We start from the raw sequence: 72,089 nt of genomic DNA on the forward strand, positions 1-72,089 counted from the left end.
TGCTGCCCCAAGAAAGAAGAATTGCATGATGAGTCTGCTCGGAAACCCCACATGAGGATCCACCTGCAGGGCCCTCGATGACACCCTAATATCTTAGGCCACCATGGGAACTAAGCCTCTCTCTGACACAGCCTGAGCCACGACCTCCAGTCAGCCACCCAGACAGTGGGCCCCATTTCCTAGAGGTGGAACTTGTTGTGGCCCAAAGCAGTCATTTCTATTCAACCTGGATATTCAAGCCTCTGTGCCCAGTCCGTAGCTCAAATCCCTGCCTATGGGGTACCTGATATGGGGTACCTCCTCCTTCCTGATGGCAGGAAATCTGGCTGTTGGGATGGATGACTAACCCTCAGAATGGGATCCAGCTGCATGGACATGAGACCACAGCCACACATGGGAGCCACCCCGGACACAAAGAGGTATTGGGACTCTCAGCGTGAACCTGCTCCCAAACGAACCCCCACGGTAGCTGGACCAGGAGGCCGCAGAGTGGGACATCCTGGCCCGTAGGGGCAAATCCTCACCCTCGTTGGTGTTTTTCAATCACCTAGACGCAGAAACTGTCCCTGGAATCCCTCTTGTGGGGGTCCATTGAGATGGAAAACAGCAGTCTTCTCTTCCCCCAGAGATAGCAAATTCTTGGGAGATGGGCAGAATCCCCAGAGATGAACAATGTTCCATGGCCCCATGAAGCCACCCCTACATTTTGTGATCGTTCTGGACACACAATCCAGACAGAAAAGTCTGCCCAACTGCCTCGATGACACCTTAATTTCACTACACAATGAGCTGCCCTCAGAGCCTGAAGATCAGGGCTGTGATCACCTGGGCCTCACCCTATGCTAGTTTGCATTTGCAGATTTCTGTCTACAAAATCCTGTTCCACATGACCTCTAGGAAGGGGCCTCTGGAGCCACACTGGACGACTGTGCTTACCCTCCTGAAGGAAACTGCCCTTCAGTGTTGCCCAAACCCTGAAGCTTAGGAGCAAAGTACAAAGCCCCTGAGCCCACCTTAACTTCCAAGAACGGTCTGTACCCAAGTGTACATTGTGACACACAGTGAGCACCTGCCTCCAGGTAAACATCCAAGTCAAAGGCCCTGAGAAAGAAGATTGAACCTGACATGCTCCTAGGACTTCATTGATGCTGTAGCTCAGGTTTTCAGGTGCCTGTCCTGAGAGGACTGTTCCCCCATACAGTCTTATATTTCAACATGTTGTCCCTAAGCCACACAACAGAACCCTCCTATCCCAGAAGGATACACTGCTCTTGGTTGCTGTGTCCAAGACTAAGTGTATTAGAATCCTGCATTGCCCTTGACCATCCCAACATTTCAGTGTCTCCCTGGATACAAACCAGCATTGTGATCGAACTGCGTCAAACTCCGTGTCAACTCAGCCCCCTTGGAACTTTGCCCCACAGCCACCAGATATAAACTTCCATGTTCCTGAGCTGCAATAGTCAATGGAGTATTGCTTTCCAGGCATCCATGAGGGAGAGCTCTGCTACCAACCTTTCCATATGAGGGACCCTGGAACAAACAAACCAGACTCCCCCTGTCCAGTAGAAGGAAAACTTACTGTTTGGAGTATCTCACAAGCAGCAGAGTGGGAAATACTCCATGGCCTCTTGACACAAACCCACCATTTGTCCGCCATTCCAGACACAAACACTAGTGTGAGCAAATATCTGACATCTGCCCTTACTCAGGTGCTGGATGTCTCAAATAAGCCACTGCATGATGGACGTGCCTTCCATTTGTCACTGATTTGAACTGTAGCTTGTGTTTTTAATTCCATCCTCACCCTCCTTGTAACCAAGCCCTCCTGATAGGGAATTCTAGAGCCACAATGCAGCATTCTGCCTTCCCCATAGAAATAAGAAGTGCCTGGTGAGACTGCAAAGAAACCCCACATGAGGATCTATCTGCATGGCCCTCGATGGCACCCCAATATCTTAGGCCTCCATGGGTTCTCAGGCTCTGTCTGAGAGAGAGAGAGCCATGACCTCCAGGCAGCCATGCAGACAGTGGGCCCCATATCCTGCAGATGAAACGTGCCATGGCCAGAAGCCATCATCTCTATTCCACCTGGGTATTCAGGCATCTTTCCCAAACCGTAGCTCCAATCCATGCCTATGGGGGAACGTGAAGCACAAGAGTACACCTCATTCCCGATGGCAGAACACCTGACTGTTGAGATTGGTGTTTAACCCTCAGAGTGGGAACCAGCTGCACGGCCCATGAGACCATGGCCACTCATGGGAGCCACTCTGGGAACAAACTTGCATTTTTACCCTCAGCATGAGGCTGCTTTCAAACAAAACCCTTCGGTAGCTGGACCAGGAGCCCGCAGAGCACGCCTACCACCTTAGGGCCAAACACTCACCCTCATAGGTGTTTTCCAGGCGCCCACACCCAGAGCCTGTCTCTGGAGTCCCTCTTTTGAGAGATCCCTGAGACAGAAAACAGCAGTGTTCCCTTCTCCCAGAGACAACAAACTGTTGGGAGCTGAGCAGAATCCCCAGAGCCGATGTATCTCCCATGGCCCCATGAAGCCAACCCTACATTTTGCGAAAGTCTGGGACAAACAATGCAGACAGAAAAGCCTGCACAACCACCTCCATGATACCTTAACTTCAGTACACTATGATCTTCCAACAGGGCCTGCACATCGGGCCGGTGATCACCTCAGCCCTCAACCTAACCCTAGTTCGCATTTGCAGATTTCTGTCCGAAAGCCCTGGCCTACATGCCTATCAGGATGGGGCCTCTGGAGGCACACCAGACAACTGTGCCTACACACCCGAAGGAAACTCTGCCCTTCATGGTTGCCCAAATCCTGAAGATTAGGAGCAAAGTACAAAGCCCGTGAGCCCATCACAACTTTGATGAAAACTCTGGACCCAAGGGCACATTCTGACACACAATGAGCCCCTGCCTCCAGGCAGACATCCAAGTCAAAGGCCCTGAGCCAGAAGATTGAACCTGATATGCCTCTAGGACTTTATCAATATCCTAGCTTAGATTTTCAGGTGCCTGTCCCCAGAGGCCTGTTCTTCAATACCAACTTATATTCCAAAATGTGGTCCCTGAGCCACACAACAGAACCACTCCCTGTCCCGTAAGGATATCTTGCTCTTGGAAGTTGTGTCCAAGACACAGTGTAAGAGAATCCTGCATGGCTCCTCACTGCCTCAACATTCTGATGTCTCCCTGGATACAAAGCAGCATTGTGATCCAACAGCATGAAACTCCATGTCAACACTGGCAACTTTGAACTTCGCCCCAGCGTCACCAGTACGAAACTGCCATTTCCTCATCTGCAATGGACACTGGAGGTGGGTTTCCCAGGAATCCATGCAGAAGTGCTCTGCTCCCCAAACTTTCCACATGGGGGACCCTGGATCATACAAACGAGGCTCCACCAATCCATTAGAAGGAAACTTTGTGGTTTGGAGCATCTCACAAGCCCCAGGGTAGTAAAACCTCCATGGTTTCATGACACCTCCCCTCCATTTGTCGTCATCATAGACACAAACTCCAGTGTGTGCAAACATCTGACATCTGCCTTTACTCAGGTGTGGGATAACTTGAATCAGCCGCTATACACTGTAAGTGCCTTCTGCTTGTCACTGAATTTAACCATAGCTTGTGTTAACAATTCTATCCTCACCCTCCTGGTCCCCAAGCCCTCTTGATAGGGAATTCTGGAGCCACAATGCTACATTCTGCCTTCCCACAGAAAGAAGAAGTGCCTGGTAAGTCTGCCCAAAAACCCCACATGAGGAACCACCTGCATGGCCCTTGACAGCACTATAATATCATAGGCCGCCATGTGCACTAAGACTCTGTCTCACACAGCCGGAGCCACGACCTCCAGGCAGCCACACCGAGAGTGGGCCCCATATCCTGCAGGTGAACCTGCCATGGCCCGAAGCCATCATCTCTACACAACCTGGATATTCAGGCATCTGGCCGCAGACCGTAACTCAAATCCCTGTCTATGGGGGAACCTGAAACACAGGATTATTCCTCCTTTCTGATGGCAGGTAACCTGGCTGTTGAGATGGGTGTCTTACCCTCAGAGTGGGAACAAACTGCATGGCCCATGAGACCAGGGCCACTCATGGGAGACGCCCTGGGCACAAACAGGCATTGTGACCCTCAGCGTGAGCCTCCTTTCAAACAAACACCCTTGGTAGCTAGACCAGGAGTCCACAGAGTGGGCCTGCCAACTCCCTAGGACCAAATTCTCACCCTTATTTGTGCTTCCCAGGCAACACAGCCCCAGAGCATGTCTCTTGAATCCCTCTTTTGGGGGTACCTTGAGATGGAAAACAGCAGTCTTCCCTTCTCTGAGAGACACCAAACACTGGGAGATGGGCTGAATCCCCAGAGACAAAGAATATCCCATGGCCTCATGAAGCCACCCCTACCTTTTGTGACCATCCTGGACACACACCCGACAGAACAGCCTGTGCTACTGCCTCCATGACACCTTAATTTCAGTACGATATGAGCTTCCCTCAGGACCTGCACATCGGGCCTGTGATCACCTCGGCCCTCACTCTAACCCTAGTTTGCTTTTGCAGATTTCTCTCCCCATAGCGCTGGCCCACATGCCCTCCTGGATGGGGCCTCTGGTGCCACACCAGACTACTATTCCTACACTCCCAAAGGAAACTCTTCCCTTCACAGTTGCCCAAACCCTGAATATTAGGAGAAAAGTAAAAATCCCCTGAGCCCACCTCAATTTCAAAGAAGGCTCTGGACCCAAATGCGCATTCTGACACACAAGGAGCCCCTGCCTCCAGGCAGACATCCACGTCAAAGGCCCTGAATCAGAAGTTTGAACCTGCCATGACTTTAGGACTTCATTGATACCCTAGTTTAGATGTTAAGGCGCCTGTCTGCAGACGCATGTTCTCGAATACCAACTTACATTCCAACATGTGGTCCTTGAGCCACACACAGAACCCCAGATGACCCCAGAAGGATACCTTGCTCTTGGTAGCTGTGTCCATGACTCAGTGTAGGAGAAACCTGCATAGCCCCTGACCTCCCCAACATTCTAACAATCCCTGGATTCAAATCAGAATTGTGATCAAAAAGCATGAAACTTGTCAACTCAGGTCGCTTGGAACTTCGCCCCAGAGCCACCAGATTGAACCTGCCATGTTCCTCGCATTCAGTGGTCAATGGAGTTGTGCTTTTCAGTCATCCATGCAGGAGAGCTCTGCACCCAAACTTTCCATATGGGGGACACTGGAGCAAACAAACCGGACTTCCCCTGTCCAGTAGAAGGAAACCTTGCTATTCGGAGCATCTCATAAGTCCCAGGGTGGGAAATCCTCCGTGGCCTTGTGACGCCACCCCTCCATTTGGCGGTCATTGTAGACACAAGCTCCAGTGTGAGCAAGCTTCTGACATCCTCCCTTACTCAGGTCCTGGATACCTTGCATCAGCCGCTGCACACTGGAACTGCCTTCTGCTTAGCACTGAATTGAACTGTAGCTTGTGTTTACAATTCCATCTTCACCCTCCTCATCACCAAACCTTCTTAATAGGGAACTTTGGAGCCACAACGCAGTATTCTGCCTACCACAAAGAAAGAAGATGTGCCTGTTGAGTCTTCCTGAAACCCTACATGAGGATCCACCTGCCTGTCCCTCGACAGCACCTTAATATCATAGGCCGCTATGGATATTCAGGCTCTGTCTGATATAGCCTGAGCCATGACCTCCAGAAAGCCACACAGACAGTGGGCCCCACATCCTGCAGGTGGGACCTGCCATAGCCCAAAACCATCATCGCTACCCAACATGGGTATTCAGGCATCTTTCCCAGACCGTAGCTCAAATACCTGCCTATGGGGGAACCTGAAGCACAAGAGTACTCCTCATTCCCAATGGCATGAAAACTGGCTGTTGAGATGGGTGTCCAACCCTCAGAGTGGGAACCAACTGCATGGCCCATGAGAACACGGTCACTCATGGGAGCCAACCTGGGCACAAACAGGCATTGTGATTCTCAGCGTGAGCCTGCTTTCAAACAAACCCCCTCAGTAGCTGGAACAGGAGCCTGCAGAGCGTGCCTGCCATTTTCCTAGGGCCAAATGTTCATCATCGTGTGTGTTTTCCTGGCGCCCATACCAAGAAACTATCTCAGGAATCTCTCTTTTGGGGGTCCCATGAGACTTAAAACTGCAGTCTTCCCTTCTCCGAGAGACACCAAACACTTGGGAGCTGGGCAGAATCCCCAGAGATGAAGAAACTCTCATGGCCTCATGAAGACACCCCTACCTTTTGAGACTGTCCTGGACACACAATCAAGACAGAAAAGCCTGCCCTTACCGCCTGCATGGCACCTTAATTTTAGTACTCTATGAGCTGCCCTCAGGGCCTGCACATCAGGCCTCTAATCACCACAGCCCTCACCCTAACCATAGTTTGCATTTGCAGATTTCTGTCCCGAAAGCACTGGCCCACATGCCCTCCAGGATGGGGCCTCTGGTGCCACATCAGACGACTGTCCTGTGCACCCAAAGGAAACTCTGCCCTTCACGGTTGTCCAAACCCTGAAGATTAGGAGCAAAATATAAATCCCCAGAGCCCACCTCAATTTTGAAGAAGGCTCTGGACCCAAATGTGCATTCTGACACACAAGGAGCACCTGCCTCCAGGCAGACATCCAAGTCAAAGGCCCTGAGTCAGAAGTTTGAACCTGCCATGATTATAGGACTTCATCGATACCCTAGTTTAGATTTTTTTTAAAAAAAAATATTTATTTGACAGACAGAGATCACAAATAGGTAGAGAGGCAGGCAGAGAGATAGAGGAAGAGAAGCAGGCTTCCAGCTGAGCAGAGAGTCCGATGCGGCGCTGGATCTCAGGATCCTGTGATCGTGACCTGAGCCAAAGGCAGATGCTTTAACCCACTGAGCCACCCAGGCTCCCCCCCCTAGTTTAGATTTTTAGGCTTCTGTCCCCAGAGGCCTGTTCTCCAATACCAACTTATATTCCAACATGTGGTCCTTGAGCCACACAACAGAACCCCTGCTGTCCCCAGAAGGATACCTCGCTCTTGGTAGCTGTTTCCATGTCTCAGTGTAGGAGAATCCTGCAAGGCCCCTTTGCCAACAGCACATTCTAAGATCTCCCTGGTAAGAATCCAGCTTTGTGACCCATGTGCAAGACATTCCATGTCAACTCATGGCCTTGGTGCTTGGCCCCAGAGTCACCAGAATGAACCTGCCATGTTCCTCAGCTACAATGGCCAATGGAGTTGTGCTTTCCATGCATCCATGTCGAAGAGCTCTTCTACCCAAACTTTCCACATGGGGTACAGTGGAGCAAACAAACCAGACTCCACCTGGCCAGTAGGAGGAAACCTTGCTGTTTCGAGCATCTCACAAGCCTCAGCGTGGGAAATCTTCCATGGACTCTTGATGCCACCCCTCCATTTGTTGGTCATCATAGAAACAAACTGTAGTGTGAGCAAACATCTGACATCCGCCCTTACTCAGGTGCCGGATATATCAAAAAAGACGCTTCACATTGGAACAGCATTCCACTTGGCACTGAATTGTAAGTACCTTGTGTTTACAACTCCATCCTCACTATACTGCTCTTCAAGGCCTCTTGATATTGAATTCTGGAGCCACAATGCGGCATTCTCCCTCCCCCATAGAAAGAAGAAGTGCCCAGTTAGTCCGTCCAGAATCCCCACATGAGAATTAATCTGCTCGGCCCTGGAGGGAACCCGGATTTACAGACGGCCCTAGCCACTAGTGTAGTGTTAGAGCGTGAGCCCCGACCTAGTGTCAGTCACCAAGAGAGTGGGCCCCATATCTAGCATGTGGGACTGGCCATGGCCCAAGTCTGTCATCTCTATCCATACTTGCTATTCTGACAACTTTCCCAGACTTTGCTGAAATCCTTCCAATGGGGGAACCTGAAGCACTATAGAGTACTACTCCTTCCCCATGGAAGGAAACCTGGCTGTTGGGATGGGTGTCCAGCCCTGAAAGTGGGAGCAAGGTACATGGCCAATGTGACCACGCCAACTCCTGAGGGCTGCCTGGGGCACAAACAGGCATTGTGACCCTCATCTGAGTATGCTTTCAAACAAACCCTCTCAGTTCCAACAAAAGGTTCCCACCTGGTACGTCCCTAGGCCCAAATTCTAACCCTTGGTGGGATTTTCCAGGCGCCCAGACCCAGAATCTGTCACTGGAATCCCTGTTTTGGGGCACTAAGAATGAAAACAGCACTCTTATCTTCCCCTAAAAAGCCACCAAACTAAGGGGAGCTGCCAGGATCCTTAGAGAGGAAAAGTCTCCCATGGACCCATGAGACATTACCTACATTCCGAGGTCATTCTGGAAACACAATCCCTATAGGAAAGTCTGTGCTACCATCTTCCAGTCACCCTAATTACAGTTCCTGACGAGCTGACCACCAGGTCTATGCATTTGTCCTGTGATCGCCTCGCGACTTACCCAAAACTGAATTTGTGTTTGCAGCCTTCTCTCCCAAAACCATGGCTCACATGCCCTCCAGGATGGGGTCACTCGAGATGCACCACAGGACTGTGGCTGCATTACCCAAGGAAACTGTGCCTATCACAGTTGCCCAAACCTTACAGATTAAGAGAACCCTACAAGCCCCCTGAGCTCACCCCAATTTTGGCGGCCGCTCTGGATGCAAATGTGCAGTCTTAAACACCCTGTTCAGCTACATTCAGCTAGAGATCCACGTTAATAGTCCTGACTCAGAAGATTGAACCTGACATGCCCTTGGACCTCATTAGAACCCTTGATTAGGTTTTCAGGCATCTGTCCTCAGGGTTCTGTTCTGGAATACCATCTTATGATACAACATGTGGTCCCTGAGCTACACAACAGAACATTTCCTGTCCCCTGAAGGAAACCATGCTCTTCGACCTGTGCCAAACCCTCAGAAGAGGAGAATCCTTCACCGCACCTTAAACACCAGCACATTCTAAGATCTCCCTAGTAAAAAACCAGCAGTATGACCCATCTGAAAGAGATTCCATGTTAACTCATCGCCCTTGGCACTTCTCACAAGAGCCACCAGAATGAAACTGCCATGTTCCTCAGCTGCAATGGAGAATGGAGGTGTGCTTTCCAGGCACCTACGTCGGAGAGCTTTGCTACCTAGAATTTATACATGGGGGACCCTGGAGCAAACAAATCAGATTCCACCTGTCTAGTAGAAGGAAACCTTACTGTTTGGAGCATCTCACAAGCCTCAGCGTGGGAAATCCTCCATGGCCTCTTGACGCCACCCCTCCATTTGTTGGTCATCATAGACACGAACTCCAGTGTGAGCAAACATTGGACAACTGCCCTGACTCAGGTGCTGGATCTCTCGAATCAGCTGCTGCACATTGCAAATGCCTTCCGCTTGGCACTGAATTGAACCATAGCTTGTGTTTACAATTCCATCCTCACTCTACTTGTCCCCAAGCCCTCTTAATAAGGAATTCTGGGGGGACAACACAGCATTTTGCCTTCGCCATAGAAAGAAAATGTGCCTGGTGAGTCTACACAGATCCCCCACATGAGGATCCACCTGCATGGCCCTCGACAACACCCTAATATCATAGGCCACCATGGGCACTAAAGCTCTGACTGACATAGCCTGATCCACGACCTCCAGTCAGCCACCTACACTTTGGGCCCCATATACTGCAGGTGGGACCTGCCGTGGCCCGAAACCATCATCTCTGCTTAACCTGGTTATTCAGGCATCTGTCCCCAGAACTTAGCTCGGATCCCTTCCTATGGGGGAACTTGAGGCTCAAATGTTCTCCTCCTTCCTGATGGCAGGAAATCTGGCCTGTGAAATGGGTGTCCAACCCTCAGAGTGGGAACCAGTTGCATGGTCCTTGAGACCACGGTCACTCATGGGAGACACCCTCGGCATAAACAGGCATTGTGACCCTCAGCGTGAATCTGCTTCCAAACAAACACCCTCAGTAGCTGCACCAGCAGTCCGCAGAGCAGGCCTACCAGGTTGCTACAGCCAAATCCTCTCCCTCGTTGGTATTTTCCAGGCACCCAGACCCAGAAACTATCTCCAAAATCTTTCTTTTCCAGTTCCCCTGAGATTGCAAACAGCAGTCTTCCCTTCCCTCAGAGATACCAAACTCATGGGAGCTGGGAGGAATACCCAGAGACAAAGAATCTCCCATGGCCCCATGAAGCCACACCTATATTTTGCGACCGTCCTGGACACAGAATCCAGACAAAATAGCCTTCACTACCGCCTCCATGACACCTTAATTTCAGCACACTCTGAGCTGTCCTCAGGGCCTGCAGATCGGGCCTGTGATCACCTCGGCCCTCACCCTAACCCTAGTTCGCATTTGCAGATCTGTCCCCAAAGCCTTGGCCCACATGCACTACAGAATGGGGACTCTGGAGCAACACCGGATGATTGTTCCAGCCCTCCCAAAGGAGACTCTACACTTCACTGTTGCACAAATCCTGAATATTAAGAGCAAACTAAATGCCCCTGAGCTTATGTCAATTTCAAAGGATGCGCTGGACCAAAATGCGCATTCTGACATACAATGAGCACCTGCCTCCAAGCAGACAGCCAAGTCAAAGGCCCTGATTCAGAATATTTGGCGTGATATGCCCATAGGACTTCATCGATAGCCGAAATTAGATTTTCAGGTGCCAGCCACAGAGGTCTGTTCTCCAATACCAACTTATATACCAACATGTGGTCCCTGAGCTACACTACAGAACCCATCCTGTCCCCTGAAGGATACCTTGCTCTTGGTAGCTTTGTCCAAGAATCATGTAGGAGAATCCTGCATGGCCCCATACCACCCCAGCATTCTAACGATTCCCTGGATACAAACCAGCATTCTGATCCAACAGCATGAAACTCCCTGTCAACTCAGGCCGGAAGGAACTTTTCCCCAGAGCCAACAGATTGAACCTGCCACGTTCCTCATCTGCAGTGGTCAATGGAGGTGTGCTTTCCAGGAATCTGTGCAGGAGAGCTCTGTTATCCAAACTTCCATATGGAGAATGGTGGAGCAAAAAAACCCAGACTCGCCCTTTCTAGTAGAAGGAATGCTTGCTGTTTGGAGCATCTCACGAGCCCCAGGGTGGGAAATCCTCCATGGCCTCGTGACGCCACCCCTCCATATGGTGGTCATCATGAACACATAATCCAGTATGAGCAAACATCTGACATCCGCCCTTACTCAGGTGCAAGATATCTCAAATCAGACACTGCACACTGAAACTGCCTTCTGCTTGGAACTGAATTTAACCATAGTTTGTGTTTACAATTACATCATCACCCTCCTGGCACCCAAGCCCTCTTGATAGGGAATTCTGGAGCCACAACACAGCATTCTTCATGCCCCACAGAAAGAAGTAGTGCCTGGTGAAACTGCCCAGAAACCCCACATGAGGATCCACCTGCCTGGCCCTTGACGGCACCCTAATATCATAGGCCACCAAGAGCACTCGGGCTCTGTCTGACACAGCCTGAGCCACGACCTCTAATCTGGCATGCAGACAGTGGGCCCCGTAAACTGCTAGTGGGACTTGCCTTGGCCCAAAGCCATGACATCTGCTCAACCTGGATATTCAGGCATTTCTCCCCAGACCATAGCTCTAATCCCAGCCTATGGGGGAACCTGAAGCACAGGAGTACTCCTCCTACCTGATGGCAGGAATGAAGGATATTTAGATGGGTGTCCAACCCTCAGCGTGGGAAGCAGCTGCTTGGCCCATGAGACCACGGCCACTCATGGGAGCCGCCCTGGGCACAAACAGGCATTGTGACCCTCAGCGTAAGCCTGCTTTCAAACAAACCACCTTTGTAGCTGGACCAGGAGCATACAGGGCAGACCTGCTATGTCCCCAGGGCCAAATCCTAACCCTCGATGTTTTACAGACCCCCAGTCCCAGAACCTGTCTCTGGAATCCCTCTTTGGGGGTCCCTGAGATGGAAAACAACAATCTTCCCTTCCCCCAGACACACCAAACTCTAGGGAGTTGGGTAGAATCCCCAGAGTTGAAGAATCTCCCATGGCCCCATGAAGAATCCCCTACAATTTGCGACTGTCCTAGACACACAGTCCACACAGAAAAGCAAGTGCTACGGTCTCCATGACACCTTAATTTCAGTACACTATGAGGTGCATTCACGCCCTGCAGATTTGGCCCGTGATCACACCGGCCTTCACCCTAACCGTAGTTTGCATTTGCAGATTTCTGTCCCCAAAGCCCTGGCCCACATGCCCTCCAAGATGGGGCTTCTGGTGCCACACCTGACGAGTGTGCTTACACTCCTGAAGAAAACTCTGCCCTTCACGATTGACAAAACCATGAATCTTAGGAGCAAAGTACAAAGCACCTGAGACCAGCTCTATTTCAAAGAATGCTCTGAACCCAAGTGCATATTCTGATACACAATGAGCACCTGCCTCCAGACAGACTTCCAAGTAAAAGGCCCTGAGTCAGATGATTGAATCTGACATGCCTCTAGGACTTCATCCATACCCTAGTTTAGGTTTTCAGGCTCCTGTACTCAGAGGCCTGTTCTCCAATACCAACTTATATTTCAACATGTGGCCCCTGAGCCAACAGAACCCCTCCTGTCCCCAGAATGATACCTTTCTCTTGGTAGGTGTGCCAAGACTCACTGCAGGAGAATCCTGCATGGCCCCGTGACAACCCCAACATCCTAACATCTCCCTGGGTAACAACCAGCATTGTGACCCAACAGCATATAATTCCATGTCAACTAAGGCCTCTTGGAACTTCACCTCAGAGGCACCAGATCAAACCTGCCATGTTCGTAAGCTGCAATGGTCAATGGAGTTGTGCTTTCAGGCATCCACGAGGGAGAGCTCTGCTACACAAACTTTCCATACTGGGGACCCTGGAGCAAACAAAACTGAATCCACCTGTCCAGTAGAAGTAAACATTGCTGTTTGGAGCATCTCACAAGTCACAGCGTGGGTAATCCTCCATGACCTCGTGACACAACCCTTCCATTTGGCAGTCATCATAGACACAAACTCCAGTGTGAGCAAACATCTGACATCCACCCTTACTCAGGTGCTCGATATCTCGTATAAGCCACTGCACACTGGAACTGCCTTCTGCTTGTCACTACATTTAACCTTAGCTTGTGTTTACAATTCCATCCTCACCCTCCTTTTGCCCACACCCTCTTGATAGGGAATTCTTGAGCCACAATGCAGCATTCTGCTTGCCCACAGAAAGAAGAGGTGCCTGGTGAGTCTTCCCAGAAACTCCCCATAAGGATCCACCAGCATGGCCCTCGATGGGACCCTCATATCTAAGGCTGCCATGGACGCTCAGGCTCTGTCTGACACAGCCTGAGCTATGACCTTCAGTCAGCCATGAAGACAGTGGACCTCATATACTGCAGGTGAGACCTGCCTTGGCCCGAATCCATCACATTTACTCAACTCGGTTATTCAGGCATCTCTCCCAGACTGTAGCTAAAATCACTGCCTATGGAGGAAATTGTAGCACAGGAGTACTTTTCCTTCCCAATGGCAGGAATCCTGGCTGTTGAGATGGGTGTCCAACCCTCAGAGTTGGAACCAGCTGCATGGCCCATGAGACCACGGTCACTCATGGGAGACGCCCTGGGCACAAACAGGCATTGTGACCCTCAGTGTGAGCCTGCTTTTAAACACACCCCCTCCGTAGCTGGACCAGGAACTTTCACAGCAGGCCTGCCAGGTCCCTAGGGCCAAAGCCTCACACTCGTTCATGTTTTCCAGGAGCCCAGACCCAGGAACTGTCTCTGGAATCCCTCTTTTGGCGGTCCCTTGAGACGGAAAACAGCAATATTTCAATCACCCAGAGACACCAAACTCTTGGGAGCTGGGTAGAATCCCCAGAGATGAAGAATCTCCCATGGCCCCATGAAGACTGCATTCCATTTTGCAACAGTCCTGGACAAACTATCCAGAAAGAAAAGCCTGTGCTACCGCCGCCATGACTCCTTAATTTCAGTACACTATGAGCTGCCCTCAGGACCTGCAAATGGGGCCTGTGATCACCTCGGCTCTCACTCTAACCCTAGTGTGTTTGCAGATTTCTGTCCCCAAAGCCCAGGCCCACATGCTCTCCAGGATGGGGTCTCTGGAACCCCGGATAAGTGTGCATATGTTCCCGAAGGACACTCTGCCCTTCACTGTTGCCAATACCCTGAAGATTAGGAGTGAAGTACAAAGCCCCTGAGCCCACCTCAATTCAAAGGAAAACTCTGGACCCAAATGCACATTCTGACACACTATGAGGACCTGCCTCCAGGTAGACATCCAAGTCAAAGGCCCTGAGTCAGAAGATTGAACGTGACATGCCTCTGGGACTTCATCTATAACTGAGCTTAGGTTTTCAGGTGCCTGTTGCCAGAGACCTGTTCTCCAATACCAACTTATATTCAAACATGTGGTCCCTGAGCCACACAACAGAACCTCTCCAACCCCAGAAGGATATGTTGCTTTTGGTAGCTGTGTCCAAGACTCAGTGTAGGAGAATCCTGCATGGCCCCTGACCACCCCAACATTCTAACATTTCCCTGAATGCAAACCAGCACTGTGATCCAACAGCATGAAACTCCATGTCAACTCAGGCTGCTTGGAACTTAGCCCCAAAGCCACTAGAACGAATCTGCCATTTCCTCAGCTGCAATGTACCATGGAGGTGTGCTTTCTAGGCCTTGACGTGGGAGAGTTCTGCTACCCAAACTTTCCATATGGGGATCCCTGGAGCAAACAAACCAAAATCCCTCTGTCCAGTAAAAGGAAACCTTGCTGTACAGAGCATCTCACAAGTCACAGCATGGGAAATCCTCCGTGGCCTCTTGTGCCACCCCTCCATTTGTCGGTCATCATAGACACAAACTACAGTGTGAGCAAACATCTGACATCCGCCCTTACTCAGGTGCTGGATAGCTCGAATCACCCTTCTGATTGGCACTGGATTGAACTGTAGTTTGCGTTTACCATTCCATCCTCACCCTCCTGGTCCCCAAGGCCTCTTGATAGGGAATTCTGTTGCCACGATGCAGCATTCTGCCTGTCCCACAGAAAGAAGTGCCGGTGAGTCTGCCAAGAAATCTCACATGAGGATCCACCTGCATGGCCCTTGATGGAACCCTAATATCATAGGTCGCTGTGGGCACTCAGGCTCTGTCTGACACAGCCTGAACCTTGACCTCCATTGAGCCACGCAGACAACTGGCCCCATATTCTGCAGGTGGGACCTGTTGAGGCCCGAAGCCGTCACATCTACTCATCCTGGATATTCAGGCATCTCTCCCTAGACTATAGCTCAATCCCTGCCTATGGGGAAACAGAAGGCCAAGAGTACTCCTCCTGTACAATGGCAGGAAACCCGGCTGTTAGGATGGGTTTTCAACCCTCAGAGTGGGAACCAGCTGCTTGGTCCATGAAGCCATGGTCACTCATGGGAGCCGCCCCGGGCACAGGAGGCATTGTGACCCTCAGCCTGAGCATGCTTTCAAACAAGCCCTCTCAGTTGCACCACCAGGATGCAGCATTGAAGGCCTTGCATGCCCCTAGTCCCAAATACTAACCCTTGTTGTGGTCCAGGGTCCCAGACCCAGAGCCTGTTTCTGGAATCCCTGGTTTGGGTCACCCCTAAGATGGAAAACAGCACTGTTCACTTCCCCAAAAAAGCCACCAAACTATTGGGAGCTGCTAGGATCCTAAGAGAGGAAAAATCTCCCATGTACCCATGAGACAACAACTGCATTCCAAGGCCATCCGGGACAACTATCCAGATATAAAAGCTTGTGCTACTCTCTCGCTTCACCCTAATTACAGTTCCTGATGAACTGCCCTCCAGGTCTACGCACTGGGCTTATGATCACATCGCCACTAACACTAACCCTAGTTTGTGTTTGCAGACTTCTCTCTCAAACCATGGATCACATTCCCTCAAGAATGGTGTCTCTGGAGCCACACACAGGAATTTGCCTGCCATACTAAAGGAAACTTTGCCCAACACACTTGCCCAAACCCTCCAGACTAGAAAAACCTGCAAGGCCCCTGAGCCCACCCCAATATTGGATGCTGCTCTAGACACAAATGCTCAGTCTGAAACACCCTTAGGCTCTACATATAGGCAGAAAATCAATTCAATGGTCCGGAGTCTGAAGATTGAAACACACATGCCCCTAGGACCTCATTGGAACCCCAATTAGGTTATCATGCATCTGTCCTCAGAGGCCTGTTCTGTAATACCAACTTATGATACAACATGTGGTCCCTAAGCTACACAGCAGAAAAACTACTGTCCCCAGAAGGAAAACGTGCTCTTGTACCTGTGTCAAACCATCAAGTTAGGAGACTCCTGAATGGCATTTGAGCCACCAGCACAGTCTGAGATCTCCCTCGTAACAAACCTGCATTGTAACCCCTGTGCAAGACATTCCATGTCAACTCAAGGCCTTGGTACTTCACCCCAGAGCCACCAGAACAAAACTGCTATGTTCCTCAGCTGCGTGGTCCATTGGGATATGCTTTCCGGGCATCTATGCAGAAGAGCTCTGTTACGCAACATTTCCATATGGGGAACCCTGGAGCTAACACGCCAAACTCCAACTGTCCAGGAGAAAGAATACTTGCTCTTTGGAGCATCTCACAAGACTTAGCGTGGGAAATCCTCCATGGCCTCTAGATGCCAACCCTCCATTTACGGTCATCATAGACACAAACTCCAGTGTGAGCAAACATCTGACATCCACCCTTACTCACATGCTGGATATCTCACATAAGAAGCAGTCCATTGGAACTGCCTTCAGCCTGGCACTGAATTTAATCATAGTTTGTGTTTACAATTCCAACCTCACCCTACTGGTCCCCAAGTCCACTTGATAGGGAATTCCGGAGCCACAACCCAGCATTCTGCCTTCCCCATAAAAAGAAGAAGTGCCTGGGGCGCCTGGATGGCTCAGTGGTTAAGCCGCTGCCTTCGGCTCAGGTCATGATCTCGGGGTCCTGGGATCGAGTCCCACATCAGGCTCCCTGCTGAGCGGAGAGCCTGCTTCCCTCTCTCCCTTTCTCTCTGCCTGCCTTTCCGTCTACTTGTGATCTCTCTCTGTCAAATAAATAAATTAAAAAATCTTAAAAAAAAAAAGAAGAAGTGCCTGATGAGTCTGCCCAGGAACCCCACATGAGGATCAATCTACTCCTGCCTTGAGAGAAACCTGATTTATAGACTGCCCTGGACACTAGTGCTGTGTCTGACAGAGCCTGAGGCCCGACCTCATGTCAGCCTTCCAGAGAGCGGGGCCCTAATCCATCATGTAAGACCGGCCATGGCCCAAGGCCATCATTTCTATTCATCCTTGGTATTCAGGCATTTGTCCCCAGACTGTTGATGGAATCCCTGCCAAAGGGGGAACCTGAAGCACAATGGAGAACTCCTCCTTCTCCATGGCAGGAAACCTGGCTGTTGGGATGGGTGTCCAACCCTCAAAGTGGGAGCCAGCTGCATGGCCAATGAGACCACGCCCACTCCTGAGAGCCGCCCTGGGCACAAACCGGCACTGTGACCCTAAACCTGAGCATGCTTTCAAACAAGCCCTCTCAGTTACACCACCAGGATACTGCATCGCAGACCTGGGGCGCCCCTAGGCCCAAATCCTTAGCCTTGGTTGGATTATACAGACGCCCAGACACAGAGCCCATCTCTGGAATCCCTGCTTTGGGACAACCCTAAGATTGAAATAGGCACTCTTCCTTTCCCCAAAAAAGCCACCAAACTATTGGGAACTTCCAGGATCCTTTGAGAGGAAAAATCTCTCATTGATTCATGAGACAACACCTGCATTCCGAGGCCATTGTGGACACACAATCCAGATATAAAAGCCTGTGCTACCGCCTAAAGTCACCCTAACTACAATTCCTGACAATCTGTGCTCCAGGTCTATGCACTGGGCTTGCGATCACATCACCACTAATGCTAACCCAAGTTTGTGTTGGCAGACTTCTCTCTCAAAACCATGGCTCACGTGCCCTCCAGGATCTGGTCTCTGGAGCTACACCACAGGACTGTGACTCCATCCCCAAGGAAACTTTGGTCGTCACAGTTGTCCAAACATTCCAGATTAGGAGAAACTTGCAAAGCCCCTGAGCCCACCCCAATATTGGAGGCCGCTCTGGACGCAAATGCACAGTGTGAAACACCCTGGTTCCCTACATCCAGACAGACATCCAAGTCAATGGTTCCGAGTCTGAAGATTGAACCTGACACACCCCTAGTACCCCACTGGAACTCCAATGAGGTTTTCAGGCATTTGTCCTAAGAGGCCTGTTCTGGAATAACAACTTATAATACAACATGTAGTCCCTGAGCCACACAACAGAAAAACACCTGTCCCTAGAAGGAAACCGTGCTCTTGGACCTGTGTCAAACCCTCAGGGTAGGAGAATCCTGCATTGCACCTTAGCCACCAACACATTCTAAGATCTCCGTTGTAACAAACCAGCATGGTGACCCCTTTGTTAGAGATTCCATGTCAACTCAAGGCCTTGGTACTTCATCACAAAGCAACCAGAATGAACCTGCCATGTTCCTACCTGCATGGTCCATGGAAATGTGCTTTCCAGGCATCCATGCGGGAGAGCTCTGCTACCCAAACTTTCCACATGGGGGACCCTGGAACAATCAAATCAGACTCCACCTGTCCAGTAGAGTAAAACCTTGCTATTTGGAGCATCCCACAAGCTTCAGTGTGGGAAATCCTCCAGGGCCTCTTTACGCCACCTTCCCATTTGTTGCTCATCATAGAGACAAACTCCAATGTAAGCAAACATGTGACATCTGCCCTTTCTCACGTGCTGGATATCTCGAATAAGACGCTGCACATTAGACCTGTCTTCGGCCTGGCACACAATTTAACCATGTTTACAATTCCATTCTCACCCTAATCTTCACCATGCCCCCTTGATCGGGAATTCTGGAGCCAAAACGCAGCATTCTGCCTTCCCCATAGAAAGAAGAAGTACCTGAGAGACTGCCAGGAAATCCCACATGAGGATCTGTCTGCTAAGCCCTGGAGGGAACCCCGATTTATAGGTTCACTGGCAACTAGTGCTATGTGTGACAGAGCCTGAGCCCCTACCTCATTACAGCTACCCAGAGATTGGGCCCATATCCAGCATGTAAGACGGGCCATGGCCAATATCCGTCCTCTCTACCCATTCATGGTATTCAGGCATCTGTCCCCAGACCTTTGCTGGAATCCCTGCCAACGGGTGAACCTTGAGCACAATAGAGAACTCCTATTTCCCCAAGAAAGGAAACATGGCTTTTGGGAAGGTTTTTCAACCCTCAGTGTAGGAGCCAGCTACATGGCCAATGAGACCATGCCCACTCGTAGAGGCCGCCCTGGGCACAAAAAGGGATGTAGACCCTCAGCCTGAGCATGCTTTCAAGCCAGCCCTCTTAGTTGCACCACCATGATCTAGCTTTGAATGCCTGGTATGCCCCTAGGCCCAAATCCTAACACTTGGTGGGATTTTCCATGCGCCCAACCCATAGTCCGTAATGGAATCCCTGTTTTGGGACACCACTAAGGTGGAAAAGAGCACTCTTCCATTCCCTGAAAAAGCCAACAAAGTATTGGGAACCGCTGGGATCCTTAGAAAGAAAAAATCTCCCATGGATCCATGAGACCACACCTGCATTCCAAGCAAACCTGGACACACAATCCAGATAAAACACCCTGTGCTACCGCCTTCAAGTCACCGTAATTACAGTTCCTGAGGAGCTGCCCTCTAGGTCTATGCATTGGGCATGTGATCACCTCACCAATAACCCTAACCCGAGTTTGTGTTTGCAGACATCTCTCCCAAAACCATGCCTCACATGCCCTCCAGGATTGGGTCTCTGTTATCCACACCACAGAACTCTGCCTGCCATTCCCAAGGAAAATGTGCCTGTCACAGTAGCCCAAACCCTCCAGGTTAGGAGAAACCTGCAAGGCCCCTGAGCCCAGCCCAATACTGGAGGCTCAGGAAGCAAATGCCCAGTCTCAGACACCCTGATCACCTACATCCATACAAACACCCAAGTCAATCATCCTGATTCAGAAGATTGAACCTGACATGCCACTAGGACCTCATTGGAACCCTAGATTAGGTTTTCAGGCCTTTATCCTCAAAGGCCTGTTCCAGAATACCAACGTGATACAACATATGGTCCTTTAGCCACACGACAGAACATCTCCTATACCCATGAGGAAACCGTGCTCTTAGACCTGTGTCAAACCCTCAGGGTTTGAGAAACCTGCACGGCCCCATAGCCACCAGGATATTCTAAGATCTCCCTGGTAACAAAAGAGCATTTTGACCCATCTGCAAGCGATTACCTCTCAACTCAATGCATTGGTATTCACCCTAGAACCATCAGAACGAACATGGCATGTTTCTCACCTACAGTGGTCAATGGAGATGTGCAATCCAGGCATCCATGAGGCAGAGCTCTGTTACACAAACTTTCCACATGGAAGAGAGTGGAGCAAACAAAACAGTCTCCACCTGAACAGTAGAAGGAAAACTTTCTCTTTGGAGCATCTCACAAGCCTCAGCTTGGAAAATCCTCCATGGCCATTTGATGCCACCCCTCCATTTGTTGGTCATCATAGACACAAACTCCAGTGTGAGCAAACATCTGACATCCGCCCTTACTGAGGTGCTCCGAGTGCCACCAGCTGGCTGGCTATGGGACAGGAGGTCTAGGCTCAGTCTGTGTCAGAAAGGGCATTAGTGCCCAGGGCAGCCTGTATAATTGGGGTATAGTAAAGTGGCGTGCTGGTTGATCCTAATTTGGGGTTTCTGGGTAGCCCCAGAGGACAATGTTTTTCTTCGGGAGGGCAGACAGGGTGTTGTATTGTAGTTCTGGAATTGCCAACCAGAAGGCTTCTGGGCCAGGAATGAGAGGACGGAAATCTGAGAACACAAGCTAGGCTTAGGTTTCTGGGTTAGGGCACGGCAGGCACACTCTGAAGAGCAGAATCGAGATCTCGTGCATCTGAAGTCAGGGCAAGGATCAGACATTCGCTCAGGTTGGAGTTTCTATCCCTGATGGACCCTTCATGATGCGGGGGGAGGAATCACGAGGCCATGGAGGTTTTCCTACAATGGGAGTTGTGAGATGCTCCAAACCTCAACGATTCTTCTGCGGGACCATTGAGACCTGTGGGTTGGCTCAGGAATTCCCATACGGAATGATTCTGAGGAGGGTCCTAAGGATGGATGGTGGGGCAGCCCGCCTGTCATTCCAATGGTCTCCTAGCTACAAGAGAGTTTAGATCTCCTGGAACTGGGGGAGCAACCGAGGGTGTGAGTTGAAATGTACTCTCCTGCCGATGGGTCCTAATGTGTGTTTGTGTCCATGGACACCTTGGAATGAGGCGTTGGAACCAAGGCCCTGAAGGGTTCTCCTAACCAGAGGCTTTGACACAGCTCCAATGCACAAGTTTCCCATGTGGAGACGAGGTTTGTTCTGATGGGTGCTTCAGGAAATAGCCATATGCTGGTATTGGAACCCAGGCCTCTGAGGAGAGATGCCTGCAAACCAAAGCAAAGGATCCGATTAGGGCCTAAGGGCCAGTCCATTCCAATTTACCTCTGGGGACATCTGTCTATGGGTCTGAGTGCAGGCAGGTGCTCAGATGGGCTCAGACTGCCCCTGTTTGTCCTGGGCAGTAACCACTACTGGGATGGCGTCGGGAATTTGAAGGTTTGTCCTACTTTTAGGGTTTTGGCCAATGGAATGGGCAGAATTCCCATGGAGAGGGCAGGTACAGGCCTCATGTTTGGCTCCAGGGTCCTGAGCCTGTAGGGTGTGTGGGCCAGGGCTGAGGGGACAGTTGTCTGAGAACACAAACTCGGGTTAGGGTTTGGGTTGTAGGTATGGCAGGCCGAATCTACAAACCGTGAGAACTCTTTAGGATATGAACAAGGGGCGAGAGTGAGGCGCTTGCTCAGGCTTTTGTCTCTGGATTTTGTGTCACCAATGGCTATAGAATGTCCAGGGGACCTCATGGGCAATGGATGAGTCTTCCTCTCTGGGGATTGGACCCGATCCCAAGAGACTGGGGTACTTCTGAGGGATGGGAGGAGTCTGTTTTGTTTTTTTACCTCAGGTGTCCCACCAAAAGAGGGATTGCAGAACAGAGCCGTGGGGAAGGGCGACTGGACAACCAGAAACCTGGTTAAATTTGGGGCCTAGGTCCATTGCGAACCCATTATGAGGTCTAATGGTGCAGCCACTGAGAGGACTTACTGGAGGACAGGTCTCACGCTACGGTCACAATGAGTGTTTATGCCCTCGCAGCACTCAAGCATGGGCGGGGCCTCATGGTGGACGCAGGTTTCTCCTACACTGAACGCTGGACAACATGCCAACCACAGGGATTCTTGCCATAAGGAAGGAGCAATTCTGATTTCTGCAACACCTTCACCCCTTGACAGGTTTTGGAGGTAAGGTCTAAGTTATGAAGCCTGAAAAGCTACTTTGGGAAGAGGTGACAAGCAAAGGCCATGGTGGGTCCGAAGTACCCAGTGTGCGGTCAGCTAGATGGGTGTTGGTAAGGAGGTCTGGGCACAGGCTGTGTCAGACAGTGTATTAGTGCCCAGGTTAGAATATATAATTTTGGTACAGTAGAGTGCCGTGTAGGTCTATCCTCATTAGGGGTGTCTGGAAAGCTCCGCTGGGCAACATTTTTCTTCTGGAGGGCAGGCAGAGTGCTTCATTGTGGGCCTGGAATTGCCAAACTTGAGGGTTTGGGGGCCAGGAGTGTGAGGATGGAAGTCTGAGAACACAAGCTACACTTAGGTTTCAGGGCGAGGGCAAGGCAGGCACACTCTGCAGAGCTGAATTGAGATCTTGTGCATCTGAAGTCAGGGCAAGCATCAGACGTTGGCTCAGTTTGGAGTTCCTGTCCATGATTTCCCCTTCATGAAGGGGGGCGGGCGTCACAAAGCCATCGACATTTTCCCACTGTGGGTGTTGTGAGATACGCCGAAATGCAAGTATTCCTTATGCAGGACATTTGAGACCTGTTGGATGGCTCCAGGATGCCCCATATGGAATGACGCCACAGCAGGGTTCTAAGGATGGATTCTAAGGGTTGAAAGGTGGGCCTGGGCAGTCCGCCTTGCATTCCAGTTGTCTCCTAGCAACAAGACAGGTTCGATCTGCTGGCTCTGGGGGAACAACCAAGGGCGCTGAGTTCGAATGGACTCTCCCACAGATGGGTCTTAATGTGGGTTTGTGTCCATGGAGAATTTGGAATGGAGCGGTGGCACCGGGACCTGAAAGAGTCTCCTAACCGGAGATTTTGAGACAGCTCCAAAGAGCAAGATTCCCATGTGGAGACTAGATTTGTTCTAACTGGTGCCTCAGGAAACCCCCATATGCTGGTATTGGAAACCAGGCTTTTGAGGAGAGATACCTGGAAACCAGAGCAATGGATCCGATTAGGGCCTTGGTGCCTGTCCTGTTCAAACTTATTCTCTGGCGACATCTGCCTATGGTATGACTGGAGGTAGTTACTCAGCTGGTGTCAGACCTCCCCTCTTTGTCCGGGCGGCCTACACTATTGAGATGGCCGCGGGGACAATGGAGGTTTCTCCTAATTTGTATGATTGTGGACAATGGAATGGGTAGAATTCCCGTGGAGTGGGTACGCACAGACCTGATGTGTGGCTCCAGCGACCCCAGCCTGGAGGGGGTGTGGGCCAGGACTGTGGGGACAAATGTCCGGAAACACAAACTCAGCTTAGGATTGGGGACGTAGGTATGGCAGGCCCGATCTACAGACCGTGAGGAGGGTTGGGATATGAAGAAACGGCGAGTGTGAGGCACTTGCTCAGGCTTTTGTCTCTGGATTTAGTGTCAACGATGGCCATGGAATGGTTGGGAGGCCTCACGGGCCATGGACGAGTCTTCCTCTCTGAGGATTTGGCCAGATCCCAGTTGGTTTGGGTCAATCTGAGGGATGGGAGGAGTCCTTTTAGTTTTGTTACCTCAGGTGTCCACCAGAAGAGGGATTCCAGAGCAGAGCCCTGGGGAAGGGCGACTGGCGAAGCAGATATCTGGATAAAAATTGGAACCTAGGGGCATGGCAAGCCCAATATGCCTTCTAATAGTCCAGCCACTGAGAGGCCTTCCTTGAGGACAGAATCATGTTGAGGGTCATTATGTGTGTTTATGCCCTCGTGGTGTGTAAGCATGGGCAGGGACTCATGGTGCACACTGCTTTCTCCTACACTGAAAGTTGGACCACATTGCAACCACATGTATTCTTGCCAAGGGGAAGTAGTAGTTCTGATTTCTACATCTCATTCACCCCTGAGCAGTGACTGGAGATGAGATCTAGGTTCTGAAGCCTGAAAATCGAGGTTGGGAAGAGATGATGACCTAAGGCCATGGTGCGTCCAATGTGCTCAGTGTGCCACCAGCTGGCTGGCGGGGTTCGGGAGTTCTAGGCTCAGTCAGTTTCAGAAAGGGCATTAGTGCCCAGGGCAGCCTCTATAATTGGGGAACAGTCAAGGGGCGTGCTGGTTGATCTTCCTTTGTGCTTTCTGGGTAGCCCCCGAGGTCAATGTTTTTCTTCTGGAGGGCAAGCAGGGTGCTGCATTGTAGTTCTGGAATTGCCAACCAGGAGGGCTTTTGGGCCAGGAGTGTGAGGACGGAAATCTGAGAACACAAGCTAGGCTTAGGTTTCTGGGTTAGGGCACGGCAGGCACACTCTGGAGAGCAGAATCCAGATCTTGTGCATCTGAAGTTAGGGCAAGTATCAGAGAATCGCTCAGGTTGGAGTTTCTGTCCCTGATGGACCCTTCATGATGGCAGGGTGAGGAATCACGAGGCCATCCCGGTTTTCCTACAATGGGAGTTGTGAGATGCTCCAAACCGCAACGATTCTTCTGCGGGACCATTGAGACCTGTGGGTTGGCTCCAGGAATTTCCATGCGGAATGATTCTGAGGAGGGTCCTAAGGATGGATGGTGGGGCAGCCCGCCTGTCATTCCAATGTTCTCCTAGCTACAAGACAGTTTAGATCTCCTGGATCTGGGGGAGCAACCGAGGGTGTGAGTTGAAATGTACTCTCCTGCCGATGGGTCCTAATGTTTGTTTGTGTCCATGGACCCCTTGGAATGAGGCGTTGGAACCGAGGCTTGAAGGGTTCTCCTAACCAGAGGCTTTGACACAGCTCCAATGCACAAGATTCCTATTTAGAGACGTGATTTGTTCTGATGGGTGCCTCAAGAAATAGCCATATGCAGGGGGGACAAGTTAGCGGGGTAGTAGGAAGAGGTGTCTTTTCAGCCGGGACCCCAACGTGAGCTGATTACCTACCAAAGAACTCCGGTCACCCATGAAATAAGCCTGAGATCAGACTGATACACGTCTGGATCTTTACAGGGTGTGAAGACGCCAGTGAGCAGGTAATGCGGAATGGGAAAGGAGGACTGATATCGGAAGATAAACAAAAGGGGGAGGGAGCCACCAGTGGCGACCCGTGGGAAAGTAATACCGCAATACGAGCGAGAGTGCCCTGCGTCTGGGGACCAGCATTAACTTGGAGACTGGTTGAAAGCACTCCAAAAGAGCAAAGGATCGTGGAGGGAAATTGTGGGAATCAGGCGGCTAGAGACAGGGGCTTAAGACCCCGGTCCCAGATGACCTCCCCGGCGCGGAGGCAGAGAGAGTGCGGCGGAGAAACCAGCTTCTGGTCCCTAAGCCGCCAGCGTGCCCCAGAGCGCGTGGGTTCCAGCTCCTGTGAGGCGATTGGAGCTGTGCTGGTCTGCAGAACGCGCGCTAGGCCTACCACAAAGCTTGAGATGCACGCGCACGTCCCGCGAGCTCCCCTGGATTACTGAGGCCCGGCGGGCGCTCCTTGACCCGCGCCATTGTTTCAAAGCCTAAGCCGTGCGCGCGCGCGAAACTCTTCCCCAGACAGAGGCGCGCAAAAGCCCAGCCTGGGGCTTATGGACCAGCGCCCCGTTCTCAGTGCCCCAGACGCGCGCCCGACCCACAGCCGCCTCTGAAAAGAGGTGCGCGCAATCCGGGCACTCCCAGCCCGGACCGGCGGCAAAATCTCAGTGTGCGATCGCTGCTTGGAACCTCTCTGGCGGTCGGGAGCTCCAGACAGCCGCCACTGTCTTGGCTTTGGTGACGAGCAAAAGATCCTGCGCCCCCAGGGTCTGCAACTTAGAACCTGCGCTGCCAGCGGCCAAGAGGGAATTTATTCAGCTTCTGCACCCAGACTGAGGCTTCTCTCTGAGACGGAGATCAAGGTGTGGTTTGATTTCTTCTAATACTACAAAAACCATCAAAGGCGGTCAAGGTGAGAGGGAAAAAAAGTGAACAAGCATAAAAAACCGCCAGAAACAAAAGCCTGAAAAAAACCAGTTTCCTCAGAACCCACCCCCTTGAGGGGGGCAGGGGGACTCAACTCAGGAAACATCATTGACTGAAAACCCACGTGGCAGGCCCCTCCACCAGAAAACAAACCAAGAAAGAAAAAAAAAAAAAGGACTACAAGAGAACCACCACTACTTCATAGGAAAACTTGTATTATACACTCGTTTCCACTATTCTGGTTCATATATATATATATATATATATATATATATATTTACACGTAGGTAATTTTTTAACCTATTTACCATCACAGCGAGCTGTACAGTACATCAAATTCCATAATACCTTTCTAACCTGAACTTTTTGATACATACACCTATGTTTTTCTTTTGCATTTTTATTTTTTGAATTCTTTTTTTTTAAATTTTAGTTTAGCTTAGTGTACTATATTCCTTTTTATTTTTATCCTCTAATATTCATATAGAGTTAAGTTCAAGTAATCCCCTTTCCCCAATCAATACTTCCCCTATAGGTAAACCAATTTTTAATCCCCTTTATCTTAGGAAAGTTGAGTCCTTTAACAAAGATATCAAGATACATCCAGGAAGAATCAAAACAACCTTCCTCGCACACACTGAGAATTTATAAGAACTCTCCCATCTTCTTCCACCAGTGTTGCTGTGTTTTTTGAGTTTGTCCTGATAGCATATAAATTTTACACTTGTGGTTCTTTTTGACGAGGGTCTTTCTTTATTTGCATATATATATATTTTTTTCTTTCTCTTGCCATATAAATGTATCAGTCTTTTTATCTCTTTTTGTTTGTCTACCTCAAAAATCTTACCTTGGGGCCCATCAGGGCTGAACCTTCTCTTTCATCTTCCCTTTCTTCCCTGTCACTCTCTCTCTTTTTTTAATTTTTTTTCTTTTTCTTTTTCTTCTCTTCCTTTTTCTTTTATTTTGTCTCTCGTTTGGGTGGGGAATCCTGATTGCTCAGAAGTGTTCCAGGGTGCACCTTGACTGCACCAGAGTTGATACATCCAGCTACATCTGTTCAGTCTTCTCCCACCAAAATGACTAGGAGGAGAAATGCCCAACAGAAGAAAAATACAGAGGATGGACCTTCTGCAACAGAGCTAATGGCTATCAACATAGACAATATGTCGGAAAGAGAATTCAGACTAACAATTATCCAGGCAATTGCTAGGTTGGAGAAAGCCATGGATGACCAAACAGAATTGATTAGGGCCGAACTGAAAGCGACCAGACAGGATGTTCACAATGTTAGGGCGGAGCTTAAAGCTACCAGGGAGGAGGTCCACAATGCTCTCAATGAGTTCCAATGTAATCTAAACTCTCTCAAAGCTAGGGTAACTGAGACAGAAGATAGAATTAGTGATCTGGAAGACAAACAGATAGAGAGAAAGGATCAGGAGGAAGCCTGGAACAAACAGCTTAGATGCCACGAAAGAAAAATCAGGGAAATAAATGATGCCATGAAGCGTTCCAACGTCAGAATTATTGGAATCCCTGAAGGGGAGGAGAAAGAAAGAAGTCTAGAAGATATCGTGGAACAAGTCCTTCATGAAAATTTTCCGAATCTCGCGAATGAAACCAGCGTTCATGTACTAGAGGCTGAACGGTCTCCACCCAAGATTATACACTCCAAAAAAAACATCACGACAACTGATAGTCAAATTGAGGAATTATAATTGTAGGTATAATCTCTTGAAAGCCGCCAGGGCAAAGAGGCTCCTTACCTACAGAGGGAAGCCCATCAGAATAACGTCAGACCTGTCCACAGAGACCTGGCAAGCCAGAAGAGGCTGCCAAGATATATTCAGGGCACTAAATGAGAAGAACATGCAGCCAAGAATACTTTATCCAGCAAGACTGACATTCAAAATGGATGGAGAGATAAAGAGTTTCCAAGACCGGCAAGGCTTAAAAGACTATGCAACCACCAAGCCGATACTGCAGGAAATATTAAGGGGGGTTCTATAAAAGAGGAAAAAATCCCAAGAATAGCATTGAACAGAAATATAGAGACAGTCTACAGAAAGAAAGACTTCAAAGGTAACTCGATGTCAATAAAAACGTATCTATCAATAATCACTCTCAATGTGAATGGCCTAAATGCACCCATAAAACGGCACAGGGTTGCAGATTGGATAAAACGACAGGACCCATCCATATGCTGTCTACAAGAGACCCATTTTGAACCTAAAGATACACGCAGACTGAAAGTGAAGGGGTGGAGAAGCATCTTTCATGCCAATGGGACTCTAAAGAACGCTGGGGTAGCGATTGTCATATCAGATAAATTAGATTTCAAACTAAAGACTGTAGTCAGAGATACAGAAGGACACTACATAATCCTTAAAGGGACTATCCACCAAGATGATCTAACAATTGTAAATATCTATGCACCCAATATGGGAGCAGCCAATTATTTAAGAAAACTGTTAATCAAGATAAAGAGTCATATTGATATGAAGACACTAATCGTAGGAGATCTTAACACGCCTCTTTCAGAATTAGACAGATCATCGAAGCAGAAAATCAATAAAGAAACAAGAGCATTGAATGACACATTGGACCAGATGGACCTCATAGATATATACAGAACATTCCGCCCTAAAACAATAGAATACTCATTCTTCTCAAGTGCACACGGAACCTTCTCCAGAATAGACCACATACTGGGTCACAAATCAGGACTCAACCGATACCAAAAGACTGAGATAATTCCCTGCATATTCTCAGATCACAATGCTTTGAAACTGGAGCTCAATCACAAGGAAAGGTTCAGAAGGAACTCAGACACCTGGAAGCTAAAGACCACCTTGCTTAAGAATGCTTGCATCAACCAGGAGATCAAAGAAGAACTGAAACAATTCATGGAAACCAATGAGAATGAAGACACTTCGGTCCAAAACCTATGGGATACAGCAAAGGCGGTCCTAAGGGGAAAATATATAGCCATCCAAGCCTCGCTCAAAAAAATTGAAAAACCCAGAACACACCAGCTGTCTCTACACCTTAAAGAACTGGAGGATCAACAACAAATCAAACCAACTGCACACATAAGAAGGGAAATCATCAAGAATGAGCTCAGATCAATGAGGGAGAAACCAGAGATACAGTAGAACGTATCAATGAATCTAGAAGCTGGTTTTTTGAAAGAATCAATAAGATCGATAAGCCACTGGCTACACTAATCCAAAAGAAAAGAGAGAAAGCCCAAATTCATAAAATTATGAATGAAAAGGGAGAGATCACAACTAACACCAAGGAAGTAGAAACAATCATCAGAAGTTATTACGAACAGTTATAGGCCAATAAGCTTAGCAACCTAGATGAAATGGATGCATTCCTGGAAAAATATAAACTACCAACATTGAGCCAGGAAGAAATCGACAACCTGAATAGACTGATATCTAATAACGAGATTGAATCAGTTATCAAAAACCTCCCAAAAAACAAGAGCCCAGGACCTGACAGATTCCCTGGGGAATTCTACCAAACCCTCAAAGAAGAAATAACACCTCTTCTCCTGAAGCTGTTTCAAAAAATTGAAGCAGAAGGAAAACTCCCAGACTCTTTCTATGAAGCCAGCATTACCCTGATCCCCAAACCAGGCAAGGACCCTACCAAAAAGGAGAATTTCAGACCAATATCACTGATGAATATGGATGCTAAGATTCTCAACAAGATCCTAGCCAACAGGATCGAACAGCACATTAAAAAGATTATCCTCCATTATCAGGTAGGATTCATCCCTGGGCTACAAGGATGGTCCAACATTCGCAAATCAATCAATGTGATACAACAAATTAATATGAGAAGAGGGAAGAACCACATGGTCCTCTCAATTGATGCAGAAAAAGCATTTGACTAAATCCAACATCCGTTCCTGATTAAAACGCTTCAAAGTATAGGGATAGAGGGAACATTCCTGAACCTCATCAAATCTATCTATGAAAGACCCACAGCAAATATCTTCCTCAATGGGAAAAAGCTTGCAGCCTTCCCATTGAGATAAGGAACAAGACAAGGATGCCCACTTTCACCACTCTTTTTCAACATAGTATTAGAAGTCCTAGCAACAGCAATCAGACAACAGAGAGAAATAAAAGGTATCCAAATTGGTAATGAAGAAGTCAAACTCTCTTCGCAGATGACATGATTCTTTATATGGAAAACCCAAAAGACTCCACCCCCAAACTACTAGAACTCATACAGCAATTCAGCAACGTGGCAGGATACAAAGTCAATGTGCAGAAATCAGTGGCTTTCTTATAAACTAACAATGAAAATACAGAAAGGGAATTTAGAGAATCGATTCCATTTACTATAGCACCAAGAACCATAAGATACCTTGGAATAAACCTAACTAAAGAGGTAAAGGATCTGTACTGGAGGAACTACAGAACACTCATGAAAGAAATTGAAGAAGACACAAATAGATGGGGACCATTCCATGCTCTTGGATCGGAAGAATAAACATTGTTAAAATGTCTATACTGCCTAGAGCAATCTATATTTTTAATGCCATTCCGATCAAAATTCCACCGGCATTCTTCAAAGAGCTGGAGCAAATAATCCTAAAATTTGTATGGAATCAGAAGAGACCCCGAATCACTAAGGAAATGTTGAAAAACAAAAATAAAGCTGGCGGCATCACCTTACCTGATTTCAAGCTTTATTACAAAGCTGTGATCACCAAGACAGCATGGTACTGGCATTAAAACAGACACATAGACCAGTGGAACAGAGTAGACAGCCCAGATATGGACCCTCAACTCTATGGTCAATTAATCTTTGACAAAACAGGAAAAATATACAGTGGAAAAAAGACAGTCTCTTCAATAAATGGTGCTGGGAAAACTGGACAGCTATATGTAGAAGAATGAAACTCGACCATTCTCTTACACCGTACACAAAGATCAACTCAAAATGGATAAAAGACCTCAACGTGAGACAGGAATCCATCAGAATCTTAGAGGAGAACATAGGCAGTAATCTCTTTGATGTCAGCCACAGCAACTTCTTTCAAGATACGTCTCCAAAGGCAAAGGAAACAAAAGCGAAAATAAACTTCTGGGACTTCATCAAAATCAAAAGCTTCTGCACAGCAAAGGAAACACTCAAAAAAAAACAAAGAGACAACCCACGGAATGGGAGAAGATATTTGCAAATGACAGTACAGACAAAAGGTTGATATCCAGGATCTATAATGAACTCCTCAAACTCAACCCACACGAAACAGACAAACACATCAAAAAATGGGCAGAAGATATGAACAGACACTTCTCCAATCAAGAAATACAAATGGATATCAGACACATGAAAAAATGCTCATCATCATTAGCCCTCAGGGAGATTCATATTAAAACCACATTGAGATATCACCTTACACCAGTTTGAATGGCAAAAAAATTAACAAAACAGGAAACAACATGTGTTGGAGAGGATGTGGAGAAAGGGGAACCCTCTTACACTGTTGGTGGGAATGCAAGTTGGTGCAGCCTCTTTGGAGAACAGTGTGGAGATTCCTCAAGAAATTAAAAATAGAGCTTCCCTATGATCCTGCAATTGCACTCCTGGGTATTTACCCCAAAGACACAGATGTTGTGAAAAGAAGGGCCATCTGTACCGCAATGTTTATAGCAGCAATGGCCACAGTCGCCAAACTATGGATAGAACCAAGATGCCCTTCAACGGATGAATGGATAAGGAAGATGTGGTCCATATACACTATGGAGTATCATGCCTCCATCAGAAAGGATGAATACCCAACTTTGTAGCAACATGGACGGGACTGGAAGAGATTATGCTGAGTGAAATAAGTCAAGCAGAGAGAGTCAATTATCATATGGTTTCACTTATTTGTGGAGCATAAAACACAGCATGGAGGACAAGGGGCGTTAGAGGGAGTAGGGAATTTGGGTAAATTGGAAGGTGAGGTGAATCATGAGAGACTATGGACTCTGAAAAACAATCTGAGGGGTTTGAAGTGGCGGGGGTTGGGAGGGTGGTGTACCAGGTGGTGGGTATTATAGAGGGCACGGCTTGCATGGAGCACTGGGTGTGGTGAAAAAATAATGAATATTTTTTTCTGAAAATATATAAAATGAAAAAAAATAAGAATTAGCCATATGCTGGTATTGGAACCCAGGCCTCTGAGGAGAGATGCCTGCAAACCAAAGCAATGGATCTGATTAGGGCCTAGGGGCCAGTTCGTTCCAATTTACCTCTGGGGATATCTGTCTATGGGTCTGAGTAGACAGATGGGCTCAGACTGCTCCTTTTTGTCCTGGGCAGCCACCGCTACTGGGATGGCCTTGGGGAATTTGGAGGTTTCTCCTACACTTATGGTTGTGGCCGATGGAATGGGCATAATTCCCTTGGAGAGGGCAGATACAGGCCTCAAGTTTTGCTCCAGGAGCCTGAGCCTGTAGGGTGTGTGGGCCAGGGCTGTGGGGACAGTTGTCTGAGAACACAAACTCGGGTTAGGTTTTGGGTTGTAGGTATGGCAGGCCGACTCTATAGACTGTGAGAACTCTTTGGGATATGAACAAAGGGCGAGAGTGAGGCGCTTGCTCAGGCTTTTGTCTCTGGATTCTGTGTCACCGATGGCTGTGGAATGTCCAGAGCAACTCTTGGGCAATGGCTGAGTCTTCCTCTCTGGGGATTGGACCCTATCCCAAGAGACTAGGTTCATTCTGTGGGATGGGAGGAGTCTGTTTTGTTTTGTTTTGTTTTGTTTTTACCTCAGGTGTCCCACCAAAAGAGGGATGCAGAACAGAGCCCTGGGGAAGGGCGACAGGACAACCAGAAATCTGGTTAAATTTGGGGCCTAGGTCCATGGTGAACCCATTATGACGTCTAATGGTCCAGCCACTGAGAGGACTTACTAGGGGACAGGACTCACGCTAGGGTCACAATGCGTGTTTATGCCCTCGTAGCACTCAAGCATGGGTGGGGCTCATGGTGGACGCAAGCTTCTTCTACACTGAACACTGGACAAGATGTCAACCGCAAGGTTTCTTGCCATAAGGAAGGAGCAGTTCTGATTTCTGCATCACCTTCACCACTTGACAGGCTTTGGAGGTAAGGTCTAAGTTTTGAAGCCTGAAAACCTAGGTTGGGAAGAGATGACAAGCAAAGGCCATGGTGGGTCCGATGTACCCAGTGTGAGGTCAGCTGGATGGGTGTTGTTCAGGAGGTCTGGGTACTGGCTGTGTCAGACAGTGTATTAGTGCCCAGGATGGAATATATAATCTGGGTACAGTAGAGTGCCGTGTAGGACTATCCTCCTTAGGAGTGTCTGGGAAGCTCCACTGGGCAACATTTTTCTTCTGGAGGGCAGGCAGAGTGCTTCATTGTGGGTCTGGAATTGCCAAACTTGAGGGTTTGGGGGCCAGGAGTGTGAGGATGGAAGTCTGAGAACACAAGCTACACTTAGGTTGCAGGGCGAGGGCAAGGCAGGCACACTCTGCAGAGCTGAATTGATATCTTGTGCCTCTGAAGTCAGGGCGAGCATCAGACGTTGGCTCAGTTTGGAGTTCCTGTCAATGATTTCCCCTTCATGAAGGGGGGCGGGCGTCACAAAACCATCGACGTTTTCCCATGCTGGGAGTTGTGAGATACGCCAAAATGCAAGGAATCATTATGCAGGATATTTGAGACCAGTTGGATGGCTCCAGGATGCCCCATATGGAATGACGCCACAGCTGGGTTCTAAGGATGGATTCTACGGGTTCTAAGGCGGGCCTGGGCAGTCCGCCTTGCATTCCAGTCGTCTCCTAGCGACAAGACACGTGCGATCTGCTGGCTCTGGGGGAACAACCAAGGGGGCTGAGTTCGAATGGACTTTCCCGCGGATGGGTCTTAATGTGGGTTTGTGTCCATGGAGAATTTGGAATGGAGCGGTGGCACCGGGGACCTGAAAGAGTCTCCTAACCGGAGATTTTGAGACAGCTCCAAAGAGCAAGATTCCCATGTGGAGACAAGATTTGTTCTAACTGGTGCCTCAGGAAACCCCCATATGCTGGTATTGGAAACCAGGCTTTTGAGGAGAGATACCTGGAAACCAGAGCAATGGATCCGATTATGGCCTCGGTGCCTGTCCTGTTCAAACTTATTCTCTGGCGACATCTGCCTATGGTATGACTGGAGGTAGTTACTCAGCTGGTGTCAGACCTCCCCTCTTTGTCCGGGTGGCCTACCTTATTGAGATTGCCACGGGGACTTTGGAGGTTTCTCCTAATTTGTACGATTATGGACAATGGAATGGGCAGTATTCGCATGGAGTGGGTAGGCACACACCTGATGTGTGGCTCCAGCGACCCCAGCCTGGAGGGGGTGTGGGCCAGGACTGTGGGGACAGATGTCCGGAAACACAAACTCAGCTTTGGATTGGGGACGTAGGTATGGCAGGCCCGATCTACAGACCGTGAGGAGAACTCTTTGTGATATGAAGATACGGCGAGTGTGAGGCCCTTGCTCAGGCTTTTGTCTCTGGATTTAGTGTCAACGATGGCCATGGAATGGTTGGGAGGCCTCACGGGCCATGGACGAGTCTTCCTCTCTGAGGATTTGGCCAGATCCCAGTTGGTTTGGGTCAATCTGTGGGATGGGAGGAGTCCTTTTAGTTTTGTTACCTCAGGTGTCCACCAGAAGAGGGATTCCAGAGCAGAGCCCTGGGGAAGGGCGACTGGTGAAGCAGATATCTGGATAAAAATTGGAACCTAGGGGCATGGCAAGCCCAATATGCCTTCTAATAGTCCAGCCACTGAGAGGCCTTCCTTGAGGACAGAATCATGTTGAGGGTCATTATGTGTGTTTATGCCCTCGTGGTGTGTAAGCATGGGCAGGGACTCATGGTGCACACTGCTTTCTCCTACACTGAAAGTTGGACCACATTGCAACCACATGTATTCTTGCCATGGGGAAGTAGTAGTTCTGATTTCTGCATCTCATTCACCCCTGAGCAGTGACTGGAGATGAGATCTAGGTTCTGAAGCCTGAAAATTGAGGTTTGGAAGAGATGATGACCTAAGGCCATGGTGCGTCCAATGTGCTCAGTGTGCCAACAGCTGGCTGGTGGGGTGTCGGGAGTTCTAGGCTCCGTCAGTGTCAGAAAGGGCATTAGTGCCCAGGGCAGCCTGTATAATTGGGGTACAGTCAAGTGGCGTGCTGGTTGATCCTCATTGGTGGTTTCTGGGTAGTCCCCGAGGGCAATGTTTTTCTTCTGGAGGGCAGGCAGGGTGCTGCATTGTAGTTCTGGAATTGCCAACCAGGAGGGCTTGTGGGCCAGGAGTGTGAAGAAGGAAATGTGAGAACACAAGCTAGGCTTAGGTTTCTGGGTGAGGGCACGGCAGGCACATTCTGGAGAGCAGAATCGAGATCTCGTGCATCTGAAGTCAGGGCAAGGATCAGACAATCGCTCAGGTTGGAGTTTCTGTCCCTGATGGACCCTTCATGATGGCGGGGGGAGGAATCACGAGGCCATGGAGGTTTTCCTACAATGGGAGTTGTGAGATGCTCCAAACCATAATGATTCTTTTACGGTACCATTGAGTCCTGTGGGTTGGCTCAGGAATTTCCATGCGGAATGATTCTGAGGAGGGTTCTAAGGATGGATGGCGGGGCAGCCCGCCTGTCATTCCAATGGTCTCCTAGCTACAAGACTGTTTAGATCTCCTGGATCTGTGGGAGCAACCGAGGGGGTGAGTTGAAATGGCCTCTCCTGCGGATGGGTCCTAATGTGTGTTTGTGTCCATGGACACCTTGGAATGAGGCGGTGGAACCGAGGCCCTGAAGGGTTCTCCTCACCAGAGGCTTTGACACAGCTCCAATGCACAAGTTTCCCATGTGGAAACGAGATTTGTTCTGATGGGTGCCTCAAGAAATAGCCCTATGCTGGTATTGGAACCCAGGCCTCTGAGGAGAGATGCCTGCAAACCAAAGCAATGGATCCTATTAGGGCCTAGGGGCCAGTTCGTTCCAATTTACCTCTTGGGACATCTGTCTACGGGTCTGAGTGCAGGCAGTGCTCCGATAGGCTCAGACTGCCCCTGTTTGTCCTGGGCAGCCACCACTACAGGGATGGCCTTGAGGAATTTGGAGGTTTATCCTACTTTTAGGGTTGTGGCCGATGGAATGGGCAGTATTCCCTTGGAGAGGGCAGGTACAGTCCTCATGTTTGGCTCCAGGGGCCTGAGCCTGTAGGGTGTGTGGGCCAGGTCTGTGGGGACAATTGTCTGAGAACACAAACACGGGTTAGGTTTCGGGTTGTAGGTATGGCAGGCCGAATCTACAGACCGTGAGAACTCTTTGGGATATGAGCAAAGGGCGAGAGTGAGGCGCTTGCTCAGGCTTTTTTCTCTGGATTTTGTGTCACCGATGTCTGTGGAAAGTCCAGGGGACCTCATGGGCAATGGATGAGTCTTCCCCTCTGGGGATTGGACCTGATCCCAAGAGACTGGGGTCATTCTGTGGGATGGGAGGAGTCTGTTTTGTTTTTTTACCTCACGTGTCCCACCACAAGAGGGATTGCAGAACAGAGCCCCGGGGAAGGGCGACTGGACAACCAGAAATCTGGTTAAATTTGGGGCCTAGGTCAATGGCAAAACCCTTATGACGTCTAATGGTCCAGCCACTGAGAGGACTTAGTAGAGGACAGGACTCACGCTAGGTTCACAGTGCATGTTTAAGCCCTTGCAGCTCTCAAGCATGGGCGGGGCCTCATGGTTGACGCAGGTTACTCCTACACTGAACACTGGACAACATGCCAACCACAAGGTTTCTTGCCATAGGGAAGGAGCAGTTCTGATTTCTGCATCACCTTTACCCTTGACAGTCTTTAATGGTAAGGTCTAAGTTTTGAAGCCTGAAATGCTAGGTTGGGAAGAGATGACAAGCAAAGGCCCTGCTGGGTCCGATGTACCCAGTGTGCAGTCAGCTAGATGGGTGTTGGTCAGGAGGTCTGGGCACAGGCTGTGTCAGACACTGTATTAGTGCCCAGGATGGAATATATAATCTGGGTACAGTAGAGTGCCGTGTAGGTCTATCCTCATTAGGGGTGTCTGGGAAGCTCCAATGGGCAACATTTTTCTTCTGGAGGGCAGGCAGAATGCTTCATTGTGGGCCTGGAATTGCCAAACTTGAGGGTTTGGGGGCCAGGAGTGTGAGGATGGAAGTCTGAGAACACAAGCCAAATTTAGGTTTCAGGGCGAGGGCAAGGCATGTACACTCTGCAGAGCTGAATTGAGATCTTGTGCCTCTGAAGTCAGGGCGAGCATCAGATGTTGGCTCAGTTTGGAGTTCCTGTCCCTGATTCCCCTTCATGAAGGGGGGCGAGCGTCACAAAGCCATCGACGTTTTTCCACGTTGGGAGTTGTGAGATACGCCAAAATGCAAGGATTCCTTATGCAGCACATTTGAGACCTCTTGGATGGCTCCAGGATGCCCCATATGGAACGACACCACAACAGGATTCTAAGGGTTCTAAGGCGGGCCTGGGTAATCCACCTTGCATTCCAGTTGTCTCCTAGGGACAAGACAGGTTCGATCTGCTGGCTCTGAGGGAACAACCAAGGGGGCTGAGTTGAAATGGACTCTCCCGCAGATGGGTCTTCATGTTGGTTTGTGTCATGGAGAACTTGGAATGGAGCGGTGGCATCGGGGACCTGAAAGAGTCTCCTAACCGGATATTTTGAGACAGCTCCAAAGAGCATGATTCCCATGTGGAGACAAGATTTGTTCTAACTGGTGCCTCAGGAAACCCCCATATGCTGGTATTGGAAACCAGGCCTTCGAGGAGAGATACCTGGAAACCAGAGCAATGGATCCGATTAGGGCCTCGGTGCCTGTCCTGCTCAATCTTCTTCTCTGGTGACATCTGTCTATGGTATGCCTGGACGTAGTTACTCAGCTGGTGTCAGACCTCCCCTCTATGTCTGGGCGGCCTACACTATTGAGATGGCCGCGGGGACTTTGGAGGTTAGTCCTATTTGTAAGATTGTGGAAAATGGAATGGGCAGAATTCCCGTCGAGTGGGTAGGTACAGACCTGATGTGTGGCTCCAGGGGCCCCAGCCTGGAGGGTGTGTAGGCCAGGAGTGTGAGGACAGATGTCCGAAAACACAAACTCAGCTTAGGATTGGGGAAGTAGGTATGGCAGGCCCGATCTACAGACCGTGAGGAGAACTCTTTGGGATATGAAGAAACGGCTAGTGTGAGGCACTTGCTCAGGCTTTTGTGTCTGGATTTAGTGTCAACGATGGCCATGGAATGTTGGGGAGGCCTCACGGGCCATGGACAAGTCTTCCTCTCTGAGGATTTGGCCCGATCCCAGTTGTTTTTGGTCAATCTGAGGGATGGGAGGAGTCCTTTCCGTTTTGTTACCTCAGGTGTCCACCAGAAGAGGGATTCCTGAGCAGAGTCCTGGGGAAGGGCTACTGAACAACCAGAAATCTGGTTAAAAATTGGAACTTGGGGCTTGGCAAGCCCAATATGCCTTCTAATGGTCCAGCCATTGAGAGGCCTTTCTTGAGGACAGAATTCACGTTGAGGGTCATAATGTGTGTTTATGCCCTCGTGGTGTGCAAGCATGGGCAGGGACTCATTGTGCACACTGCTTTCTCCTACACTGAACGTTGGACCACATTGCAACCACATGTATTCTTGCCATGGGGAAGTAGTAGTTCTGATTTCTGCATCTCATTCACCCCTGAGCAGTGACTTGAGATGAGATCTAGGTTCTGAAGCCTGAAAATCGAGGTTGGGAAGAGATGATGACCTAAGGACATGGTGCGTCCAATGTGCTCAGTGTGCCACCCGCTGGCTGGCGGTTGCTTGGGAGGTCTAGGCTCAGTCTGTGTCAGAAAGGTCATTAGTGCCCATGGCAGCCTGTATAATTGGGGTACAGTCAAGTGGCGTGCTGGTTGATCCTCATTTGGGGTTTCTGGGTAGCCCCAGAGGGCAATGTTTTTCTCCTGGAGGGCAGGCAGGGTGCTGCATTGTAGTTCTGGAATTGCCAACCTGGAGGGCTTGTGGGCCAGGAGTGTAAGGACGGAAATGTGATAACACAAGCTAGGCTTAGGTTTCTGGGTGAGGGCACGGCAGGCACACTCTGGAGAGCAGAATCCAGATCTCGTGCATCTGAAGTCAGGGCATGGATCAGACAATCGCTCAGATTGGAGTTTCTGTCCCTGATGGACCCTTCATGATGGCAGGGGGAGGAATCACGAATCCATGGAGGTTTTCCTAAATTGGGTGTTGTGAGATGCTCCAAACCGCAACGATTCTTCTGCGGGACCATTGAGACCTGTGGGTTGGCTCAGGAATTTCCATGCGGAATGATTCTGAAGAGGGTTCTAAGGATGGATGGCGGGGCAGCCCGCCTGTCATTCCAATGGTCTCCTAGCTACAAGACTGTTTAGATCTCCTGGATCTGTGGGAGCAACCGAGGGGGTGAGTTGAAATGGTCTCTCCTGCGGATGGGTCCTAATGTGTGTTTGTGTCCATGGACACCTTGGAATGAGGCGGTGGAACCGAGGCCCTGAAGGCTTCTCCTAACCAGAGGCTTTGACCAAGCTCCAATGCACAATTTTCCCATGTGGAGACGAATATTTGTTCTGATGGGTGCCTCAAGAAATAGCCCTATGCTGGTATTGGAACCCAGGCCTCTGAGGAGAGATGCCTGCAAACCAAAGCAATGGATCCTATTAGGGCCTCGGGGCCAGTTCGTTCCAATTTACCTCTGGGGACATCTGTCTACGGGTCTGAGTGTAGGCCGGTGCTCAGATGGGCTTGGACTGCCCCTGTTTGTCCTGGGCAGCCACCACTACTGTGATGACCTTGGGGAATTTGAGGTTTGTCCTACTTTTAGGGTTGTGGCCGATGGAATGGGCAGAATTCCCTTGGAGAGGGCTGGTACAGGCCTCATGTTTGGCTCCAGGTGCCTGAGCCTGTAGGGTGTGTGGGCCAGGGATGTGGGTACAGTTGTCTGAGAACACAAACTCGGGTTAGGTTTCGGGTTGTAGGTATGACAGGCCGAATCTACAGATTGTGAGAACTCCTTGGGATATGAACAAAGGGCGAGTGTGAGGTGCTTGCTCAGGCTTTTTTCTCTGGATTTTGTGTCACCGATAACTGTGGAATGTCCAGGGGACCTCATGGGCAATGGATGAGTCTTCCCCTCTGGGGATTGGACCCGATCCCAAGAGACTGGGGTCATTCTGTGGGATGGGAGGAGTCTGTTTTGTTTTTTTACCTCATGTGTCCCACCAAAAGAGGGATTGCAGAACAGAGCCCTGGGGAAGGGCGACTGGACAACCAGAAATCTGGTTAAATTTGGGGCCTAGGTCCATGGCGAACCCCTTATGACATCTAATGGTCCAGCCACTGAGAGGACTTACTAGAGGACAGGGCTCACGCTAGGGTCACAATGCGTGTTTATGCCCTCGTAGCACTCAAGCATGGGCGGTGCCTAATGTGGACACCGGTTTCTCCTACACTGAACGCTGGACAACATGCCAACCACAAGGTTTCTTGCCATAAGGAAGGAGCAGTTCTGATTTCTGCATCATATTCACCCCTTGACAGGCTTTGGAAGTAAGGTCTAAGTTTTGATGCCTGAAATGATAGGTTGGGAAGAGATGACAAGTAAAGGTACCTGTCTCTAGAAAGCTCAAATTCCTTCCAATGGGGGAAGCTGAAGCACAAAAAAGTGCTACTCTTTCCCCATGCCAGTAAAACTGGATGTTGAGATGGTTGTCCAACCCTCAGAGTGGGAGCCAGCTGCATGGCGCATGAGACCACTCACACTCAGGAGGTGCAGCTGTACAGAAACAGGCATTGTCACCCTCAGACTGAGACCCCTTTCCAACATGCCCTTTCGGGAGCATGAATAGGAGCCCAGAGAGCAGGCCTGTCATGCCTATAGCCCAAATCCTAATTCTTTCTGGGGTTATCCAGGTGCACGGACCCAGAACCCATCTTTGGAATCACTGTTTGGCCAGGACTTCTGAGACAGAAAACAGCACACTTCCCTTCCCCCAGAAAGACACCCAACTCTTGGAAGCCAGGCAGAATCCCCAGATAGGAAGCATCTCCCAAGGACCCATGAGACAACCCGTCCATTCCATGGCCATCCAAGACACACAATCTAGACAGAAAGGCCTGTGCTACTGCCTCCCTCCCGCCCGAATTTCAAAACCCGAGGAGCTGACCTCAGGGTCTGCAGATATGGCTTGCCATCACCTCGCCCCTAACCCTTACCTGAGTTTGGGTCTGAAGACTTTCGTCCCAAAGCCCTGACACAAAAGCCCTATATGACGGGGCCTCCAGAACCACACCCCATCACTGGGCCTGCTCTCCCGAGGAAAATGTGCCTGTCTCAGTTGAACAAACCCTCCAGATTAGGAGTAACCGGAAAGTCCCCTGAGCCCACACCAATTTCGTAGGCCACTCTGGAAAAAAAAAATGCTCAGTCTGACACATCCCCAGCACATACCGCCAGGAAGACTTGCAGGCCAATGTCTCTAAATCCAAAGATCGAACCTGACATGTCCCTAGGACTTCATTGGATCCCTGGTTTAGGTTTTCAGGCCTGTTCCACGGAGGCCTGTTCTCAAAAACCAACATATGACCCAACATGTGGTCCCTGAGCCATACAACAGAACACTCACCGTCCTGAGAAGGAAACCTGGCTCTTGGGAACTGGGTCCAACCCTCAGTGTAGGAGAATCCTGCATGGCCCCTGATCCACTGCCACATTCTAAGGTCTCCCTGGATACTATGCAGCATTGTGACCTATCAGACTGAGAAACTCTGTCTACCCAGATCACTTGGAACTTCGAACCACAGCCTTCAGATCAAGCGAGCCCTGTTCCTCGGCTGCCATGGTAATGGGGGTAGGGCTTTTCAGGCATCCATTCAGAGAGCACTGCTGTCGAATCTTTCCACATGGCGGATCCTGGAGCCCTCTAACTGGACTTCTTTTGTGTCTCAAAAAGGTACCTTGCTGTTTGGAGCAGCTCACAAGCTCCAGCTTGGGAAAGCCCCCAAGGATTCTTGAGGCCACCCCATCATTTGTTGGTTCATGCTTACAAACTCCAATGCGAGCAGACATCTGACACTTGCCTGTTCAGGTGCTGGAGATCTCAAAACAGCCGCTGCACATTGGAACTGCCATGTGTTCAGCACTGAACATAACTGGAGCTAGTGTTTTCAGACTTCCGTCCTCACACTCCTCACCTGCAATTCCTCCATATTGGGAATTCTGGAGATACAACTCAGCCTTCTGCCTGCCCACCAGAAAGACGAAGTGCCCTATGGGTTTGCCCTGAAACCCCACGTGAGTATCCACCTGCATGGCCCTCATCTGCACCCCAATATCATGGGCCACCCTGTGCACTAATGATCTGGGTGACACAGGATGAGCCCCGACCTCCTGTCAGCTACCCAGAGAGCGGGCCCCATATCCTGCAGGTGGGAACTGATTTGGCCTGAGGACATCATCTCAACCAATATAGGTAGTCAGGTCCTGTCCCGAGAACGTAGCTCAAATTCATGTCCGGGGGGAAACTAAAGCAAAAAAGAGTTCACCTCCTTCCCCATGCAGGAAAACTGGATGTTGAGATGGTTGTCCAACCCTCTGAGTGGGAGCCAGCTCCATGGCGCAAGAGACCACGCCCACTCAGGAGGGGCAGCTGAGCACAAAGAGGCATTGTGACCCTCAGCTTAAGACCCCTTTCAAACAAGCCCCCTCGGGATCATGACTAGGAGGCCACTGAGTGGGCTTCTCTCGCCCATAGCCCAAATCCTAATTCTTGTTGGGGTTATCCGGGTGCCCAGGCCCAGAACCGATCTCTGGAATCCCTGTTTGTGCAGGACTATTCAGATGGAAAACAGCACTCAAACCTTCCCCCAGATAGACATCAAATTTTGGGGAGCAGAGCAGAATCCCTAAATAGGAAGGATCTGCCATGGACCCATGAGGCCACCCGTCCATTCCGTTGCCATCCTAGATACACAATCCTGATAGGAAAGCCTATGCTACTGAGTCCCAGCTGCTCGAATTTCAAATCCAGAGGAGCTGACCTCAGGGTCTGCAGATATGGCCCTGCAGATATGGCCTGCCATCACCTCGCCCCTAACAGTTACCAGAGTTTGGGTCCGAAATCTTCAGTCCTAAAGCCCTGACTCACATGCCCTCCAGAATGTGGCCTCCAGAACCATACCACATCACTGGGCCTGGTCTCCCGAGGAAAGTCTTCCTGTCTCAGTTGCCCAAATCCTCCATATAAGGAGAAACCTGCAAAGCCCCTGAGCCCACACCAATTTCGTTGCCGCTCTGGAAAAAAAAAAAATGCGCTGTCTGACACATCCTCAGCACATACCTCCAGGAAAGCAGGCAGGTACATGTCCCTGACTCCAAAGATTGAACCTGACATGTCCCTAGGTCCTCACTGGATCCTTGGCAAGGTTTTGAAACCTGTGACCCTGGAAACCTGTTCTGGAAAACCAAAATGTGATCCAACATGTGGTCCCTGAGCCATACAACAGAACCTCTCCTGTTCTGAGTAGGATAACTGGCTCATGGGAACTGCATCCAACCCTGAATGTAGAAGAACCCTGCATGGCCCCAGAGCCACTGCCACATTCTAAGGTCTCTCTGGACACCAAGCAGCATTGTGACCCATCAGAATGAGAACATCCATCAACTCAGATCACTTGGAACATCATCCCCAGAGCAAGCGGATAAAGCCTGCCCTGTTCCTCAGCTACAATGGTAATGCAAGGGTGGCTTTCCAGTCCTCCATTCAGAGAGCTCTCCTCTCGAATATGTCCATATTGGGGACGCTGGAGCCTTCTAACCGGACTTCTCTTGTCTCGCAGAGGGACACCTTGCTGTTTGGAGCAGCTCCCAGTCTCCAACTTGGGAAAGCCTCAAAGGCTTCTGGAGGCGACCCCACCATTCCTTGGCCATCATGGATACAAATTCCAGCTTGAGCAGAAATCTGACCCTTGCCCATACTCAGGTTCTGGAGATCTCGAAACAGGCACAGCATATTGGAACTGCCATGCATTCGGCCCTGAACTTAACCTGAAGCTGGTGTTTTCACACTTCCATCCTCACACTCCTCGCCTGCAAGCCCTCTATATTGGGAATTCTGCAGCCACAACACAGCCTTCGTCTTGCCCACCAGAAGGAAGAAGTGCCCTATGGGTCTGCCCAGGAACCCCACATGAGGATCTACCTGTATGGCTCTCAACAGCACCACTATATCATAGGACGTCCTGTGCACTAGTGATCTGTGTGACACAGCCCAAACCCCAACCTCCTGTCAGCCACCCAGATAGTGATCCCCATATCCTGCAGGTGAAACTTGCCTTGGCCCGAGGCCATCATCTCAACCAACCTGGGTATTCAAGTACCTATCCCCAGAGCATAGCTCAAATTCCTGCCCATGGCAGAACCTGAAGCACAAAAAAGTATGTCTCCTTCCCCATGGCAGCAAAAATGGATGTTGAGATAGTTGTCCAATCCTCAGAGTTGGAGCCAGCTGCATGGCTCATGAGACCACACCCACTCGGGAGGGGCAGCTGGGCACAAACAGGCATTGTGACCCTCAGCCTGAGACTCCATTAAAAGAAGCCTCCGAAGTGATTGTAGCAGGAGCCCACAGAGCAGGCCTGTCATGCCCTAGGTCCAAATCCTAAGCCTTGTTTGGGTGAGGCAGCACCCAGACCCAATGTTGGGGTCCGTAATCAAAGGAACAAGACTGATACAAAGTGAAGGTCAAGCAACGCTTTATTTCGTACCAAGCATCAAGAATCAAACTGACCGGCCAGGGCTGTCTCTTATGAAAATGTGATAACAATGACCCCGGCAAGGCCTCTCCCAATGTGGCCGCTCTGGACGAGGATGCTCCCCAGTCACTGCTGCTCTCCGGAGAGGGGCCGCTCTGGCAAGACCACTCCCTGAGCCCAAGGCTCGGGGTGGTGGGGCCACTGACAAGGGGGCTGCTGGCGGCTCTCACAGCTCTGATGGCTCTGACAGCTCTGACAAGAGCTCTGTCAGCTCTGACAGCTCTTACAAGAGCTCTGACAGCTCTGAAAGCTCTGATGACTCTTACAGCTCTTACAGGAGATCTGATGGCTCTTACAGCTCTTACAAGAGCTCTGAGAGCTCTTACAGCTCTTACAAGTGCTCTGATGGCTCTGAGGGCTCTGAAAGCTCTGAGGGCTCTTACAAGAGCTCTGACAGCTCTCCGGGCTCTGACGACTCTCCCACTCCTAAGACGACTCTCCTACTCCTCAGATGACTCTCCTACTCCTCCGAAGACTCTACTACTCCTCCAATGAAACTTATACTCCTCCGACTCTTACACTCCTCTGACAGCTCTCCTACTTCTCCAACGACTCTCCTACTCCTCCCCACCCTCAGCCTCACAGACTTACCTTTATAAGGGTGGTTGTGCCCCGCCCTCACACAGGTGACCGATAGGATTTAAACTCACCTCAATAAATATATGCACGCCCCTCTGATTGGATGTCTTCACCTGGCCTGACTCGCCCTTTTATCTATGCTTTGCAAGTAAGTTCCTCTGGGAGGGGCAGGGTAAATCTAAGTTCACTGCATAGGGTCAATCTAAGTTCACTGCAACAAAATGGCTCCCTCTGACCAATCAGGCTCTTACATTTCCCCCTTTTCTTTGGAGATTAGTCAAATCCTTGATTTTTCAGCCATTTCTAAGTTATATTGAGCATGTAAGACTAACATTTTATAGCTCTAATTTTCTTTGGTATAAATGACATTAAGGCGTTTATAATACAGGGGCCATGAAAATAATAGTAGTGCACAGTCGATTGATAAGTTAGCCATTCAACGCTTTGTATAACCATTTCCATTTTTCCTAATTCCGTTCATCTAATTTCCCACCTATAATTTACATAAACAGGTAATAATAGGAGCAAGGAAAGAAGATCCACCCATCCACCGCCAGTCTCCAGAATTAGTTTTGTCAAGGTCTCTTTAAGAGTCTGGTTCATTCTCTCTACTTGTCCAGAACTCTGGGGCTGATAGGCACAATGTAGTTTCCAATTAGTGCTCACGGCCTTGGCCAATGCCTGTAAGACTGAACTGACAAATGCAGGGCCATTGTCTGACCCAATCGCGAGAGGCAGCCCAAACATAGGAATTATTTCTTCTAGTAGCTTTTTGGCCACCACTCCTGCCATCTCATGTTTGGTGGAAAAAGTCTCTACCAAGCCTAAAAAGGTATCTACAAAAAACTAACATATATTTGTGCCCATATTTTCTGGGTTTAATTTCTGTAAAATCTATTTTCCAATAAATTCCTGGTTCCTTACCTCTTTCTCTTTTCCCTCTTCCCATTTTAGTTCTTCCCACATTAACTGCCTGGCTTTGAGCACATCTATCAACTACATCCTCAACCATATGCACTAATTTAGAAACCTGAAATTTCTTGCCTATAAAATGGTTGAGTTTGTGTATCCCCAAACGAGTACCCTGATGTATCTGGTCTACTAACTTCTTACCTAGTTTTTGAGGAAGAATTATTTTTCCTACTTCAGTCTTAGCCCAATCCCCTTCATAGTCCAATTTAATCCATTTCTGTAAACACTTTAAATCTTCTTCTGAATAGTTTTTTTTTTTTTTTTTTTTTTTTTTTTTTTTTTTCTGGTAGGGGTGGTTCCGGGAGTGTAACCTGTTCTTGCACTGTTTATGGGGCTTCTTGCTTTGTGGCTTGATCTGCTAAGTGGTTTCCTTTCAAAATCAGATCAGTCCCCTTTTGGTGTCCTGGGCAATGCATAACAGCTGCCTCTTTTGGGTCCCAAATAGCCTTGAGGAGAGCCATTATTTATCCTCTATTTTTTTAAAGATTTTATTTATTTATTTTACAGAGAGAAATCACAAGTAGATGGAGAGGCAGGCAGAGAGAGAGAGAGAGGAAAGCAGGCTCCCTGAGCAGGGACCCTGATGCGGGGCTCGATCCCAGGATCCTGAGATCATGACCTGAGCCGAAGGCAGTGACTTAACCCACTGAGCCACCGAGGCGCCCCAATTTCTCCTCTATTTTTAATTCACATTCTTTCTGCTGTTAATAAGCCCCTTTCTTTATAAATAGCCCCGTTTATATGGATAGTAGCAAAGCCATACCTACTGTCCATATAGATGTTGGTGGTTTCACCTTTGACCATCTGTAGTACATTAGTGAGTGCAATCAGTTCTGCTTTTTGTGCCGAAGTTCCATGTGGCAGGGCTGCTGTCCAGAGTTTCTGCTCAGGAGAAAGCACCACAGCCCCTGCATACCTCTTTTCATTGACCATGTAGCTACTCCCATCTGTGAACAGAGTCATCTTGCATTGGGGAAGGGAATGTCTCTGAGATCCGGCCTTTTTCCTGTGACATGGGTTAGGACCTCCCTACAGTCAAATGGATGGTGATCTAGCTCCTCTGGCAGCAGTGTGGCTGAATTTAGCACGGCGGGGGGCTGGAAGGTCACTCTTGGTTCATTGAGGAGAAGGGTCTGATACCCCATCTCTCGGGCATTCGTCATCCATCGGTCTGCTGGAGTCCGGAGAAGGCCCTCAATAGTGTGTGTGGTGGTTACAATGAGATTTTGACCCAAAGTCAATTTACTTACATCCTTGACTAGGAGGGCTGTTGCAGCAGTTATGCAGAGGCAAGTGGGAAACCCAGCTGCTACTGGATCTAGTTTCTTGCTAAGATAGGCTTCTGCCCTTCACCAAGGCCCTAGAGTCTTAGTTGAAACTCCTTTGGTCACCCCTGCTTTTTTCATCCACATATAATTGGAAGGGCTTGGTAACATCTGGGATGGCTAATGCTGGGGCACTCAGCAAGGCTGTCTGTAATTCCGAAATGCTCCTTCTGCCTCAACTGTCCACTCTATCATAGTGAGCCCTCCTTTTGACAGCTCGTAGAGAGGTCAAGCAATCTCTGCAAACCGCAGTATCCACAGCCTATGGTAGCCCACCATCCCAAGAAACTCCCTCAATTCTTGGGACATGGTGGGGCGGTGGTATTGGGTGATCACATGTTTCCTGGACTCAGACAGTGAATGCACTCCCTCATGAAGAACAAAGCCTAGATAAGTGGCATGGCTCTGACAGAGCCGTGCTTTCTTCACTGACACCCAATACCCTTTTGCCTGCAGAGTCTGTAAGAGAGCTCTCATCCCCTGCAAACATGACTCATAGTTCTCAGCAGCTACTAGAAATTCATCAACGTACTTAATAGAGTGACTCCTGGGTTGGCGCTTCTGTACTCACGCAAATCCTTGTGTAGGGCCTCGTCGAAGGTAGTGGGCAAATTCTTGAACCCTTGGGGAAGTCTTGTCCAGGTGAGCTGGCCTTGAAACACTTTCTGTGGGTCATACCACTCAAAAGCAAAAAGGGGCTGAGATTCCTTTGCTAAAGATATACAGAAAAATGTATCCTTGTGATCTAAGAATGTATACACAGTTCTTTGTGGGCTCAGGAGGGAGAGTAGGGTATAGGGGTTAGGCACCATTGGGTGGATACCTTCAACCCGTTTATTAACATCCAGCAAGTCCTGGACTGTTCGGTACTCCCCAGTCTCGGTGTTTTTAATGGGCAGCAAAGGTGTGTTCCATGGAGATTTGCAAGGAACTAGGATCCTTTCTCCTCAGAGGTGGTTAATGTGTTTTCTGATCACTTCGTTTTATTCACGGGGAAGGGGGTACTGCCGAATGCAAATAGCCATAGCTGTCGCCTTTAATTGTACCACCACTGGAGGTTGTTCCTTGGCCAAGCCATGGGGTTTCCCTTCTGCCCAGACCTGGGGAAACTCGTTTTGTAGGATTTGAAGAAGGCTTCGACCCGTCTTTGTTTTCTCTGATTTTGAGACTGGCTTGTAAAGGAGGTATTCATCTACTGCTGTCATAATCACTTGTACAGTGGGTTGTCTCAAGGTTACAGTCATGCCTCCTTCTGAGAACCGAATGCCAGCTCTTATCTTGTAGAGAAAATCTCTTCCCATCAAGTTATATGGGGCATTAGGGAGGACCAAAAATCGATGTTTAACTACTCCTGAGGCCAAATCAAAGTCCTTTCTGTTGTCAATTTATGTCTCTCCGTGCCATTTGCTCCTTGTACCCAAGCTTCCTCTCCATATAGTTTTCTTTTTTTAAAAAAAAATATTTTATTTATTCATCAGAGAGAGAGGGAGAGAGCGAGCACAGGCAGACAGAATGGCAGGCAGAGTCAGAGGGAGGAGCAGGCTCCCTGCCAAGCAAGGATCCCGATGTGGGACTCGATCCCAGGACGCTGGGATCATGAACTGAGCCGAAGGCAGCTGCTTAACCAGCTGAGCCACCCAGGCATCCCCTCCATATAGTTTTCTGATAGGTTTAAGTAATGATGAACATTGGGCTCCCATGTCCACCAAAAAACCAACTGATTTCCCCTCCACTTCAATTTTTACCTGAGGTTCGAGGAGGGGATCCTAACAATGGCCCCATCAGTCTCTGGTGGCAAGCATTGCTGTCTTCCTTTGGGGGCACTTCCTGGCCCAATGTCCTTTTTCCTTACAGTAAGCTCACTGATCTGAATCTAAGTCTTCCCACCTGCCTTCCCTGTGCTTAGGCTTTCCCTTCCATTTACTATCCCCTACCCATCTCCTCCCTGCCTTCTGTAATTCCAAAACCTTAACAAGTTTTTTTTTTTGTCTGTTTTTTCTCCTCTTGTGCATCCCTGTTGTTAAACACCTTTTCTGATATTCCCACTAACTCAGTCAGATTCTTCCCTTCAAATCCCTCAATTTTCTGAAATTTCCTTCTTATATCTGAGGCTGACTGACTGGCAAAAGGAAGATTCATTGCCCTCTGATTTTCGGGTGCCTCAGGATCAATCAGGCTATACATTTTATTAGTCTTTCTAGGAAAGCTCGGAGATTTATTCTTACCTTGAGTCACAGTACTAATTTTAGATAAATTTATGGGTCTCCTTGAAGCTGCGCAGAGGCCTCCCAGTAGATCCTGGTGGAAGAAATGTAAGCTCTCCTTACCTTCATCGGAGTTTGGATCCCAGTCGTGGGGTTCCCTCTGGCAGTAGTCCTCCATTCGGCTGGGATCGAGGTCCCTGCCAAGTCTCTCGCTTATCACCTTATGGGTTTCTTGCATGATGTGATACCACTCCTCCCCGTTAAAGAGAGCCATGAGGAGCCGTTGAATATCCACCCAGGTAGGTTGATGAGTAAGAAAGACAGTCTTCAAGAGGCTAATTAAATCCTGAGGGTGGTTAGAAAAGGATTTGTGTTGGGTCTTCCAGTTATAGATTTCAGAAGAGGAGAAAGGGATATAGGTTAGGTAGGGCCGCCCTCTCCCGTCTGGTAGAGCAACCTCACGAAGAGGCAGCATTGGCGCAGACAGTACTGGTGACGTAAAGGGAGACTGAGGGGGATAGAAGAAAGGGAAGGATCAGGGTGGTCTCTCTGCTTGGTGGTCCATAACTGGACCCCAACCATGCATGAGGTGGACTGGTAAAGGCATTTCGGGACCGAGAGTCAGATTTAGAGGAGAAATGGGGGGGATTCCACATCCTCCATATCGAAAGGCGGTAGTACGGTCTTCTTTTCTGGTTCCCCCTCATCTATCTATTCTGGTTTTGGTGCTCTGACCTTCCTCAGAGGGAGACAAATGGTTTCGTTAATAGGGGGAAGGTGGGACTTGAGCCATGATAGTGGCTTTTCTATCAGATACTGCCAGAGACCTCACTCAGGGTAAAATAGATCTGAGTCAAGGCAAACGTTCCTTCCTATGGCCCCCCTGTGGAGAAAGTGGGCCACTCTAATTGGCAGAGTGTTTTTAGTTTTCCTGGGTAAACCTTGTCACCTGACTCAGTGGCTTCACCTTGAAAATCCTTGAAATGTTCAAGAAAAAGACCTAGGGATGTCACAGGTCCCTTACTCCCCCTTTTTCCCATTTCTCCAAATACAACAAACAGCACAACAGACAACAAAAACAAAAACAAAACAAAACAAACAAACAAAAACAAGGCAAAGACCACTGCAGATCCAGCGATCCCCATCCAGAGCCTGCTCTTGGTGGGGACTTTCTTGGTCCCCTGCAAACACAACAAACCACACAACAGACAACAAAAGAACTAGACAAAGAGAACTGTAGACCCAATGATTCCTACCCAGAATCTACCACTGGTGGGGGCTTTCTTTATCACCCAACTGCCTAAGGGGACTCGAACCCCCCAACCACCCAGGGGGAATAGAACCCACTGTCAATCTACCAGCAGAGGGATGGGGCATCCCCGCATCCACTCCAGCCCTGTGGAGCATCGCTGTGTCCAGCTTCTCCCCAGTGGGCTATACCCTGGAGCTCCAACCTGAAAGACAGATAGTATCCCAATACCCAAGATCCCAATACTTCTGGAGGCTTTTCCCAAAAATTCCGATGCAGGCTCATTCTCGTCATTTGATCCTGGCCGAGCCCCAAATGGTAGGGTCCATGATCAAAGGAACGAGACTGATACAAAGCGAAGGTCAAGCAAAGCTTTATTTCTCACCAAGCATTAAGAATCAAACTGACCAGTCAGGCTGTCTCTTACAAAAGGGTGACGACGATGACCCTGGCAAGGCCCCTCCCCACGTGGCCACTCTGGACGAGGCCTCTCCCCAGATGATACTGCTAATGACTAGGCCAATCAACAAGGAGGCCTCATGTCAAGGAAGCCGCTCTTGTAATGAAGCTCCTCCCCGGAATGACACTACTCCCGCAAGGCCGCTTGGAGAGGCCATGGCTCGAGGCGGCGGGGCCGCTGGCGGCTCTCATGGCTCTTAAAGCTCTGACAGCTTGTACAAGAGCTCTGACGGCTTTGACGGCTCTTATAGCTCTTACAAGAACTCTGACAGCTCTTACAGCTCTTACAAGAGCTCTGACAGCTCTGATGGATCTTACAGCTATTACAGGAGCTCTAACAGCTCTTACAAGAGCTCTGATGGCTCTGACAGCACTGACAACTGTCCCGGCTCTGATGACTCTTTTACTCTTCCGACGGCTCTCCTTCTCCTCCAATGGCTCTCCATCTTCTTCCCATGGCTCTCCTTCTTCTCCGTCAGCTCTCCTACTCCTCCGACGGCTCTCGTTCTCCTCCGACGACTCTCCTTCTTCTCCAACAGCTCTCCTACTCTTCCGATGGCTCTCCTACTCCTCCGACAGCTCTCCTGCCCAGACTCAGCCTCACAGACTAACCTTTATAGGGGTGGTTGAGTCCCAACCACAAACAGGTGGCCAATGGGTTTTAAACTCACCTCAGTAAATATATGCGCACCCCACTGATTGGATGTCTTCACCTGGCCTGACCCGCCCTTGTATCTATGCTTTGCAAGCAAGTTCCTCTGGGAGGGGCAGGGTCAATCTAAGTTCACTGCATAGGGTCAATCTAAGTTCACTGTAACAAAATGGCTCCCTCTGGCCAACTAGGCCCTTACAACACAATCCAGAGATAAGCCTGAGCTCCTACCTCACACTCGCACTAAATTCAGATTCTGAGGAGCTGGTCAGGGACTGCAGACCCAGCCTCCCATACCCTCGGCCCTAACCCTAAACCGACAGTGAATTTTTTTTAAAGATTTTATTTATTTATATGACAGACAGAGATCACAAGTAGGCAGAGAGGCAGGCAGAGAGGGAGAGAGAAGCAGGCTACCCACTGAGCAGAGAGTCTGATGTGGGGCTTGATCCCAGGACCCTGGGTTCATGACCTGAGCCGAAGCCAAAGGCTTTAACACACTGAGCCACCCAGGCTCCCCTGGACAGAATTTTTTCAGATTTCTGTCCCCAGAGTCCTGACCCACACACCCTCAGGATGGGGTGCAGGAGCCAAACCACAGGATTGTGCCTTCCCTCACAAAGGCAACTGTGTCCTTTACAGTTGCCCAAAACCTCCAGTTTAGAGGAAACCAAAAAAGGCCCCTGATGACAACCAATTTCGCAGGTTGCCCTGGACAAAAATGTGCAGTCTGACACCCTGAGCAAATACCTCCTGTCATACACAAATGTAGATGGCCCCAGAAACAAAACATTGAACCTGACATGCCCCAGGCCCTAATCTGAGCCATAGATTAGGTTTTCAGGCATCTGTCCCCAGAAGCCTTGTCTCAGATATCAATATATGGGGTGTTCCAGAGGCCCAAAACTGAACACTTACTGTACCAAGAAGGGAACCTGGCTTTTTGACGCTGTGTCAAAGCCTCAGGGTAGGATAATCCTGCATGGTTACTGAGCCAACACTGCATTCCAAGGAATACCCATATACAAAGCTACATTATGACCCATCCCATGAGACTCAATTTCAAATTCACATGCCCTAGAGCCAACAGATCGAAACTGTCATGTTCTTACACTGCAATTCTTACAAGACAGGAGGGTTTCCAGGCACCCACCCATAGAACCCTGCTCTAGAATCTTTTGGCATGGGGCAGCCTTGAGCCATCAAATAGAAAGCTCCCTGTCCCAAAGAAGGAAAATGTGCTCGTTGGAGCAACACAAACCCCAGGATGGGAAAACCTCCATGGCATTATGAGGCCACCCCTCCATTAAGGGGCCATGATGTATAAAAACTCCTCCTGAGAAAATGACTGATGCTCTCCCTTACTTCATATGCTGAAGATCTCAATTCGGCCTCTGCAGAGTGGACCTGCCATGCCCTTGGCCTGAAACCTAACCCTACTTTTTTTTTTTTTAAACTTCCGTCCTCACACTCCTGGCTCACAGCACCCCATCAAGCAGCGCTCTGCCTGCCCATCGGAAAGAAGTGCCCTATGGGTCTGCCCAGAAACCCCACCAGGATCAATGTGCACGGCCCTCGATTGCAGCCTAATTTCCTTGGCTGCCCTGTGCACTAATGCTCTGTCTGACACAGCCTGACCCAGACATCTGGTCAGCCACTCAGAGAACAGGCCGCATATCCAGCACATCAGAACTGCCATGGCCTGAGTCTGGCATCTCTACCCATCCTGGGTATTCAGGCATCTGTCCCCAGACCTTGTCTCAAATCCCCACCTATGGGGGAAACTGATGTACAAGAGAGCACTCCTCCTTCCCCATGGCAGGAAAACTTGCTGTTGGGAGGGGTGTCATACCCTCAGAGTTGGCTCCAGCTGCATGGCTATGAGGACACGGCCACTCAAGAGGGACCCTGGGCACAAACACATGTTGTAACCCTCAGCCTGAGCCTGTTTTCAAACAAGACCCCTCTGTAGCTGGACCAGGAGACCGCATATTGGGCCTGTCATTCCCCAGGCCCAAATCCAAGCCCTCGGTGGGATTTCCCAGGCGCCCGGACCCAGAGCTCATCTCTGGAATCCCTGTTGTTATGGGACCTCTGCGACAGAAAGAGGACTCTTCAATTCCCCCAGAATGACACAAAAATATTGGGAGCTGGGCAGAATCCACAGAGAGGAAGAAAATCCCATGGCCCCATGAGGCCACCCCTATATTCCACGGCCATCCTAGACATGCCATTCAGAGAAAAAGCCTGAGCAACTGCTCCCACTCACCCTAATTTCAGATTCTGAGGAGCTGCCCTCATCTTCTGCAGATCGGGTCTGCTGTCACATTGGTCCCCAAGTTTGTGTTTGAAGACTTCTGTCCCCAAAGGCCTAGCCACACGCAATCCAGGATGGGGCCACCAGAGACACACTGCAGGAACGTGCCTGCTCTCCTGAACGAAACTCTGCACATCCCAGTTGCCAAAACCCTTCATATTAGGAGAAATCTGCAAGGCCCTGAGTCAAACCCAATTTCATAACCCGCTCAGAACGAAAATGTGCAGTGTGACACACCATGAGCACCTACCTCCAGGCAGACACCCAGGTCAGAAGATTGAAACTGACATGCCCTCAAAACCTAATCAGGTTTTCAGGCATCTGTTCCCAGAGGGCTGTTCCGGAATACCAATATATGGTGCAATATGTGGTCCCTGAGCCGCAAACAGAACACCTCCTGTCCCCAGAAACAAACCTTGCTCTTGGGAGCTGTGTCCAACCCTAAGGGTAGGAGAATCCTGCATAGCCCCTGAGCCACTGCAACATTCCAAGGTCTCCCTGTACACAAATGAGCATTGTGACCAATCAGCATGAGACTCCACATCAATTAAGCCCCCTTGGCACTTTGCCGCAGAGCCACCAGATTGAACCTTCCATGTCCCTAGGTTGCAATGGTAACATGAGGTGGACTTTCCAGACCATCAATGTGTAGACCTCTGCTACTACTACTGACGGAGCCATCACACCTGACTCTCCCTGTCCCACAGAAGGAATCATTGCTGTTTAGAGCAGCTCACAAGCCACAGCATTGATAAACCTCTATTGTCTCATGAGGCCACCCCTCCATTAGTTGGTCATTATGGAAGGAGATTCCAGCATTAGCAAACATCTGATACTCACGCATACTCAGGTGCGGGAGATGTAGAATCAGCCACTGCACATTGGAATTGCTATGCCCTCCGACCTGAACCTAACCCTAGCTTGTGTTTTCAGCCTTCCATCCTCACACTCCTGTCCCACAAGCCCTCCAGATTGGGAATACTGGAGCCACAGGCAGCATTTTGACTGCCCACCAGAAAGAAGTAGTGCCCTATGGGTCTGCCCAGAAACCCCAGATGAGCAACAACCTGCACCGCCCTCGACGGCACTCCAATTACATAGGCAGCCCTGTGCACTAATGCTCTGTCTAACAAAGCCTGAGCCCCAATTTCCTGTCATCAGCCCAGATAACTAACCGCATATCGTGCAGATGGGACCTGCCATGGCCCGAAGCCATCATCTCTAACCAACTTGGGTATTCAGGCATCTGTCCTTAGACCTTAACTCAATGTCCAGCCTATTGGGAAACCTGATGCAAATACAGAACTCCTCCTTACCGATGGTAGGAAAACTTGCTGTTGGGAATAGTGTCCAAAGCCTCAGAGGAGGAGAGTTCTGCCTGGCCCTGGAGGAATACACCCACTCCTGAGGGCAGCCTAGGGAACAAACACGCATTGTGACCCTCAGCCTGAGACCCGTATCCAAATAAAACCACTTGGGAGTTGGACCAAAAGGCCCCATATCAGGCTTGCCATGCCCCTAGGTCCAAATCATGACCCAAGGTGGGGTTTTCCAGGTGCCCATACCCAGAGTCCTGTTCTGGAATCCCTCTTTTTTGGGGACCCCTGAGACAGAAAACACAAATCCTCCCTTTTCCCTGAATGACACCAAATTATTGGGATCCAGGCAAAATCCCCAGAGATAGAATCTCCCATGGCCTGATGAGGCCACCCCTACATTCTAGGGCCATCCTATACACAAAATCCAGAGGCAAAAGCCTGAGCTACAGCCTCACACTCGCCCTAATTTCGATCCTGAGGAGCTTCCCTCATTGTCTGCAGTTTGGATCTGCCATCCCCTCGGTCCTAAACCTAACCCGAGTTTGTGTTTTCAGAATATTGTTTGCAGAGCCCTATCCCACAGGAACTCAAGGCTGGGGCCTCCAGAGCCACACCAAAGGACTGTGCCTGCTCGCCCAAAGGAAAGTGTGTCCTTTACAGTTGCCCAAACCCTCTGGATTAGGAGACACCTGCAAGGCCTCCAAGGCCACCCCAATTTCATAGTCTGCCCTGAGCAAAACTGCACAGTCTCACCCAACCTGGGCATCCACCTATAGGCAGACACCAAGAACCATGTCCCAGAGACAGAAGATTGACCATGACATCCTCCTCAGCCCTAATCTAAACCCTAACTTAGATTTGCCGGTATCTGTCTCCAGAGGCCTCGTCTCGAAAACCAACATATGGGGTACCCGGAGGTCCAGAACAGAACAACTCCTGTCGCCAGAAGGGAACCTTGCTCTGTGGAGTTGTGTCCAATCCTTAGGGCCAGAGAATCCTGCGTGGCCCCTGAGTTCTGGGATCTTTCTGTATGAAGGACCCTTGGGGCATCAAAGCTGTTACCCCCTGTTATATGGAAGGAAACCTTGCCATTTGGAGCACCTCACCACCAACCAGAGTGGGAAAACCCCCATGGTCTCATGAGGCTGCCCCTCAACTAGGCGGCCATTAAGGAGAAAAAATTCAGCCTGAGCCCACATCCGACACTCGCCCTTACTTCAGATGCTGGAGGTCTCAGTCAGTCTCTGCAGACTGGTCCTGCCCTGCCCTAGGCCTTAAACTTAACCCTAGCTTGTGTTCTCAGACATCCCTCCTCACACTTCTGGCCCACAAGCCATCCAGACTGGGAATTCTGAAGCCACCACACAGCACTCTGCCAGCCAACCAGAAAGAAAAAGTGCCCTCTGGTGCTACCAAAAAACTCTAAATGAGGATCTACCTGCACCACCCTCGACCGCACTCCATTTGCATATGCTGCCCTGTGCACTAATGCTCTGTCCAACAGCCTGAGCCCAGACCTCCCTACAGTCACCCAGACATCTGGCTGCATATCCAGCAGATTAGACCTGCCCTGGCCCTAGGCCATCATCTCTAACCAACCTGAACTTTCAGGCATCTGTTCCTAGACGTTAGCTGAAATCCCTGCATATGGGGGAAACCTGTGCACAAACAGAGCTCTTTCTTGCCCATGGCAGGAAACCCTCCTTATGGAATGGGTGTCAAACCCTTAGAGGAGGAGAGACCTTCGTGGACCAGGAGGCCATGTCCACTCCTGAGGGCAGCCTAGGGAACAAACACGCATTGTGACATTCAGCCTGAGCACTGTTTCCAAATTAACTGCTCAGGAGTTGGACCAAACGCCCACATATACAGCTTGCCATAGCCCTAGGCTCAAATCCTGACACAAGTTGGGGTTTTCCAGGTGTCGTACCCAAAGCCCTGCTCAGGAATCCCTTTTGGGGGGGGACCCCTGAGATAGAAAACACAACTCCTCCCTTCCCCCTGAATGACACCAAAATATTGGGAGCCTGGCAAATCCCCAGAGAGGCAGAATGTTCCCTGGCCCCATGAGGCCACCCATATTCCGGGGCCAACCTAGACACAAAATCCAGAGCAAAAGTCTGACCTACCACCTCACACTCGCCCTAACTACAGATCCTATGGAGCAGCCCTCAGGGTCTGCAGTTCTGCCCTGACATACCCTTGATATTTACCCTAACACTAACCCAATATTGTGTTTTCAGACTTCTGTCCCCTTAGCCCCGACCTACAAACTAGAGGCTGAGGCCTCTGGAGCCACAACGCAGGACTGTGCCTGCCCGACCAAAGGAAACTGTGCCCTTTACAGTTACCCAAACCCTCTGGATTAGGAGACACCTGCAAGCGCCCTGAGGCCTCCTCAATGTCATAGGGCGCCCTGAACACAAATGCACACCCTGTGCATCGACATCCAGGCAGACACCTAGATCCGTGGTCCCAGAGACAGAAGATTGAACCTGGAATGCCACTATGCCCTAATCTGAAGCCTAGTTTAGGTTTTCAGGCAAGTTTCCTCAGGGTCCTGGTCTCAAAAACCAACATAAGGGGTTCCCGGAGGCCCAAAAAGGAAGACGTTCTGGTCCCAGAAGGGAACCTTGCTCTTTGGAGCTGTGTCCAATCCTCAGGGCCAGATATTCATGCATGGTCCCTGAGCCATGGCCACATTCCAAGGTCTCCCTAGACACAAACCCACATTATGACCCATCAGTATGAGACTCCATTTCCATTCAGCCTCCCGGGTACCTTGCACCAGAACTAGCAGATAGAATCTGTTTTGTTCCCAGGCGCCAATGGGAACGTAAGATGAGGTCCCCAGGCATCCATATGTAGAGCCCTGCTCAGGTATCATTATGTATGGAGGACTTTTGGGACATCAAAGCGGTCACCCCCTCTCCTACAGAAGGAAACCTTGCCATTTGGAGCCCTCCAAAAGTATACCATGCCCTATGGAGCTGCCTAAATCAGGGCAAATGTGCAAGGCCCCCAAAGCCACCCACTTTCGTTCTCTGCCCTGGACACTAATAGTCAGTCTGACACAACCTGAGTACTGTTCTCCAATCTGCTACTGGAAAAGATGGCGCCAGAGGCACCAAATGGGAACTGCTATGCCCCTTGGCCCAAATCCTAACCCTAGATTTGGGTTTCAGGCATCCAAACACAGAGCCCTCCACATGAATCCCTCCACAAGGAGGATGTCTGAGCCATAAAACAGGACCCCACCTCTCACCGAGAATGAAATCATACTATTTGAAGCTGCACAAATCCCCGAGCAGGAGACTCCTCCATGGCCCCAGGAGGACACACACACATTCTGCAGCCTTAGTGGACACAAATTCTAGTCTGTTCTGTGCGAATGCCTGACACTCGCCCTAACTTCAGAAATTGGAGAGCTTGCTTCAGCATCTGCAGATAGGGTATCCATGCTCTATACCTTAAACATAAGCTGAGCTTGGGCTTACAGAATTCCATCCCTTGAATTAAGGAATGCAAGGACTCCAGTGGTGGACTCTGGAGCCAGCCCACAGGTCTCTCTGTGCCCTCCAGAAAGAAATAGTGCCCTATGGATCTGCACAAAACCCCTCAATCATGGCAAACGTGCATGGCTCCCGATGCCACCCCACATTTGTTCTCCATCCTGGACACTAATACGAACTCTGACACAACCTGAGGCCTGTCCCCCAATCAGACACTAGGATAGCTGGCCCCAGAGCAAGCAGATCAGAACTGCCAATCCGGTAGGCCCTAATCCTAACCCTTCATTGGTGTTTCAGGAATAAATACCCAGAGCCCTGCTCTTGAAACGCTCCACACGGGGGAACCCTGAGCCATACTACAGGACTGCACCTCTCACAGAGAATGAAATAATACTATTTGGAGCTGTGCAAATCCCCCAGCAGGAGATACCTCCAAGGCCCCAGGAGAACATGCACACATTCTGCAGTCCTAGTGGACACAAACTCTAGTCTGCTCTGAGTGAACACCTGACACTCGCCCTAACTTCAGAGTCTGGAGAACTCGACTCAGCCTCAACAGATAGGGGATCCATGCCCTACAATCTAACCAGAAAATGAGCTTGGGTTATCTGAATTCCCTCCCCTGAATACTGGAATGCAAGCGCTCCAGACTTGGGACTCTGGAGCCACCCCATAAGTGGTTCCCTGCCCTCCAATTGGAAATTGTCCCCTATGGAACTGCACAAAAACCTAGGTCAGGGCAAACATTCCAGCCCTGGATGCCACCCTACTTTCTTTCTCCAGCCTGGACACTAATATGCAGTCTGACACAACCTGGAAGTCCTGTCCTCCAATCAGCCACTGCAATAGTTGACCCCATAAACAGCAGATTGGAACAGCCATTCCCATAAGCCCTTATCATAACCCTAGGTTGGGGTATCAGGCATCCATACCCAGAGTCCTACCCTTGTATGCCACCACATGAGGGAACCCTAAGATACGGAACAGAACTTCTTCTGCCCCCCAGAAGGAATACTTGCTTTTTGCAGCTATGTATAACCCTCAGAAGTGGAAGAACACTTCGTTGTCCCTGAGGCCATGTCCAATTTTACATTCAGCCAGGAAACAAACACCCATTGTGACCCTTCACCTGAATCGAATTTTCAACACAGCCCCATGGGTAGCTCTTCACAGAGCCAGGATATAAGGCCTGCCATACCACTATGTTCTAACCATAAACATAGGTTGGCTTTTCAGGCATGCATTCCCAGAAATCTGCTCTCAAATCCCTTTGTATGGGGGATTCATGAGGAATAAAACAGGAGCCACCTTTCCCCCAGAATAGGCCAAACTATTTGGAACTGCACAAAAACCCCAGAGCGGGAGCAAACTCCATGGCCCCTGAGGTCACCCCAAATTTGGCAGATCGCCTGGACACAAAATCCAGCCTGAGTTATCTCCTGGCACTCGCCTTAACCTGAGATCCCTGGAAGCTCATCCAGCATCTGAAGATTAGGCCTGCCATGCCCTAAGCGCTAACCCTAACCTTAGCTTCGATTTTCAAAATTCTGTCCCAATAGCCCTAGTCCGCAAGCACTACAGAGAGAGAAATCCAGAACGACACCATGGGGCTCTGCCTACCCTCCAGAAGGAAACCAGGCTCATTGGAGCTGCTAAAAACCCCCAGATTTGAAGGAACCATCACGATTAACTGGGGCCCACCTATTTATGAACCTGACATTGTCCCCTAATGCACATTCTTTCCCACAATGTGAGCCCTGTACTCCAATCAGCCACCTACGTAGCTTGCCCCAGAGTCAGCAGATCATTCTGCCATGACCCTTGTCCCTAATAGCTAACCCTAGGTTGGATATTTAGGCATCTATTCCCAGAGCCCTGCTCTTGATCCCTCCATATGGGGACCCGTGAACCATACAACAGGTCTCCACCTCTCATGGAGAATGAAATCATACTATTTGGAGCTGCGCAGAACCCCCAGCTGGAGATACCTCCATGACCCCAAGAGGACACCCACACATTCTGCAACCTTAGTGGAGGGGGAGATAAGATGGCAGGGAAGTAGGAGGAGGCCCTGTTTCAACCTGTACCCTAAAGTGATCTCATTACCTACCAAAGAACTCTGATAACCCATGAAATCGGCCTGAGATCAGAATTATACACGTCTCGATCTCTACAGGGGCAGAAGATTCCAGTGGGCAGGTAAAGCAGAGTGGGAACGTTGGCCTGATATCAGAAGATAAACAAAAGGAGGAGGGAGTCACCAGAGGGGCAGAAGATTCCAGTGGGCAGGTAAAGCAGAGTGGGAACGTTGGCCTGATATCAGAAGATAAACAAAAGGAGGAGGGAGTCACCAGAGGCAACCAATTGGGAAGTAATATCCCAATACGAGAGTGCTCTGTGTCTGGGGACCAGCATTAACTTGGAGTCTGGTTGAAAGCACTCAAAAAGAATAAAGGATAGCGGGGGGGGGGTTGTGGGAATCAGGGTGGTAGGGACAGGGGCTTAAGTACATGGACCCAGGACAGCCACCCCTGGTGCTGAACTAGAGAGAGGGTGTGGTAGAGAGAGTGCGGTGGAGAAACCAGGTCTTTGTCCCTGAGCTGACAGCATGCCCGAGATTGCAAGGGGTCCAACTCTCGTGAGGGGCTGGGAGCTTTGCCAGATGGCAGAACTCCATACCATGCTATCAGTGTCTGAGATGTGTGCTCCCTACACCCTCCTCTAAGAGGGATGCATGCAGGCACCAGCCTGGCACTCTTAGGCCCACGCCATACTATCAGAGCCTTAGACACCTGCGCCCCACACCCTCCCATGAGAGAGGTGCATGAATGAGCCAGCCTGACTCTCTTAGACCCGCGCCATACTATCAGAGCCTGAGATGCGTGCGCCCCACACCCTACCCTGAGAGAGGTGCATGCAGTCACCAACCCAGTGCTCTCGGACCCAGAAAGACCAGGCACTCCCAGCCCGGGCCAGTGGGAAAACCTCAGTGTGCAATCGCTGCTTGGAACCTCTCTGATGGTCTGGAGCTGCACAGATAGCCACCGCTGCAGTGGTTTTGCATACAAGCAGGAGATCTTCTGTCCCCAGGGTCCGCGACTCGGAACCTGCTCTACCAGCATCCGAGTGGGAACTTATGTGCTCTGCAGCAGCCACAGGGGTGCAGACTGAGACTTCTTTCTGAGAGGGAGGTTGGGGTGCAGTTTTCTTTCCTTTAAACCACCAAAAACCATCAAAAACTGTCAAGGCGAGAGAAAACAAATGAACAAACATAAAAACCTCCAGAGAACAAAAGCCTGAAAAACTTGTTTCCTCAGAGCCCACTCCCTTGAAGGCGGCAGGAGGACTTGTCTCAGGGAAAATAAGTGACTGAAAACCCACGTGGCAGGCCCCTCCCCCAGAAAACCAACCAGGACCAAAAAAAAAAAAAAAAAAAAAAGATGACAAGAGAACAACCACCACTACTTCATAGATACAAATTTTATTTTTAACTCGTTCCCACTATTCTGGTTCATTTTTTTTATGTAGATAATTTTTAACCTATTTACCATCACAACGAGATGTCCAGGACATCAAATTCCATAATGACTTTTCAGCTTGAACTTTTTTTTTCCGATTTATTTATTCTCAGAAAAAACATTATTCATTATTTTTTCACCACACCCAGTGCTCAATGCAAGCCGTGCCCTTTATAATACCCACCACCTGGTACCCCTACCTCCCACCCCCCTGCCACTTCAAACCCCTCAGATTGTTTTTCAGAGTCCATATTCTCTCATGGTTCACCTTCCCTTCCAATTTACCCAAATTCCCTATTCCTCTCTAACGCCCCTTGTCCTCCATGCTATTTGTTATGCTCCACAAATAAGTGAAACCATATGATAATTGACTCTCTCTGCTTGATTTATTTCACTCAGCATAATCTCTTCCAGTCCCGTCCATGTTGCTACAAAAGTTGGGTATTCATCCTTTCTGATGGAGGCATAATACTCCATAGTGTATATGGACCACATCTTCCTTATCCATTCATCCGTTGAAGGGCACCTTGGTTCTTTCCGTAGTTTGGCGACTGTGGCCATTGCTGCTATAAATATTGGGGTACAGATGGCCCTTATTTTCACGACATCTGTGTCTTTGGGGTAAATACACAGGAGTGCAATTGCAGGGTCATAGGGAAGCTCTATTTTTAATTTCTTGAGGAATCTCCACACTGTTCTCCAAAGAGGCTGCACCAACTTGCATTCCCACCAACAGTGTAAGAGGGTTCCCCTTTCTCCACATCCTCTCCAACACATGTTGTTTCCTGTTTTGTTAATTTTGGCCATTCTAACTGGTGTAAGGTGATATCTCAATGTGGTTTTAATTTGAATCTCCCTGAGGGATAATGATGATGAGCATTTTTTCATGTTTCTGATAGCCATTTGTATGTCTTGATTGGAGAAGTGTCTGTTCATATCTTCTGCCCATTTTTTGATGTGTTTGTCTATTTCGTGTGGGTTGAGTTTGAGGAGTTCATTATAGAACCTGGATATCAACCTTTTGTCTGTACTGTCATTTGCAAATATCTTCTCGCATTCCATGGGTTGCCTCTTTGTTTTTTTGAGTGTTTCCTTTGCTGTGCAGAAGCTTTTGATTTGATGAAGTCCCAGAAGTTTATTTTCGCTTTTGTTTCCTTTGCCTTTGGAGACGTATCTTGAAAGAAGTTACTGTGGCTGATATCAAAGAGATTACTGCCTATGTTCTCCTCTAAGATTCTGATGGATTCCTGTCTCACGTTGAGGTCTTTTATCCATTTTGAGTTGATCTTTGTGTACGGTGTAAGAGAATGGTCGAGTTTCATTCTTCTATATATAGCTGTCCAGTTTTCCCAGCACCATTTATTGAAGAGACTGTCTTTTTTCCACTGTATATTTTTTCCTGTTTAGTCGAAGAATAATTGACCATAGAGTTGAGGGTTCATATCTGGGCTTTCTACTCTGTTACACTGGTTTATGTGTCTGTTTTTATGCCAGTCCCATGCTGTCTTGGTGATCACAGCTTTGTAATAAAGCTTGAAATCAGGTAAGGTGATGCCGCCAGCTTTATTTTTGTTTTCAACATTTCCTTAGCGATTCGGGGTCTCTTCTGATTCCATACAAATTTTAGGATTATTTGCTCCAGCTCTTTGAAGAATGCCGGTGGAATTTTGATCAGAATGCCATTAAAAGTATAGATTGCTCTAGGCAGTATAGACATTTTAACAATGTTTATTCTTCCGATCCAAGAGCATGGAATGGTCTTCTATCTATTTGTGTCTTCTTCAATTTCTTTCATGAGTGCTCTGTAGTTCCTCAAGTACAGATCCTTTACCTCTTTAGTTAGGTTTATTCCCAGTTATCTTATGGTTCTTGGTGCTATACTAAATGGAATCGATTCTCTAATTTCCCTTTCTGTATTTTCCTTGTTAGTGTATAAGAAAGCCACTGATTTCTGCACATTGACTTTGTATCCTGCCACATTGATGAATTGCTGTATGAGTTCTAGTAGTTTGGGGGTGGAGTCTTTTGGGTTTTCCATATAAAGAATCATGTCATCTGCGAAGAGAGAGAGTTTGACTTCTTCATGACCAATTTGGATACCTTTTATTTCTCTCTGTTGTCTGATTGCTGTTGCTAGGACTTCTAATACTATGTTGAACAAGAGTGGTGAAAGTGGGCATCCTTGTCTTGTTCCTGATCTCAATGGGAGGGCTGCAAACTTTTTCCCATTGAGGATGATATTTGCTGTGGGTCTTTCATAGATAGATTTGATGAGGTTCAGGAATGTTCCCTCTGTCCCTATACTTTGAAGCGTTTTAATCAGGAACGGATGTTGGATTTAGTCAAATGCTTTTTCTGCATCAATTGAGAGGACCATGTGGTTCTTCTCTCTCTCATATTAATTTGTTGTATCACATTGATTGATTTGCGAATGTTGAACCATCCTTGTAGCCCAGGGATGAATCCCACCTGATCATGGTGGATAATCTTTTAATGTGCTGTTGGATCCTGTAGGCTAGGATCTTGTTGAGAATCTTAGCATCCATATTCATCAGTGATATTGGTCTGAAATTCTCCTTTTTGGTAGGGTCCTTGCCTGGTTTGGGGATCAGGTTAATGCTGGCTTCATAGAAAGAGTCTGGAAGTTTTCCTTCTGCTTCAATTTTTTGAAACTGCTTCAGGAGAATAGGTGTTATTTCTTATTTGAAGGTTTGGTAGAATTCCCCAGGGAATCCGTCAGGTCCTGGGCTCTTGTTTTTTGGGAGGTTTTTGATAACTGATTCAATCTCGTTATTAGATATCAGTCTATTCAGGTTGTCGATTTCTTCCTGGCTCAATGTTGGTAGTTTATATTTTTCCAGGAATGCATCCATTTCATCTAGTTTGCTAAGCTTATTGGCCTATAACTGTTTGTAATAACTTCTGATAATTGTTTCTACTTCCTTGGTGTTAGTTGTGATCTCTCCCTTTTCATTCATAATTTTATGAATTTGGGCTTTCTCTCTTTTCTTTTGGCTTAGTGTAGCCAGTGGCTTATCGATCTTATTGATTCTTTCAAAAAACCAGCTTCTAGTTTCATTGATACGTTCTATTGTATCTCTGGTTTCTCCCTCATTGATCTCAGCTCTAATCTTTATGATTTCCCTTCTTATGTGTGCAGTTGGTTTGATTTGTTGTTGATCCTCCACTTCTTTCAGGTGTAGAGACAGCTGGTGTGTTCTGGATTTTTCAATTTTTTTGAGCGAGGCTTGGATGGCTATATATTTTCCCATTAGGACCGCCTTTGCTGTATCCCATAGGTTTTGGACCGAAGTGTCTTCATTCTCATTGGTTTCCATGAATTGTTTCAGTTCTTCTTTGATCTCCTGGTTGATCCAAGCATTCTTAAGCAAGGTGGTCTTTAGCTTCCAGGTGTTTGAGTTCCTTCTGAACTTTTCCTTGTGATTGAGCCCCAGTTTCAAAGCATTGTGATCTGAGAATACGCAGGGAATAATCTCAGTCTTTTGGTATCGGTTGAGTCCTGATTTGTGACCCAGTATGAGGTCTATTCTGGAGAAGGTTCCGTGTGCACTTGAGAAGAATGAGTATTCTGTTGTTTTAGGGAGGAATGTTCTGTATATATCTATGAGGTCCATCTGGTCCAATGTGTCATTCAATGCTCTTGTTTCTTTGTTGATTTTCTGCTTCGATGATCTGTCCAATACTGAAAGAGGCGTGTTAAGATCTCCTACTATTAGTGTCTTCATATCAATATGACTCTTTATCTTTTTTTTTAAATATTTTATTTATTTATTTGACAGACAGAGATCACAAGTAGGCAGAGAGGCAGGCAGAGAGAGAGGAGGAAGCAGGCTCCCTGCTGAGCAGAGAGCCCGATGCGGGACTCGATCCCAGGACTCTAGGATCATGACCTGAGCCGAAGGCAGCGGCTTAACCCACTGAGCCACCCAGGCACCCCTGACTCTTTATCTTGATTAACAGTTTTCTTAAGTAATTGGCTGCTCCCATATTGGGAGCATAGATATTTACAATTGTTAGATCATCTTGGTGGATAGTCCCTTTAAGGATTATGTAGTGTCCTTCTGTATCTCTGACTACAGTCTTTAGTTTGAAGTCTAATTTATCTGATATGAGAATCGCTACCCCAGCCTTCTTTTAAGTCCCATTGGCATGAAAGATGCTTCTCCACCCCTTCACTTTCAATCTGCGTGTATCTTTAGGTTCAAAATGGGTCTCTTGTAGACAGCATATGGATGGGTCCTGTCGTTTTATCCAATCTGCAACCCTGTGCCGTTTTATGGGTGCATTTAGGCCCTTCACATTGAGAGTGATTATTGATAGATACGTTTTTATTGACATCGAGTTACCTTTGAAGTCTTTCTTTCTGTAGACTGTCTCTATATTTCTGTTCAATGCTATTCTTGGGTTTTTTCCTCTTTTATAGAACCCCCCTTAATATTTCCTGCAGTATCCGCTTGGTGGTTGCATAGTCTTTTAAGCCTTGCCGGTCTTGGAAACTCTTTATCTCTCCATCCATTTTGAAAGTCAGTCTTGCTGGATAAAGTATTCTTGGCTGCATGTTCTTCTCATTTAGTGCCCTGAATATATCTTGGCAGCCTCTTCTGGCTTGCCAGGTCTCTGTGGACAGGTCTGACGTTATTCTGATGGGCTTCCCTCTGTAAGTCAGGAGCCTCTTTGCCCTGGTGGCTTTCAAGAGATTATAACTACAACTATAATTCCTCAATTTGACTATCAGGTGTCGTGATGGTTTTTTTTGGAGTGTATAATCTTGGCGGAGACCGTTCAGCCTCTAGTATATGAATGCTGGTTTCATTCGCGAGATTCGGAAAATTTTCATGAAGGACTTGTTCCATGATATCTTCTAGACTTCTTTCTTTCTCCTCCCCTTCAGGGTTTCCAATAATTCTGACGTTGGAACGCTTCATGGCATCATTTATTTCCCTGATTCTGCTTTCGTGGCATCTAAGCTGTTTGTTCCAGGCTTTCTCCTGATCCTTTCTCTCTATCTGTTTGTCTTCCAGATCACTAATTCTATCTTCTGTCTCAGTTACCCTAGCTTTGAGAGAGTTTAGATTACATTGGAACTCATTGAGAGCATTGTGGACCTCCTCCCTGGTAGCTTTAAGCTCCGCCCTAACATTGTGAACATCCTGTCTGGTCGCTTTCAGTTCGGCCCTAATCAATTCTGTTTGGTCATCCATGGCTTTCTCCAACCTAGCTATTGCCTGGATAATTGTTAACCTGAATTCTATTTCCGACATATTGTCTATGTTGATAGCCGTTAGCTCTGTTGCAGAAGGTCCATCCTCTGTATTTTTCTTCTGTTGGGCATTCCTCCTCCTTGTCATTTTGGTGGGAGAAGACTGAACAGATGTAGCTGGATGTATCAACTCTGGTGCAGTCAAGGTGCACCCTGGAACACTTTTGAGCAATCAGGTTTCCCCACCCAAATGAGAGACAAAAGAAAAGAAAAAGGAAAAGAAGAAAAAGAAAAAAAAGAGAGAGAGAGAGAGACAGGATAGAAAGGGAAGATGAAAGAGAAGGTTCAGCCCAGATGGGCCCCAAGGTAAGATTTATGAAGTAGAAAAACAAAAAGAGATAAAAAGACTGATACAATTATATGGCAAGAGAAAGAAAAAATATATATATATGCAAATAAAGAAAGAACCTCGTCAAAAAGAACCAGAAGTGTAAAATTTATATGCTATCAGGACAAACTCAAAAAACACCGAAACACTGGTGGAAGAAGATGGGAGAGTTCTTATAAATTCTCAGTGTGTGCGAGGAAGGTTGTTTTGATTCTTCCTGGATGTATCTTGATATCTTTGTTAAAGGACTCAGCTTTCCTAAGATAAAGGGGATTAAAAATTGGTTTACCTATAGGGGTAGTATTGATTGGGGAAAGGGGATTACTTTGAAGTTAACTCTATATGAATATAAGAGGATAAAAATAAAAAGGAATATACTAGACTAAACTAAACTAAATTTTTAAAAAAAGGAATTCAAAAAATAAAAATGCAAAAGAAAAACATAGGTGTATATATCAAAAAGTTCAGGTTAGAAAGGTATTATGGAATTTGATGTACTGTACAGTACAGCTCGCTGTAATGGTAAATAGGTTAAAAAATTACCTATGTGTAAAAAACAATATATATATATATATATTTATAAATTATATTTATAATTAATAAATATATAAATTATATAAATATAATTTATAATCAATACATTAATACATACATTAATATATTAATACATTTATATTATAAATGTATTATTCACTCGTTTCCACTATTCCGGTCAATATATATATATATATATATATATATATATATAAATATATATATAAATAAATATATATATATATTTATATTTATGTGTGGACTTGGTTTGATTTGTTGTTGTTATATATATTTATATATATATATTGACCGGAATAGTGGAAACGAGTGAATAATACAAGTTTTCCTATGAAGTAGTGGTGGTTCTCTTGTAGTCCTTTTTTTTTTTCTTTCTTGCTTGGTTTTCTGGGGGAGGGGCCTTCCACGTGGGTTGTCAGTCAATGATGTTTCCTGAGTTGAGTCCCCCCGCCCCCCTCAAGGGGGTGGACTCTGGGGAAACTGGTTTTTTTTCAGGCTTTTGTTCTCTGGCGGTTTTTTTGCTTGTTCACTTTTTTCCCTCTCACCTTGACCGCCTTTGGTGGTTTTTGTAGTATTAGAAGAAATCAAACCGCACCCTGATCTCCGTCTCATAGAGAAGCCTCAGTCTGGGTGCAGAAGCTGAATAAATTCCTCCTTGGCCGCTGGCAGTGCAGGTTCCAAATTGCAGACCCTGGGGGCGCAGGATCATTTGTTCGTCACCAAAGCCAAGGCAATGGCGGCTGTCTGGGTGCTCCCGACTGCCAGAGAGGTTCCAAGCAGCGATCGCACACTGAGATTTTGTCACCGGCCATGGCTGGGAGTGCCCGGATTGCGCGCACCTCTTTTCAGAGGTGGCTGTGGGTCGGGCCGTGTCTGGGGCACTGAGAACGGGGCGCTGGTCCGTAAGCCACAGGCTGGGCTTTTGCACGCCTCTGTCCGGGGAAGAGTTTTGCGTGCGCGCGGCTTAGGCTTTGAAACAATGGCGCGGGTCAAGGAGCGTCCCCCGGTTCTCAGTAACCCAGGGGAGCTCGAGCGACGTGCGTGCGCATCTCAAGCTTTGTGGTAGGGCTAGCACGCGTTCTGCAGACGGGAGCAGCTCCCATCCCCTCACAGGAGCCGGAACCCAGGCCCTCTGGGGCGCGCTGGCGGCTTAGGGATCAGGAGCGTTTTCTCCGCCGCACTCTCTCTGCCTCCGCGCCAGGAAGGCCGTCTGGGACCGGGGACTTAAGCCCCGGTGCCTAGCCGCCCCGATTCCCACAATTTCCCCCCGCGATCCTTTGCTCTTTTGGAGTGCTTTCCACCAGTCTCCAAGTTAATGCTCGTCCCCAGACGCAGGGCACTCTCGCTCGTATTGGGGTATTACTTTCCCACCGGTCGCCTCTGGTGGCTCCCTCCCCCTTTTGTTTATCTTCCGATATCAGTCCGCAGTTCCCATTCTGCTTTACCAGCTCACTGGCGTCTTCTGCCCCTGTAGAGATCCAGGCGTGTATAACTCTGATCTCAGGCTGATTTCATGGGTGATCGGAGTTCTTTGGTAGGTAATCAGCTTACTTTGGGGTACCAGCTGAAAAGACGCCTCTTCCTACTACCCCACCATCTTGTCCCCTCCAGCTTGAACTTTTTGATACATATACAAGTGATTTTTCTTTTGCTATTCTATTTTTTATTTTTTTTTAATTTTAGTTTAGTTTATTCTTTTTTTAATTTTTATTTTCTAATATTCATTTAGAGTTAAACTTCAAGGTAATCCCCTTTCCCCAATCAATACTAACCCTATGGGTAAACCAATTTTTAATTCCCCTTTATCTTAGCAAATTTGAGTCCTTTAACAAAGATATCAAGGTACATCCAGGAAGAATCAAAATAACCTTCCTCGCATACACTGTGAATTTATAGCCACTCTCCCAACTTTTTCTTCTGCCAGTGTTTCTGTGTATTTGTGTTTGTCCTAATAGTATATAAATCTTATACTTGGGGTTCTTTTTAATGAGGTTCTTCCTTTTTTGCACATACATTTTTTTCTTGTCATACAGTTTTATAAGTCTTTTTGTTTGTCTGTTTTTGTTTAAATACTTCATAAATCTTACCTTGGGGCCCAATTGGGCTGAGCCTTCTCTTTTATTTTTTCTTTTCTCTCTCTCTCTCTCTCTCTCTCTCTCTCTCTTTTCTTTTTTCTCTTCTTTGGGTGGGGAATCCTGATTGCTCAGAAGCATTGCAGGGGTACCTTGACTGCACCACGGTCAATACATCCATCTAATCCGTTCAGCCATCTCTCTCCAAAATGACTAGGAGGAGGAATGTCCAACAGATGAAAAATTCAGAGGATGGACCTTCTGCAATAGAGCTTATGGCTATTCACATAGATAATGCGTTGGAAAGGGAATTCAAGCTAACAATTATCCAGGCAATAGCTAGATTGGAGAAAGCCATGGATGACCAAACAGAATTAGTTAGGGCAGAACTGAAAGCGACCAGGGATG

This window comes from Neovison vison, chromosome 7 (genome assembly GCF_020171115.1).
Source record: "Neovison vison isolate M4711 chromosome 7, ASM_NN_V1, whole genome shotgun sequence".
NCBI lineage: Eukaryota > Metazoa > Chordata > Mammalia > Carnivora > Mustelidae > Neogale > Neogale vison.